Source organism: Mercenaria mercenaria, chromosome 14, assembly GCF_021730395.1.
Source record: "Mercenaria mercenaria strain notata chromosome 14, MADL_Memer_1, whole genome shotgun sequence".
Taxonomy (NCBI): domain Eukaryota; kingdom Metazoa; phylum Mollusca; class Bivalvia; order Venerida; family Veneridae; genus Mercenaria; species Mercenaria mercenaria.
Window position 1 is genome coordinate 17,115,124 of NC_069374.1, and position 53,014 is coordinate 17,168,137.

Sequence of the window (53,014 nt, forward strand, 5' to 3'; positions counted from 1 at the left end):
CTTTGTCCTGTTATTATGTATTTCCAGTACTTACTGTTGACTTGCTTTTAAATATTAACAGAACACCCACACATTTTACATAAAAATAATTTCTCCCAAAAATCAATAAGAAGTGGGTACTCTGAAAGTGACTAGTGGTGCAAACTTATTGACATAAGTTTTTGAAAGATATTCTTATAAATAACCAAAAGCATTATGCAGAAGGTAGTTAACCATTTAACCAAACACTTTTGACATAATGCAGAAAATTTACATTTTTGTCGCATTTGTACCTATGTCTAACTTTCATTTTCGCCTACTTTTTTCATTTTTCAGTGTCATATATACATTATATGCCAATCTTGGCGCAAATAAACTTGTTGAAAAAAATTCACCCAAACAGTGAGCAACTTGTTTCAAATATTCCATGTTTGTTTAGTAAAATTTTATTGCAGACTCGTTCAGTTATTTTAGATTTGCTTCTGTTGTTATTGATCAGGAACAAATGATGAAGCTTACGATTCTGAGGGTAGTTCCTGTTTTGTAGTTATACACTTTTGAGGGGTACCATATAATCACCTAAGCCAGTCAACATTCTATTCTTTCCTGACTATGTAATCTGTTCCTAACAAAAATCAAATACAAATTAATACTGGGACCATCTCACATCTGCCTTCAATTCAGCCATTTCCTTAAGTTATGAAAATAGTATGTAAAACATAAAAAGTACTTATATGACACAAATATAAGTTGAATGGCAAGCAGCAAATAAGGTACAAGGCAGTAATACATGTACAATGTAAATAAAAATCCATATTTAAGTAAGTGAAAATATACAAAATAGTGACCTGACAGCGACAGTCAAAAGTTACCACGCTGTCCCGAAACGTCCTATTTATTTGGACAAAATTACCTAAATCTTATGAAAGGAAATAACAAAATCTTCAACTTCGATGAAAACATACATCCCTATTGTTTTGTACGTAGTCCTGCTACTAGTCCGGTGCAAACCATATAAATATTACAATAAACGTTTTCAACATAGGAAGCACAGGCTCACTGATTAGTGGAAAAGTTAACTGTGCACTTTGTGATATTTATCTTGGAAATATGTGTCACCATTACATCTCTTTTTGAACATTGATTGATCCAAGATACAGCTTAATACTCCCCACTTGGATCAGGTACGTGAATCTGCTTGCATTGTCTGTTACTAGTGCCCATTTTCTGCAAGGGAAGCACTCTATACTACACTATATTAAGGATATCATACAACAATGGTAATGCTATGATCGTTTGCATTACAGAAACATAAAAAAGAGATGATTCAGTGTCATACATCACTGGATATTTACAAAAGAAAAATGATAAGCCGTTTAGGTAAGATGATAGTAAAGAATTGAGTCCCTCAAACGGAATATGTATATGTGTGTACTACTGTTACATATTTTACTTGACTTACCATATCTGAGTACGCGTATTCAATTTTTTATTAAAGAGAACGTAAAAAATGAAACAATTCAGTCAATATAAAGAAATAAACACTGTAGTACTGTATCTATAACGTACGTCTAGGAAGTGTCATATTATAGCCTTCACATCAGCAAAAGGCACTAACTTACTTATGATAAGATGGATAGAATTAATTATACTAAAAACGGACTTACAAAATGTGACGTGTTCGTACTTTACCTGACACTTAACAAATTTCAAAAATAAGTCTGGTTCAATATAGAAAACAAAGTTATCAAGATTTTATCCGAAGTAAAACTACATGGACTTTTTCAAAATTGAATTGCATCAAACTCACGAGGCGCTTTCACATACATTTAGAAATTATAAAAGACTAAAACATACAGTACGCACGGATCTTGTAATCATTGATGACATTTATAGTCTCTTTTAACTAGGTTCACATGTAGCTTGGGGTTTAGCGTCGTATTTCTACAGTATTCTAGTTATATAATGATGGAGTCAATGTCTAGATAGATTTCTTGGTGATAGCAGTATTGGTAAAGAAATTTTGTCTGTGTAGACAAATGTTGCAAACGTTTGTCAAACTGAGCTCAGATGGCTTATATTTCTGCGAAAAAACGGAACGAACAGTTGGTTGTGAAACATATATGATGATTTTAATATTGTTCTGTAATCAATGCTTAATTTTGTTCTTGCTGTAAATCAGTTAGTGCCCAGTATAGACACAACCTCGACTCCTAGCGTCACATAAAGTACAATTCCTGGGGTTCTCTCTTTTCTGTTTTCCTCTACGATCTCTTCTAGACCTAAATGAACAAATACAAACAAATGAAAATGTATTAACATCTAAATTGTACCCGGTCATCGAGATCAGAAATTAATAGATTCAAATCTGTATAACTTACACAAACATTAACACAATTTTCAAATAAATGTCAATTCAAACTTTTTTCTTTGAACCTAACATTCTAATAGAAGTGATTATAGACAAAACATTCCAAACTTAGACAATGTACTGGTATAGGAGGGACCGGTGTAGATGTGACTTCTGTATGCACCAGGTCTAAATGTAACTAGAATATATAGGTGAATATCTTTATTATAAAGAAAAGTGGTGTTGCAAGAAATCATCTGATTTTAAGAGAAACGTGATATAATACTTACTACTTGTTTTCTAAAATAGGAAAGTATACAAAATAGTAAATTCTTTCTTTCGATGTTTTTATATTTACTGCACAATACACATAAACTGTTAAAAGTAGCATGTTAGATATCTGTATGCTTTTTATGCATAACAACATGGAATGAATTGTAAGAAATTGCCGTACAAATAATTAATTTCATAGATACGGATAGTAATTCATTCATATGTCATACAATGGGAAGTATTTATTTGCGGATCTACAACAGTTTTGTCCGTAAGCATTTACAGGGCACTAGTGAATTTCGTAATTTTATGTTCGGTGGCGATATAGCTATTGAATAACAAACCCAATATATACATAACTAAATGACATCTTGTCACATTCACATACAGCTGTTCCACTTCCCCGAACCCCTTCCTCTGCCCAATACCATTTTATGCATCTTGCATATAATTCAAATGTACGTGTATTTTTGAAGGAACCCGTCTGCTTTATCTTTCCATTACAGTTTCTATTTGTTACAGGCCTACTTTGCGATGCATGACTCTGGCTTTGTTTGTTATGATCGGTGCTTCCTGGAAATCTGCCCTAACTTTAAAGACATTGTTTCTGTTAACCACTTAAGAGTTATAAAATGTGAGCTAAGAATTGTACACGATTCAATGAAACAAGAGGCATTTTGTCCCTTACGAAATACATCATTCACAATGATTTTTCTTTTGATATTAGAGGCTTAACTCACATTTCCACATTTCAGATAATATAGATGTATCTTGTTACTTCATTTTATTTTTTAACACTTTTTGTTACATTTCTATGGATGAAGTTATTTATTAACAAAAAAGAGTCTTTACTTACGACAAAAAACTCTGTAATCCACTTATTAGTTGAAACACAGTTGCAATCTAGTCCGTGCGATATCGCAAGCACCAAGAAATTTATTCAAATATTATTTTGATAAATGTCTTTGTGTTTGTGTTTGTGATATCGTACGGACTAGATTATTGCATAAAATCATACTATGTACCTCTTCGTATCGCTGTTCATCACAAATCTCTAACATCTACTCTGCGACCATTTTTCACATTTAACGTTTAATGTGTCTAAACACATTTGATACAAAATTTAGCTTGGCAGAAGGTTCCTTCAGGTGCGATATTCTGTCTTTTAAGAAAATCTGTTTAGCATCATGTTATGCATCCTTACTATAAACCGCAGAATTAAAATATTTCAATCTGAATTCTGCGGCGGCCTTCCTCCACGACACCAGATATCACAAAGTTTTGTCTATGAATTTGTGTGAGCTCATCAGTCCAGTATGATTTTAAGAAATGATAGAAGCGTCTACGCGATAGGGTTTGCCTTGCATAATTAATCCCCCGCCATAAGTGGTGGGGGTTATAGGAATAGTCTCCGTCCGTCCTTCCGTCTGTCCGTAACACTTTCGTGTCCGCTCCATATTTCCTAAACCCCTTGAAGGATTTTCATGAATTTTCGGTCAAATGATCACCTCATCAAGGCGATGTGCAGAACCCATGAATCAGCCTTGTCGGCTCAAGGTCAAGATCACAACTCAAGGTCAAAGGTTTGAGCCTTCCATTTTGTGTCCGCTCTATATCTCCTAAACCCCTTGAAGGAATTTTATAAAACTTGGGTCAAATAATCACCTTATCAAGACGATGTGCAGAATCCATGAGTCAGTCATGCCGGCTCAAGGTCAAGGTCACAACTTAGGGTGAAAGGTTTGAGCCTTAGATTTTGTGTCCGCTCTATATCTCCTAAACCCCTTGAAGGATTTTCATCAAACTTGGGTCAAATGATCAACTCATCAAGGCAATGTGCAGAACTTATGAGTCAGCCATGCCGGCTCAAGGTCAAGGTCACAACTGAAGGTCAAAGTTTTGAGCCATCCATTTTGTGTCTGCTCTGTACCCCCTAATTCCCTTGAAGGATTCATACAAAACTTGGGTCAAATATTGACCTCATCAAGGCAATGTGCAGAACTCATGAGTCAGCCATGACGGCTCAAGGTCAAGGTCACAACTCAAGGTCAAAGGTTTGAGCCTTCCATTTCGTGTCCGCTCTCTATCTCCTAAACCCCTTGAAGGAATTTTATAAAACTTGGGTCTTACCACCTCATCAAAACTATGTGCAGAACTTATGAGTCAGCCATGCTGGCTCAGGGTTAAGGTCCCAACTTAGAGTCAAAGGTTTTAGCCTTCCATTTTGTGTCCACTCTGTATCTCCTAAACCCCTTGAAGGATTTTCATCAAACTTGGATCAAATGATCACCTCATCAAGAACTCATGAGTCAGCCATGTTAACTCAATGTCAAGGTCACAACTCAAGGTCAAAGGTTTGAGCTCTGTATCTGCTAAACCCCTTGAAGGATTTTCATTAAACTTGGGTCAAATGATCACCTCATCAAGACGTTGTGCAGAATTCATGAGTCAGCCATGTCAGTTTAAGGTCAAGGTCACGGGTTTACCCTTTCACTATCCATAGCAGTGGCGGGGGATTTAGCTTTCAGACTGCCTTCTTTAGTATTCTTTCTGTGAAATATGCTGTGTCAATATCACACTTTTCCGGATTTTACGCTTCCAGATTCATTAACTAGCCATCAGATAGCATTCATGAGTGGAAAATATTGATGGTCATAAAGTCTTTAATAACTTTTTGGTATGGTTTTGGTAAGCTGAATGTAAAGAGCATGTCATTCGCTTTCACTCAGAATTTTTTTCATGAGTTTTAGACTCTTGGCTAGTCTTGGATTTTGAATTTACTAAAAGACAAAAGAAAGTTCAGTATAGGCTCTTTAAAAGTGCTGAATGTAGACTAAACTTTCATATAGACTATAATTGGGGAAATCCCAAAATCAATGAAAAATTGTCAGTACAAGAGTTAGATATTTTAGAAGGTCATTAATAATAATCAAATATTTCTATTATTACACGAATATGAGAAACAGCATAAATATACAGTGTAACTTCCAAAAACCGAACGACCTCCGGACCAGCCTAAAAGTTCGGTTTTTGGAAGTTTCCGGAATTCAGAAGTTTGAAAGTTTGTAGGCAAAGTGGACGTGGTGCACAAGAGTTATGTTTTCTTACACGTAGGATGAAGGAGATTTTTATCCTTTTTAATTTTACAATTTCATATTAATTACTTAGTTAATTAATTAATTAGATAATTAATTAATTATTTACAAACATTTAGCCTAAGGATAATAAATACATAAATAACAAATATAGAAAGAAACAACAGAACTTTAATAATAGCATTTACGCAAACATTTTCCACTTACATTTTACCATCTTTGGAGTCCCGAGTTTGTCAACATTAAATTTTAATTAATGTTGATAATGCATAGTTTAATCTTTAACTGATCATTATAAACATCTGTCTTTCTTTCGTTCAAACATTAAGAAAGTTTTTAACACATAAGGTATTTAGTAAATTGGTGCACTTAGCTATCACTTCACACTGAAAATAACCTATAAAGACGAATTTGATTTATTTAGGTACCACGCATCTCTATAATATTGTCCATGCATATAGTATAAAAACGGCACTCGAAAAACTCTTCTAAAATTTTACACATTTCCCCTGGTGAGCCTCTAATGTCAGTTCAATAATATGATCTATTATTATCTATTATACGCTAACGCTGTCTGTGAAAAGAAAATATTCTTTGTAACCTACACACATGCCCTTTTTAAGTGGCAAATAACACCATGAATCCAGACTCACGCTGGATAAGTCAATATATGGTAAATCTCCATGGTCAAGATTATATTATGTTATACTGGATATAGGCACAGTCCATAAAATAAACAAACGTGTTTGTAAACATGGGCGGATCCAAACGGAAGGGGAAGAAGCATTTTATAGAAATATTCCGATGGCAAAATACAATACATATCCGTAGCCCTGACCAACCTATAAACCGGGCAAGTCTATTTTATAAGTACATCAACACGGCTGACCCATTTAAACGAGAGATGTACAGACTAGTAACTGCATTTGAAATAATAGAAATATACAATAAATGATTGTCTATGAGCTTGTAGAGTCGATAAAGTCCTTGAGATGGAAGTGGCATTTTTATTGAACTTGGTTTACTAGATCCGTTAAAGTACTTAATAATGTTTAGGTATTATTGCTTTTTATAATCATTTCGACAGAAATGTATAATGTATATCAAGACTAGTAAAAAAAGGTCCCTTATCAAACTTTGAAAACATCAGATAAACCTTATTCTTTTAACAATAAGTTATCTAAATGAAGCATGATGACACTGTAGTATACCTCGAACTGTACCCCATAAACCTAGTCAATGAAATATTTTACAAATCATAACAACTTGTTTACTACGATTAGGCTACCAACGGGAAACATTACTATCAAAATCGTACAATTATCTAACAATGAAAAGAGGTGTTTATTATCTTTTTGAAGATAACTTTAAAACGCTGAACTGTTAATCGTGTATGAGATTTAATGACTGTGTTATTTTTTGTCTGTCACTTTGATAGTTTTACTGAAAGTAGAACTTAAGTGCGGTTGAGGGGGCATGCACAATCACCCTGTTGTGGCCTGCATGCAAACATGTATAAATCCCGCACGATAACTCAAACGATAACATGTTTGGTAGTTATGATTTTTCTTCATTAAAACGTTTCAATACAGAAAATATTTTTGTATAACATTCCAGTATGCACTTAACTTCTATCATTGACAACCTTTTTGAGTTGAATGAGAACCATAGCAATCAAACGATAATATAAACATGCTGTCGCGGGAGTAGTAGATGTCCAACTTAACAAAACGGGTTTACAATGCAGGTGGGTGAGTAAATAACACGCAAGCATATACTTAACAAATAATCAAGGCCTTCGAGTTGTTTATCGTCTAATTTACCACGGTTCAGAGTTCAGATGCGTAGGAAATGAACCACGAGGGCGTTAGCCCGAGTGGTTAAATACTGAAGCATCTGAACGATGAACCCTGGTAAATTAGACGATAAATAACAAGAAGGCCTTGATTGTTTTCATTCTGACATGCTCATTGATATGTCTTAATAAATATTGTACTGGACTTCGTTTACGTGAGGAGTAATGTATCGGCCGTCATGCGGCAATATGACGTCATAATTGACGTCATAATCCTCCCTTACCGGTCCGCGCGTCAACCGTTGTTTATCGCAGAATATACAGAGCTTGATTTTCTTCTTTGTTTAACTGGAAATCAAATCGAGCCATGTTAGAATGTACAGTCATTCAGTCACATCCTGTAACTTGCATAAGCTTGTCTCAGCGCGCCGTGTTATGTACTGTAGTTGTATGTAATGCAACGATGTTAGAATATGTAAACTACTCGCAAACTACTGCAACATCTAAGTTGAGCTACCACTTGGTACTTCACTTGTCTAGGCAAATAATATGACTATCTTTGTCATGTTATTATGTATTTCTAGTACTTATTGTTGATTTACTTTTAAATGTTAAGGGAACATTTCAATATTCAAAGGTCCAAGGTTCTATACTTTCCAAGTAAAATATATTTGTTTAGTGAATTTTTATAGCAGATTTGTTTTGTTACTTTACAGTTGTTTAAGTTGTTACTGATGAGGATGAAGATTCTTGGAGCAGTTTCTTCTCTGCATTTACTAGCAGTATACAGTTCTGAGGGGTACGATGTAATCACCTTAGCCAATCAAAAATCTACATGACTATGTAATCAAATGAAACTATAAAAATAACTTTCCTATACCTGGCTCTAATCTGGTCATTTCTTATTTTCACATTAAATACACTAAAAGTTTCAAATAAAACTATCAAGTTTCAACTTTAAAACTGTCAAAAACTCGTAACAGTCAGCAGCGTCAAAACAAAATAGTTTGGCAATCTGAATGACCTAAATCTGATGGTGTTTTTCTTTTTTTTTTTTTTTTTTTTTTTTTTTTTTTTTTTTTTTTTTTTTTTTTTCGTTGTTGTTTTTTTTTTGTTGTTGTTGTTGTTGTTTTTCGGACACGGTATACCAACACATACAATCTTAACCTACGTATGAATTAATACAAACCACGCAATAACAGTTACGTGTCTAGTTAAAAGAGACTATAACAAAAGTGTTTTGGAAAAAGATACGTTATCAAAACATGTTGAAAAAGGAAAGCGAGTCAATATGTACATTTGTTTTTGGTTTTAGACCGTATTTCCACAGTATTGCAGTTATATAATGGTGGAGTCAATGTCTAAATAGACTTCTTGGTGATAGCAGTCTTGGTAAAGAAATTTTGTCTCTGTAGATAAATGCTGAAAACTTCTGTCAAAATGAGCTCAGATGGCTTATATATTTGTGCGTAAAAACGGAATAAAACAGTTGATTGTGATAGAGATATGATTACTTTAATGCTGTTTTGCAATTATTCTTGCTGTGAATCAGTTAGTGCCCAGTATACACAGAACCTTGAATTCTAGCGTCACATAAAGAACAATTCCTGGGATATCTCAGATTGTCGCAGACATAGCAATATAAGAGATGCCCGCATGGAATATAGACAACTTCTCTCGGCCTAACTTTACAGTAAATGCATGAAGTCAGTTCTCTCATTTGTCTTTTTTCCTCGACGATCTCTTCTAGAACTACATGAAAAAGTATAAAAAAAAAAGAAAATGCATTAACGTCTAAAGTGTACCTGGTCATTGGGATCAGATCTCTGTGTGAGGAAATTAATACTCAAATCTGCATGCCTTATACAAACATTAACACAACTTTCAAATAAATGTCAATTCAAACTGTTTTTCTTTCTTTTAACCTAATATTCTAATAAAGACGAATATAGACAAAACATTCCAAACTTATAATAATGTTGTAATATGTAAATAATAAATTAAAATATACATTGTAGTTATGATCTTCAAATATGGCAGGCAGAAATGACGATGTCTTCAATGGCTTACCTGGTTCGATGTTTGCAAGACAAGGTACTGGAATAGGAGGGACCATCACCGGTATAGCTGTGACAACAACTTCTGTATGCACAAGGTTTAGATGTAACTAGAATATATAAGTGAATATATATAAAGAAAAGTGGTGTTGCAAGAAATCATCTTATTTTAAGATAAACGCGATATAATACCTACTATTTTTCTAAAATAGGAAAGTATACGGAATAGTAAATTCTTTCTTTCGATGTTTTTTATATTTGCTGCACAATACATATATTATGTTAAAAGTATTATTTTAGATATCTGTGTGCTTTTTGATGCATAACGTCAGAGATAAGAATAGTATAGTATTTCACAATGGGAAGTATATCTCCTTTGTTATAGTTTATTGCGGATCTCTAACAGAATTGTCCGTAAGTATTTACCGGGCACTCGTGAGTTTCGTAATGGTGGTATAGCTATTGAATAATAAACTTAATATATACCTTCTAAATAGATACTTTTATTTCCTCCATAATATGAAGAGCAGAAAATACATTACGTATTATACACAGACAAACAAATGCATTAAACAATGAATTCACAATACATGTATACTAAATTACTACCTACAAAGAATCTACATCGGCAGTGAAAATAACTGTTTTTGCATGGATAAGGGTTCGTGACATCTAACCACTTCACCACCATGATATCGGTTTATTTTTGTTGATATAAATATTTTCAGAATACAATTATCGCGTACAATAACGAAAACGCGCCCTCACATGTTGGCGAAGTTTAATGAGTGCCAGTAGAAACTTTACGGACAAAAAAATGTTATCAGTCTACATATAGAAGCTGCTTAATTAGGACAACATTGGAACTTCGGTGGCTAAGTCGAACAAAAATATGATAATCATGTCAAAACACTGAATCAAGACACATTTTATGGTCAAAATAAACAGTGTGTGCTCAAAAGAGAACTTAACATGGTATGCATTGGAGAGAGGCTTGGTACACTTAAATGGCAGAATCAGAGTTACATTTGCTTTACAGGCATTCGACCAAATTTAGCTAAAATTGCGACGTTTTCCACAGACGCTTAGTTTTTGACCACCATGTCATTTTTCAGCCAAGAGGGTTTTGACTAAGGTGAAAATGTCAAGAAACTAGAAGTAGGAACCATTATTTCCTTCTGGGTGAGAGGACAGCAAAGACTGATGAACAGACATACATATGTATGAATAGCACAGAAACGCCGGCGCCAGTGGTGGGGTGGGGGGTCGCAATAGCTCTGGTGACTTTGTCACGGGGAAAGTAAACTGAAAACTTAATACACCATTAACGTTTGTGTTAGAAAAATATCATATAATCTAAATAGCAACATCCTGACCACTAAGGGACCCCACGGTGAATATTATATTTATTACCCACCCATAAATTGAACATTAGCTTGGTTAAATTTATCAATCAATAAAAGTTCATCTGAACAATTATGAGGTCAGCTAAGGATAGTAAGGACACAACCTGTAATTACAGTTCCCAAAGAGTGTGTATTCGCTGCCAATATTCTATTATGATATGATTATATTGCAGCAGAGTATATGTTTAATGAAATTAGATATAAGATTTGAAACTAAGTGTTATGGTTGACTGTTGATAATTCAATTACAGAAAATAACAGGGTTGCTATCATTCATTTACACCATTTTCTTCCGTGGAAATCAGAATTTCAAATCAGATGAATGATGATTAATTTATAATTCTCCCAGAACTGGTATCTTATTTTCTTCGATCTGCATCAAATACAGGTTTATAATGTCTAGAACTGTAATTGTATATTAAGATTTTACGCCATTCATTTCTGTATGGACAATAAAATCCGGCCGGTCGAAAATTTGGCTCATCGGGTCAGGCCAGGCCAGGCCAGAGATTAGAATATGCCTGTTGTGAGTAGCCGAGAGTTATCAGCTTTCTAAGTGCTTAGGTTGAATATTTAACCATTTTTTGTATTATCTTTTACGATTGTTTGACTGTATATATCATATCAACTCAAACAGTTAATGCAGTAAAGAAATTGCTTTTACTTTACATGGATCTCTCGAAATAACACATCAAGTAAAAAATACTTAAAGTTTAAGTAATCTGTATTGGCGATGAACATTCATTTGTTTATGCCAAATAAAATATTGAATTGAATTGAATATCTGTAGGATATATGAAAAGGAAACGAGTATTATTTATTTGTCTTTCACGTCACCTTGTTTTCACCCCTTTTATGAATGGTTCGTTGGTTCAATATTTTCCGACGATGGTTGATACTTGAAGAGTAAAGCTTAGTGATGGGCAAATCGGTTAGATTTGCCAGTCGATTAATCGGCATAATCGGACAAGCCAACCGATTCGATTAATCGGATATAATCGGATAATCGGTTACTCTAGTTGCATATCTATAAGGTCATCTCACAGTGATGTTTTTGTCATTACTTAAGAAATGAACCATACAGCCGTCAAATATCCTATTTCTATTACATCCCTTCATAAACACGAGTAAGTTAACAGCATAAAAGTAAATTATTTGTGAAGATAGTATATTACTTCAAATCAGGTACTCGTCTTAATTTCACAAGGGACTTATCCAGTGATATTGTGTTATCAAATTAAAATTATTAGGAGCAAAAATCGTATTAACGATTTATTAATTCTTAGTTTACGACTGGAATGACTTCAATCCCACAAAATCAAAAAATTAAATTCCTTTGCTAATATGCTTGCGTAAGTCTTATGGCATGCTATGCATACTGCCATACTAATGTCAAGAGTTTAGGTTGATGGTTTTCCCGGCTTAATGTTGTAAAAGCCATATATCTTCCAAAATCTGGGTGATCACAGATGGCCTCAATTTCTTTCGAGACTTTGGAGGAAGCCATTTTAGGTAGAGTAGTTTCCCTTGGCGTAATTGCCCCAAAGAACCGTAAATACCAGAAAGAAACAACTAAATTATCCGTTTAGGGTGCCAAGTAATTAATCGGTCTTGGAAAAGTGAAATCGGCGATCGCGCTCATAGATGCAACGCCGACGATTATTCGATTGTCGCCGATTGTCGGTCCATCACTAGTAAAGCTCATTAAAATATGTAATAATTTAAGCTTCCAACACATTGATACAGTGGCTCCGTTTTATAAATGATAGGAATGTCTACAGTTTGCAAGACTATGAAACGTTTTGAAATTTCAGTGACTTTCAGAATTATTTCAAGCAATGCTAAAATAGAGCTACTTGGTAAAATCGGCACAAACAACGTCTTGATATATTGGTTATAAGGTATCTAAATGCAAGGGAATCGTGTCATTTATGGTGCAATTTGCAAAAAAATATCCCACAACCTGGGATGGGAGTCATGTGACACATCTCCTATACCCACTCCGTCTCACGCCGCCCAAATTCCAGATGCCTCGCGACGCGCCTGGTTTAATTGAGATAAGATAAGATATTTAACAAATAATAAAGGCCTTCGAGTCGTTCAAAGTCCTTGATTGTTTGTGAATTATCATATCTTATCTTAAGATAAATTTTGCATATTCAGATAAATTTCTTGATGTTTGCGATATCCCTTTGACTAGATTGCAACTGTGTTTCAGCTAACAAGTGGATTACAGATTTTTTTTGTCGTAAGTAAAAATATTTTTTTTTTTTTTTTTTTTTTTTTTTTTTGTTAATAAATGACTTCATCCGTAGATATGTAACAAAAAGAATAAAAAATAAAATGATTATGTAACAAGATACATCTTTCTTTTTTCCGATAGAAGATCTACAAGAAATGTGAAAAATCATTGTGAATGATTTATTTCGTAACCGGGACTATATGCCTATCGTTTACAGTTCTTTGCTTACCCTTTTTTACTCTCAAATGATTAATAGAAACAATGTCTTGGTTACGGCAGATTTCCCGGAAGCACCGAGTATAGCAAACACAGCCATAGTCATGATTCGCGAAATAGGCCCATAACAAATAGAAACTGTAATGGAAAGATAAACTACGGGTTCCTTCAAAAATTCAACAACAATTACATTTAAATTATATGCAAGATGCATAGGCCTAAATTGGTATAGGATAGAGAAGATGTGGAATGTTCGGGGAAGTGGAGGTATGTTTATTTTAAGATGTAGATAATTATCGTTGAAAACTGGACACATGTATATGAATACATGATGTCAATTCCAATATTTTCAGGTGGATTTGCTTCTCGAACAGCATTTGCAAATCAGGAACATAATATAAAACAACATAATACATCTGTGCAACCTTTTGGTTAGTACTATGGTCGTGATTGGCGTATCTATAGTCACTGTGGCTTTTCAGCACAAATTTATAAAAAGAACGTTGGTATGTTGATTGAGATTGTTATTTCATATTTTAACGAATACGCATATGTTTAAAATGTCAATTACATATTTCGTTAAGCGTCTGTGGGAAACGTCGCAAATTTAGCCGAATTTGGTCGAATGTCTACAAAGCAAATTTAACTCTGATTCTGCCATTTAAGTGTACCAAGCCTCTCTCCATTGCATACCATGTCAAGTTCTCTTTTGAGCGCGCACTATTTATTTTGACAAAAAAATGTGTCTTGATTCAGTGTTTTTGTTCGACTTGGCCACCGAAGTTCCAATGTTGTCCTTATTAAGCAGCTTCTATATATAGACTGATAACATTTCTTTGTCCGTAAAGTTTCTACCTGGCACTCATTAAACCTCACCAACATGTGCGAGCGTTTTAGTTATTGAACGCGATAATTGTATTCTGAAAATAGATTTTCTATTTATATTATAACAACAAAAATGAACCGATATGGTGGTGAAGTGACCCTTATTCAAAAGATTGGTAGCTTTGTCCAAACAGCTATCTGCGAATGTGACAAGATGTCAATTAGTTATGTATATATAATGGGTTGGTTGTCACGAGTGCCCGGTAAATACCTACGGACAATACTGTTGGAGATCCGCAAATAAACTATAAAGGAGATGCGATATTTGTACGACAATTTCTTACAAATCATTCCATATCGTTATGCATCAAAAAGCATACAGATATCTAAAATAATACTTTTAACAGTATATGTGTATTGTGCAGCAAATATAAAGATATCGAAAGAAAGAATTTACTATTCCGAATAATTTCCTGTTTTAGAAAACAAGTAGGTATTAAATCGCGTTTCTCTAAAAATCAGATGATTTCAACACCACTTTTTATTTATAATTAATATAATGCACTTATATGTTCTAGTTGCATCTAGACCTTGTGCATACAGTAGTCGTTGTCACATCTACACCGGTGATGGTCCCTCCTATTCCAGTACCTTTTCTTGCAAACATCGAACCAGGTAATCCAATGTCTGCCATATTTGAAGTTTATAACTATATTTCAATCTATTCACAGTATATTTGGTAATAAGTCTGGAATGTTTTGTCTATGTTTGCTTTTATTAGAATGTTAGGTTTAAAAAAAAGTTTGAATTGAAATTTACTTGAAAGTTGTGTTAATGTTTCTGTAAGTTATGGAGATTTGAATCTAAATGTATTGATTTTCTTACACAGAGGTCTGATCTCAATGACCGGGAACAACTTAGATGTTAATACATTTTCTTTGGTTTGTACCTTTTTATGTAGGTCTAGAAGAGATCGTAGAGGAAAACAGAAAAATGAGAGAACTGACTTCATGCATTTACTGTAAAGTTAGACCGAGAGAAGTTGTCTACATTCCATGCGGGCATCTCTTATATTGCTATGTCTGCGACAATCTGAGATATCCCAGGAATTGTCCTTTATGTGACGCTAGGATTCGAGGCTGCGTCTATACTGGGCACTAACTGATTCACAGCAATAACAAAACTAAGCATTGGTTGCAAAAAAGACATTAAAATCGTCATATCTCTATCACAATCAGCTGTTAATTCCGTTATTTACGTACAAATATAAGCGATCTGAGCTCAATTTGACAAAAGTTTGCAACATTTATCTACAGAGACAAATTTCTTTACCAAGACTGCTATCACCAAGAAGTCTATTTATTTAGACATTGACGACTCCACCATTATATAACTGCATTTATTGTGTAAATACGGCGCTAAACCCAAAACAAATGTACAAATTGACTCGCCCTACTTTTATCAACATGTTTTAATAATGTATCTTTTTTCCAAAACACTTTTGTTATAGTTTCTTCTAAACTTATATGATGTCTGGAATATCTAAACTTATTCCTCAGTTTATTAACTGCAGTTCCCGAAATCAGATTTTAAAGATGCTATATAAATCGCTATCACATTTTACAAAATTGAAATCCACAGCCTGGCCTAGCTGTGGAGTGGACCCATCGGGCCAGGCCAGGCCAGATTTTAGAACATGCCTTCATAAGTTCATAACAAATAGCCACATAAGCTTATTTTAGTCCGAATTTGGTTTGATTTTATGAATTCGTTTCTATTTTGTCTAAGTCCACATTGTCTGTGTGTTCTCTGTGTACACTGAGAACCATCAGGTGATTGAGACGCTCCTGGGACATGTTAGCTCTCATGTATTATTTTTTTGTAGCTCAGCTACTACAAATTGATAGAAGAATGTGTCACACAGATTGTGCTTCATAGATCTGGAACAAAACTGGATTTTAGGCTGACAAAGGATTTTGATACAAATGTAGAATCATTGCTTAATAGTTTAAGTGAAAAATCAAAGTTTGAAGATAACATGGTATCAGTGGTAGATATAAATTCCCAACTAGAGGGAGCGCTAACAGTACAAAAATAAATTCAGGGATATATTTGTTGCGTTTTCATATCTCGTCAGTGTAGTGATTAAAATAAATTATGTTATCAGAAAAATTTTGATGTTCTTATTTTTAGATTCCATATCTTACTTTGTTTCAGTTTTAGGTACGGCCGAGTAACGTCGTTGAAAAAGGCCAATCAAACATGTGTATGTGTTGCTTATGATTTATAGACAATTCGCTGTACGTTTTGTTTTCAGCAACACTTCTACCGCGCAAACAGAAGACAATACAAGAGTTGTCCGTAAGACAGCGCGCTCGGCTTTTCTCATTGCTTGACTCTGAATTAGAGCTTTGCCAGTAAAAAAATCCAAGTTAAAAAGTGATACACATGTATAACTCTGTCAAAGTTCAAATCACAGCTATGAGAATTGTGTCTCCTGGAGTAGACTTTGATGGTAAATAAGTATTACAAGTTTCAAGTCAAAAGCTTTGATAGTAACAGAGATATTTGACTTTATCAAAAACTTTAACCAAAAATTCTAAGTTAAAAAGGGGCATAATTCTGTCAAAATTCAAATCAGTGTTATGGGGATTGTTTCTCCTGGTGTAGACTTTAAAAGTAAATAATAATTTAAATTTCAAGTCAATAGCTTTGATAGTAACAGAGATATTTGACTTTATCAAAAACTTTTACCAACGGCGACGCCGACACCGGGGCGAGTGCAATAGCTGTACTTTTTCTTCGGAAAGTCGAGCTAAAAAATTGGGAAAACGTAATTTTATTGATCCTCAGGTCCAATGTCGCACATCCTACCAAATGGGATAATATTCTTGAGAATATATGACAGAACATCGGCTGCAAGTTATATCGTAACGGCACGCTAAAACAGCTTCAAGACAGAATGTCGGGAAATTTGGGAAACTTGGAAGGATGAATTTACCTAGTCCTTGTTCCCTATACCGGTACATGTATATAAAATGTACAACTACAGTGATGTCACATAAAGCAAGTCCTGATAATTCTTGTACATGCATCACTTATACAAAAACCATCCACAAACCAGAGGAATGGTTCATAAAGCTCCATTATAGAATCAGACTACATTTATGTGGCCGTCACAGTTGTATTGTTCTCGATACAAGACTGAGGTTAGGACCTTAAAGTGGTTAGACATGTGTATTTGACCTCATCACGGTATTGTTGCTTCCTTTTTGAAGTCAATCAATCAGGAATAATGCGACCAGTTTTCTTGTGTTATATTTGTGATATTCACATCTATATTTTTACATGTACATTTTGTATATTTTCTAGACTTTTGGGTGGTCTCAAACTTCAAAGATTTAAGGAATGTCAAAGTGATTGGTATTTGTCATTAGAACCTTGTTACCAAATCTCTCCATTCAATTTTATAATTAGTTCTTCAAAGTCTCTTATTTTCAACGTTGACTGACATGTATCATTAACACCTTACTGTAATATCTTTTAATTCAATATGTTTGTTTCTTTGATATGTCATTGAATGCTGCCTTTGAAATTGCTGAAACAATTTTATTTCTGTACCTCTGTATTTCAGTATCAGTTTGTTAGAATCATTAGACCTGACAACATTTTGAAGTTTACTCTGGATGTATTATATTAATAAACATCAAAAACCTTAAACTGACTTTTCGCTATTCCCCAACAACAAAACAACGTATCTATTACACTTGCAATAATAACATGTAGGTTGTGCAAAACCGGATACTGGTTTCTGGGTTGGTTTGAGTGTTTCGGACAGACACGACGTGCAATATGAATGAAGTAAAATTCAATATGGAGTCTAAATGTGAGGACGTGGATTTTGATTTATTAACAAGAGCTCCGCTTAAATGGACATAATACGCCCGTTCGCTAGCAGACTGGGAAATGGTAGCAAAAATACATTTACAGGGGTGAGGAGGGTTGAAGGAGGGGTATGTGTGCAAGTTTGTATCACATCAAAGCAGAAATGAAACCTCTATATGGCTAAAGGGCCAAAATAGAACATGTTGCCCCTCTCAGGGGCAGTAACTCTAGAACCCATGATGAAATCTAGCCGGTTTTCGAAAGGAACCAAGGTCTTAATGTGACTGAAGTTGTGTGTAAGTGTGGTTAAGATCAAATGTAAAACTTCTATCGTGTTCACAAGGTAAGAATTAACAAATTTTGGCTCTTTCAGGGGTCAATTAGTGTCCGTAAACACAGAAATTACGATTGGATCTGACGGATTTATCAAGGAATCCAAGATCTATTGTTGTTAAAAATATCTGACAAGTTTGTATCAAATCAAACCATAAATGAAGTCTCGATCTATATGGCTGCGAGAGACAAAATAGCAAAGTTTGGCCCTTTAAGGGGCCATAACTCTGGAACCCATGATGGGATCATCGGAACCGAGATATTATGCCAATATAAGTTGTGTGAAAGTTTGATTAAAATAGATTGCAAAATGTGGTCTCTATCGTGTTCACAAGAAATTGTGGACGGACGACGGACACCGACGGCGGAAGAGCAATCAAAAAAGCTCACCCTGTCAGTACGTGACAGGTGAGCTAAAAATACTAAATATTAAGTCAGGCCCCTCTGAACTTGACCTTTGAGCCACTGACCCAAAAATCGATAGAGATCTTCCTTTAGTGGTAGTTAGTTCCGCAATATTTGAAAGCTGTATAACTTAGTCAGGAAATCATTTTCAGTCTCCTAGTACTATAACCTCGACCTTTGACCCAAAAAAGAAGCGGGATCCTACTCAAGCAGTGCTTTGTAATCCCATAAAGTTTGACCCATGTATCTATTTGACTTTGTTAGTTAAACTCGGAATTGAAATCTGTTGATGACAAGGAGTTCGGAAATGATTTTAAGCCGCTAGGTCACTGTGACCTACTGAAGCCAAAATCAATAGGGAGGTTCTTCAAGTCGTGCTTGGGGCCTCCGAGGCCGAGTGGTTAAGGTTGCTGACTTCAAATCACTTGCCTCTCACCGATGTGGGCTCGGGCCTCACTCGGGGCGTTGAATTCTTCATGTGCTGGCTTACGGAAGGTCGAAGACTCTACCAAAGTGTCCATCCGTGATAAAATAATGCACAGAGCGGCAACCCTGAGGTCTTCCTCCACCATCAAAGCTGGAAAGTCGCCATATGACTTGTAATTGTGTCAATGCGACGTTAAACCAAACACATACAAAAACAAAATCAAGTGATACTCAGTCACCCATCAAAGTTTGAACGCTGTTTTGAATTATAGCCCAAAAAGTACCAGAAATTAAGTCAGGTCCCTGGGATCTTGACCTTTGAGCAACTGACCCATATATAATTAGGGATCTTCCTTTAGTGGTGCTGAATCAATATGTGAAGTCTGAAAGCCATAGCCGTTATATTTCATGTTTTACACGTTAAGAAACCATTTTCTGTTTCCACGTCAGTGTGACCTTGACTTTTGACCCCAAAATCAATAGGGATACTCCTCATGTGGTGCTAAGTCATCCTGTAAAGTTTGAAAACTATACCTTTAATACTTTGTGATGAATGGAAAATGTTGACTGAAGGACGTACGTACGGAGATCGCCATTCCATAATGTTCCGATTTTTTCAAAACGGGCGTATAATATCTGAGACCATATGGATTAAAGATTAGCTACGGGACAGACGAGCAGCTTCTTTTGTAGTTCTTACTTGCTCTTTGTCTGAAAAAGATCTGACATCACAGTGAACACAACGTTGAACTCTAGCACTAAGTCTTAAATTTCTCATGTTTTTTTTTATTAATTTTGCCGATTAGACAAGCACTACCTATCAATCAACTGTTCCATTGTCCTAGTCACGAGGCCCAGATGTGTTTAAGTCGCGCATCTGAAGAGGGTCGTCATAACCTGACCTTGTTTCTGACCAAGTTAAGAAGTTCAATTTAAAGGTTTTTCTACAGTTATATTCTTAGCTCTATCGGTCCCTGAAAGGGACCACGTTCCCCCATTTGAAAAAGACTAGGACAGAAACTTTGAATGACACTTCAGACCAAATTTGATGAAAAACCATCAAGCGCTTCATAACAAGGTGTTTGAATAGTTAACTCTAGTGGCCCCTAAAAGGGCCGAACACCCCCACATGAACAAATTGGGAGAGGACCTTACAGTGATGCTAGAAACCAAGTTCGATGAAAATCCATAAGCCGTCCATGAGAAGAATTCATTTAAAGGCACTTCTATTTAAGTCTGGCCCCTGTATGGGACCAAGTATCTGCATTTGAACAAAACTGACACGATACCTTATGATGATGCCACACACCAAGTTTGATGAAGATCCATTCAGTAGCTTATGAGAACAAGTCATTTAAATTTATAGCTATTTTCAGCTTTAGCTGCCCCTTTTTGAAACGATTTGGTGAAGGACCTTCTAATGATGCTCCATGCCAAGTTTGATGCATATTGATAAAGCAGTTCATGAGAATAAGTCATTTAAATGTATTCATGCGTTTAGCTCTAGCAGCCCCTAAGAGGGGCCAAGTGTTCCAAATTGAACAAAGTTGGTTAAGGACATTATAATGATTCTACAAATCAACCCGTCCCTAGATTTGCCACCTAATGCCACTCTTTGCCACTTATTTCCATGAAAAAAGGGTGGCAGTTGGTGTAAATATGTGGCATTAGTTGGCGTTTGGTGTAATTCAGCTCTTTTTTCCACCTAAGTGGTAAATTTGCCACCAAAAGCCACTTTATTTTGGTGGCATTAGGTGTAATTTGTACATAGTTTTTCTTTATGGTGGCAGAAAGGTGTAAATTGGTGGAAAGTAGAACATAGCTTTTTTTTATGGTGGAAATTGAGTGGAGTTTAGTGGAAAATAGGGACTTAGCAAATTTTCTTGGTGGCGAATAGGTGGAAAAAAAACTTAGAAATTTTTGTGATGTTTGATTTAAAAGATAACTGTAAGACATTGGATTACCCTGTACAAAAATCTTCACATGGACTCAGGTTGGAATCAAGGTATAATGCTAAACTTCAAACTTCAGGCCTAATTGACACGGAACCTGACTTTGCTAAAACTCTTCATTGACAACAGCTCGTAGAACACAAAATGCTCCCTGCCCCCTTGATGCATTCAGTAACTGTATAAGAAACACAAATCACTTGGTCACTGTGCACTGGATATTTGATGTACTACCTTTAAACCAATAATTATGGGTCATTTACCAGTCATAAGTGACTTCTGTATCAAATGTGATCTTAGACAAAAGCATTCTCTAGTTATTGGGCAAAAAAAGTTCTAGTGTTCTGGGTCAATGTAACCTAGACCTTTGACCATCGACTGACCTCAAAATCAGTAGGGGTCGTCTGCCGTTCATGATCAACCTCCCTATTTAGTTTCATGATCCTAGGTCAAAGAGTTCTCAAATTAACATCTGGAAACAGCTTAACTGTTCCAGCTCACTGTGACCTTGACCTTTGACCTACTGAACTAAAAATCTTTAGGAGTTATCTGCTAGCTATGTTCAACCTTCCCATTTACTTTCATGATCCTAGGCTCAAGAGTACTAGAGTTATCATCTGGAAACTGTTTAACTGTTCCAGGTCACTGTGATTTTGACCTTTGACCTATTGGCCTCCAAGTCAATATGGTCACTGCTGGTCAGAACCAACCTACATATAAAGTTTCATGATCTTAGGCACAAGCGTTCTTGAGTCATCATCTGGAAACCGATTGGTCTACATACCAAATGACCAACAGACTGACCAACATCTGCAAAACAGTATACCCAGACTCCTTCTTCAAAGGGTTTCATTAAAATGAGAATAAGTCTATGCTGACTCTAGCTGGACAAAAATAATATTCAGAGTGGTATACAGAAAATTTGAATTTTTGTTATTTTGTGAGACAGAATATTTATTACTTATTATATCTTTGCATTATATTCAATGAAAGACAGAAAAAGGTGGAAAATAGGTGGCAACTAGTGGAAATTGGCTGTACTAGCTGAACCTGAAAAGATCATTTTTAAATGTGTCTGCAGTGTATTATTTCTGCATGAGTGAAAGTTGGTTAAAGATAAGATTAATGATAGATCAAGTTACAAGCTCCCACACAAGTGTATAGAAACAATCCCAGGTGGAATTTGGGTCAGTTAAGATTTATATATGCAGGCAAACATCAGGTCAGGTGCAAAGAAATAGTTCTTGCCTTTTCTCTTCATTAATTGAAAAAAAAAGTGTTTATAAAAAGGATGTTTTTACAATAGCTTTTCAACTTAAGGACTTGACACCTTCTTTAGCTGACCAAGAAAGTGTATGTGTGGAATCAATTTATCTGTGTAGTAATACCAAATTTTGAAATCTGGCATTTGATGAGTCAGCCAGGGAGAAAATGGAAACACATTGTGAGAGGTAACAATATTATATTGTTTATTTTTTTTTAATTATTACTGTCTTTAACATTGTCTTAATTACTTACTCTTAACAAATACTTGAACTTGAAACAACATTTACCAAACTGCTTTAAATTAAAATCAACAAATCTCCTTTTATGTCTTAGGAAGTTTGGCAGATGGATAAATCCCAGATATATTTTCTGGAATATAGCTCAATAATGTTTATAACACTGCTTGTAAAATTGTATCATTTTGTAATTACATTTGTATTTACATTATTGATTAGCACTTAGGATACAATATGTACTTTAAACTGTTCATACCAGGTTCCTTCTGTGAAAAAAGTGCAACTTTGTGACATGATATGCCTTCCTGACTGTATATACCTGAGCAGCATACAGCTTATTACTGCATAAAAGAAACATATCAAGATAATTTTGAATCAGGTAAATATTATATGTTTTTATAAAAGCTAATGTTTAAATAACCCTTAATTTTTAAAGAAATACACTAATTAATAGAATTTCCTGACATATATATGATAAATATTAATTATAAATGTGATGAAAAACCCAAGTGCTACTATTACCTTTTGCCAATGTGGAGGGATATTATTTTTGGCGTTGTCCTTTCTTTTTTATCTGTCCGTCAGATTAACTGAAAATGCTTGTAATTGGAAAAATATTTTTATAGCTTTGTCTACAGAATCACTAAACCTCATGTAATTATTATAAGCTCATTAACACTGCTTAACACTGCTCAATTATTTACCTAGTAAAAGAAGTATTTCCCCTTGATTTGGTAAAAAATGGGGATTTTTCCTGTATCTATTGATGGAACTTCATGAAACTTTACAAAAATGTAGATCACTACAGGACAGCATTGTATGTGCAATTTCCATCAGGATCACTTCAGTAACTAGAGTTATTGCCCTTTAATTGTTTTTAAATCCATAAATTCTTACATAACAAGTAATCCATTCATAAATATTCATGAAATTTGACACAAGGCGTAAATCACCTTTGAGCAATGGTGCTTCCACATCTTTCATCAATTCTCAAGTTCTTGTTATTGATTCAAGATGCATATATTTCCACAAAACAATGTAACTGTTTGAGTGAATAGAATTTGTTCTACAATGTAGGTTTTGATGAAACTTCTCACAGTTATAATAAAGATGTTGCATATTACTGTGAAATCGTTTTTATTCGTGTAGGACGAATTTTCGCGTATTTCGCGCTAGAACGGATGCGTGAATTTAAGACTGCGCTGTTATTATTTTTCAATTTATTTTTTCATTTATAAATTGAAAATGTGCGAATTAAAGCCCGCACGAAAGTCCTTTTTATGTTTGCGTGAAATTTCATGCCAGCGAATTTAAATGATTTCACAGTATTTTACATAGATTAAGTTTGACAATGTAGAGTTTTTTGTTATGTCAGTGAGTTAGTTTAGTCTTTCGATTTCATATACTTCCTAGAGGAAATTTACAAATTTTCTGCGAAATTATTCAGAATGTTAGAAAAATATATCTATTAATTGATGCATGGTTTGCTGTTACAGATTGTGTGCTGGAAAAATGGCCTTACATCCAAAGGAGTGAAATTTGGAGAGTCATTTGCCATCTACTTAAGCCATCCTGGAATATGAAGAAATAAGACTGCATTGACAACATCCTGATCCTCGTGTTCAGATCTTTTGTGATTTCTTGTGAAGGGTCTTTGATTTTTCATAAAAATAAAAAATATATTAATATAATATGATTTTTGCTTATTACTGAGTTTTTTTCCGTTTCAGCAGGTGCAGCCGATTTCCACTAGTTGCCACGTATTTTCCTACTATTGCCAGCTATTTGGTGGCATTTAGTGGAAAATAGGACTGCCACCACAGTGGCGTTTTAGTGAAATTTTGTCCGCTTACTGCCACTGTTAGGTGGCGATTGGTGGAAGTAAGTGGCGTTTAGTGGAAAATAGATTTTACACCATAATGGTGGCATTTTAGTGGTAATTTGTCTAAATACTCCACTTACTGCCACCATGAAGGTGGCTATTGGTGTAATTAAATGGCAAACAAATTTTCCACCATAATGGTGGCATAATGGTGTAAAACTGTCTAAATACTCCACTTATTGCCACCTAAAGGTGTACACAAGTGGAAAGAGGTGGAATTTAGTGGAAAATGGGTTTACCACTGCCCTGTTCATTTTTTCACCATTTTGGTGGCATTTTAGGTGGCATTTTGGTGGAAAATTGTCTAAATACTCCACCATTGAAAAGGGTGGCATTATAGTGGCAATTCTAGGGACGGGAAGTTTGATAAAGATTAAAGAAGTCATTCAAAGGCATTTCTATTTTCAGCTTTAGTGGCCCCTAAAAAGGGCCCAGCCCCAATTTAGGAGAGGACCTTATAACACTGCATACAAAGTAGCAAACTAATTCATTTCTTAATGTCTTCCATACCTATGGAAGATATTTATTCCAGACAAAGTGTAATGCTTTGCAAGTTCAAGCAAATATGTTTTTCTTGACAAATTTAACTCCTCCTGGTACGATTCAGCTACAAACTTATCCAAAACTTGCTCGACTATTGGACATTTTCTAAGCTGAACAAGAGCCATAACTTGTCAAGACTTATGTAACTGAATTATTTTATTACAATATATTAGATATTGAAATTTTATTATGGCTATGACAATAGCAATGCAAAGCTTCAACCAAATTTTCCAAATCAAATAAGGGTCAAAAAGGACCATAACCTGTATAACAAGAGCTGTTGGATGACAGCGCGCTCGACTATTCGAAGAATTGATTGAAGAATGGGGTCAAAATATTTCTACAGATATTCAAACAAAAGAAAAAAACACATTAGACAAACAATGTTCCCGTATTTGTGGATTTCGATAAGTCTTGCACTAAATGGCAATGTGTGAACCAATTTCAAAGTCAAAAAAGAGCCATGTTTCAGCCAAAATAGTTGTCAGAGTTCTGTACTCTTGCCTACAGATGGAAATCATGATGATAAACAAGTGTTCAGAGTTTAAAAGCCATATGTAAAATAGTTTTGACAAAACATGGACTTGTATGAAATCAGAACCAATTTCCAAGTCCAACAAGAGCTGTCGGATGACAGCGCGCTCGACTATTCAAAGAACTGATTGAAGAATGGGGTCAAAATATTTCTACAGATATTCAAACAAAAGAAAAAAATACATTAGGCAAACAATGTTCCTGTATTTGTGGATTTCGATAAGTCTTGCACTAAATGGCAATGTGTGAACCAATTTAAAAGTCCAAAAAGGGCAATTATTCAGCCAAAATAGTTGTCAGAGTTCTGTACTCTTGCCTACAGATGGAAATCATGATGATAAACAAGTGTTCAGAGATTAAAAGCCATATGTTAAATAGTTTTGACAAAACATGGACTTGTATGAAATCAGAACCAATTTCCAAGTCCAAAAAGGGCAATAATTCAGCCAAAATATATGACAGAGTTATGTACTCTTTCCTACAGATAGAGACTATTATACTGAACAAGTGATAAAAGTTTCAAAGCCATATGTCAAACACTTTACACAAAATATAAACTGGTACGAAAAACTTAACCAAGATTTCTAAGTCAAAAGGGGCCATAATTCAGCCAAAATCCTTGATGAAGTTATGTACTCTTGCCTATAACTGGACATGGTGAAGGTAAACAGGTGTTGAAAGTTTCAAAGCTTTATCTTCAAAGACTTTGTCAAAATATGAACTGGTACGAAAAACTTAAACCAGATTTCTATGTCAAAAAGGGCCGTAATTCAGCCAAAATCCTTGATGGAGTTATGTGCTCTTGCCTATAACTGGACATGGTGATGGTAAACAAGTGCTGAAAGTTTCAAAGCTTTATCTAAAAAGACTTTGTCAAAATATGAACTGGTACGAAAAACTTAACCAAGATTTCTAAGTCGAAAGGGGCCATAATTCAGCCAAAATCCTTGACGGAGTTATGTACTCTTGCCTATAACTGCACATGGTGATGGTAAACAAGTGTTGAAAGTTTCAAAGCTTGATCTCAAAAGACTTTGTCAATATATGAACTGATACGAAAAACTTAACCATGATTTCTAAGTCAAAAGGGGCCATAATTCAGCCAAAATCCCAGATGGAGTTATGTGCTCTTGCCTATAACTGGCCATGGTGATGGTAAACAAGTGTTGAAAGTTTCAAAGCTTTATCTCAAAAGACTTTGTCAAAATGTGGACTGGTACGAAAAACTTAACCAAGGTGTGACGCCTACGCCGACACCGACGCCGACGCCGTGGTGAGTAGGATAGCTCTACTTATTATTCGAATAGTCGAGCTAAAAAGGGCAATCATTCAGCCAAAATATATGACAGAGTTATGTACTCTTTCCTACAGATAGAGACTATGATACTGAACAAGTGATAAAGTTTCAAAGCCATATGTCAAACACTTTACACAAAATATAAACTGGTACGAAAAACTTAACCAAGATTTCTAAGTCAAAAGGGGCCATAATTCAGCCAAAATCCTTGATGAAGTTATGTACTCTTGCCTATAACTGGACATGGTGAAGGTAAACAGGTGTTGAAAGTTTCAAAGCTTTATCTTCAAAGACTTTGTCAAAATATGAACTGGTACGAAAAACTTAACCCAGATTTCTATATCAAAAAGGGCCATAATTCAGCCAAAATCCTTGACAGAGTTATGTACTCTTGCCTATAACTGGACATGATGATGGTAAACAAGTGTTGAAAGTTTCAAAGCTTGATCTCAAAAGACTTTGTCAAAATATGAACTGATACGAAAAACTTAACCATGATTTCTAAGTCAAAAGGGGCCATAATTCAGCCAAAATCCCTGATGGAGTTATGTGCTCTTGCCTATAACTGGCCATGGTGATGGTAAACAAGTGTTGAAAGTTTCAAAGCTTTATCTCAAAAGACTTAGTCAAAATGTGGACTGGTACAAAAACTTAACCAAGGTGTGACGCCGACGCCGACGCCGTGGTGAGTAAGATAGCTCGAATAGTAGAGCTAAAAATACAACCAAAAGTTATCTAACTTTATTATTTCAGTCAGTTTGATGACTAGAAAGTACTGTGTAAATTGTCACATTGTCAACAAGCATTCGGTTGAAGGACAAAAGTAATGAGCTTTATTTAGTTTTAAATTTCAACAGTAATTTAATGTAGACAAAGTGGTACATCTTTTAAATCACCGGATGTAATTTATTCAAACATGAGGTAAGGGTTCAAGATAACTTAGTGGTTAAAGTCAATTGGGGTAAGAATAAATTAGGGTGTTAAGGATTTTATTCTTGGATTTTATTAATCGAGTTGTTTTCGTGCAACAGAAATATGTTGGGTACAACATACCATATTCACAAAAAGTGATTTCGATTTTATTATAACTTAACTGTATGGAATATACATGTAGTGTTAATTCAGTATTTAGTACATGTAACTGATTGAGGTACAGTGCTCTACGATATTTGCCTTGACACATTCTGATAAATCTTAAAGTTTATAAAAATCATCAATGGCATTACAAACAGTTTGATTGATTTTATGCAGATCTATCACAATAGTACATATAACTGAGCCATGCAATGAGAAAACCAACATAGTGGGTTTGCGACCAGCATGGATCCAGACCAGCCTGCACATATGCGCAGTCTGGTCAGGATCCATGCTGTTCGCTAACAGTTTCTGTAATTCTAAAAGGCTTTGAAAGCGAACAGCATGGATCCTGACCAGACTGCGCGGATGGCTTATATCGAAAAACAAGAGGGCCATGATGGCCCTATATCACTCACCTGTTATCATTGCACTTGAGGACACGAAGGTCCTCAGAAAAAATATCTAAGTCCAAAGGACAGGAACAACAAAGGGAAGAAATTTAACCAAAAAGAAAAAAGTGATTCTTACAAGGTACAAATTATTGTAAGTGAACAAAAGAAGGATCTGCCAAATAAATCTGTTGACATAAATGAAATTTCAGATCAGTATCTTCATTAGTTATGGAGATATACCCATTTTAATTTGAAATAAAGGGAGGTAATTTGACATAAAATCAGTCCATAGTTATCTACCCTGATTGGCTCAGTCCAACTAATGACAATAATGAAATTTCAAAATAGCTAATTTTGGCCCTTTCAGGGACCATAACTCTGGAACCCATAATGGAATCTGGCCAGTTCAAGAAAGGAACCAAGATCTTATGGTGATATAAGTTGTGAGCCAGTTTGGTAAAAATCAAATCATAAATAAAGCTGCTATTGTGCAGACAAGGTCAAAATAGCTAATTTTGGCCCTTTCAGGGGCCATTACTCTGGAACCCATAATGGGATCTGGCCAGTTCAAGAAAGGATCCGAGACCTTATGGTGATACAAGTTGTGTGCAAGTTTGGTTAAAATAAAATCATATATGAAACCACTATCATGCAGACAAGAAATTGTTGACGCACGGACGACGGATGAAGGGTGATCACAAAAGCTCACCTTGTCACTATGTGATAGGTGAGCTAAAAATAGATAGATCTAGAATCTACACAAATTTTCACTGACCTCTACACCCTTCTATTATGATGTCAAATAGTTTTCTTTATGTCCGTTACCGTAGAAAAAGTAGCTGATCAAAATTGCATTTTATCTGATACAGAATCATTTATCATACATATAAGGCGGAGTTTAAAACAAGAGATCACAGAATGATCTTGGTGCCCACCATTGAGCCATTTTTGAATGTTCCAAATTTCAAGACTAATATTAGAGATACTACACTAAAAATTAATACAAAACAAGTGTCTTACCAAAACATGTTACCGCAGAAAATGTATTTACTTTTTACATAGGACTTATAATAAAAAAGTTAGAAAAATACCTAAAATATTGAAAATCTAAAAATAGAATTCCTAAAAATAGGCTAATTATTGGAATTTAAAGGGAAGTAACTTAGTACAAAAGTTAACAATAATGAGTCATATGCATTTTTTTTTCTTATTACGGAAACAGAGAATGCACATATAATTATTTATTTTATAACTAATAATTAAACCCATACCCTAAACAAGAGAGATGACATCATTAATGCGTTATATGCAGTTATTATTCTTTTCTTATTATGGAAACAAAGAATGCACACATAATTACTTATCATAACTAATAACCAAACCCAGAAATTTCAGTACTAAACAAATTAATCATCAATCTACTAGGGTAGTCCATTCACTGCTGAGTTGTAATAGGAAAATAATGGACAACTTGAATCATTATCTCATTAGTGTCTGCAGATTTTAAAACCCTTCAACAGGTAAGGCCATAAAAAACCAATTAACTACTTGGGAGGGCCACTGGATATAAAATTATATTAGAAATCGAAATAAACAAAGGGCCATAACTCATTAAAAAAATGTTGAACCCAGTCTGATTTTCAGGGGGACACAACTAGAATACCAATACATCATTCTGACAAAGTTTGGTCAAAATCCGCTCAGTAGTTTCTGAGGAGATGCGATAACGAGAAATTGCTAACGGATGGAAGGACAGACTGAAGGCCGATGGACCACAGATGCAGAGTGCAGATGGTGGGCTAAAAATCGTATCTAGGTTTGTTATCATTAGTCATTGTTGTTTACCTGTTCAGATCAATATTGATCACATGTACACTGATACAGGATGTAAAATTTCAGGCAAATACTTTTAATGTTGCATGTTTACAACAATTTTATCTTAGTTCAACATCTCTTGACTGATACTTAGTGTGACATAAATGTTGAACAAAGTGCACACTCGAACCTGGCCAAAAACAGTCGTTTTTTATTTACACAGGTGAGGTATCATTTTGACACACACAGTTAAGGAAGTTAATGGCAAATTCGTCACTAATTTTGATAATGATCATGGTGAACTTTTGAGCATTTCTGACAGATAAACATTTTATCTATCCTCAGCAAAAATAAGCAAACTAAGGCCATCATTTTGAGATTTTAACGTGAAGTTTATTTACAACTCTGGCAACAATCAATTTTAATTAAATAGATTCTACTACAAAAATTGTTCGCTATACTTGTCAACTGTAAAAATCAATGTTTGACATTTAGCGTCAAATCAACAAGGTGTTACAAGGCTGCAGAGCCAAATTCCATGATATCGTATTAAATTAACAAATCATTATCTCCGACACTCACAAGATAACTGATACGGTCTGATGCACGCACCCCATCAATACCGAAAGTAGGCTGTTGAGCTGAAAAGTAACCCCCTAATTAGGTTTTGAATGTTTAGCAAAAAACTCATTTCTTTCGAAAATACTTTTAAAATATACATTTATAGTTGACAATTAGGTTCTATTGTAATTTAGTAATATTTACATAAATTATGTGAATATTGACCATGTGTAAATGAATGCTACACACAAGTGCTACTGAACAGCCATACTGTATACTGAGAGGGTTTGTGAGAGAAACAATTCCAGAGTATTATTTTTATTTTCTTGTAAATACATGGTAATATTTAACTTCATGCAAGCGGATGGTAAGATTATTAATTGATATATTTACGCAGGAGTACTAAATGAACTGTCTGCATGTTGTTTATGTATTTTAGGGAGTTATATTTGATTCCACATGGGTATCGCAGTTCGATAATGGTTCAATCCAATAAAATACCATTTAATTTTTGATAGCAAAGCTTGAACTAAGTCAAAAAGTGAATACAACCTAGATTTATCCAGCCTGATTATTTCAGTAAGCTTGATGACTGGAAAGCATTGTATGAAATTTCAAAGCATCACATGTAGTTGTTCCTCAGAGACACTTGAGAGTTGCATGGATATCTTTAATGGAATTTTCCAAGTAGAAGGCCATTATTTGTTTTAAATTCATTGAAGAGTTATCTTACTTGATTACATGTATCTTAGTAAGCTTGACGACTGGGAATCAATACAATACATGTTGTTGTTACTGAAATACAGCTTGATAGTTAACTGCACACAAAACTTTAATCAATTTTCTTAGTTGAAAAATGGCCATGATTTGTATTGAATTCGACCAAGAGTTATCTAATACATGTAGTTGTTACTGATCTACAGCTTGTTAGTTGCATGCTAAACCTTTAACCAAATGGTCTAAGTAAAAAAAAGGCCATAATTTGTATTCAATTCAACCAGGAATTATCTAACTTGATTGTTTCAGTAGCTTTGATGCCTAAGTTTCAAACCAATATGTGCAATGGTTACTGAGATATGACTTTAACCAAGGTGTAATGCAGACAATGACAGGTGAGTAGAAAAGCTCTCACTATTCAATGAATAGCCAAGCTAACAGGTTAAGCGTGTTACTAGTATGTTAAAAGTAACACCAAAGATCCAAAAGTGCACTTCAATGGACAAGTACTGTAACTGCTATGCACATTACGTATATATAATTTAAATTTCATACACCAAAAAATATATTCAGATTCCAGATAAGCCCACAATTTCTGTTACAAGCCAAGTGTAAATAGAAAGAAAATCTGGCATGAAAATAATTTATTCAAAGAAATTAACAGAATGCAATATTCAGGCAGAATGAGTAACTGAAACAAAGTCCTAATATATATCATACCCAATCACTGAGTTAAATCTTCACTGATCTTGGTTTTGTATACATAATCCATTTGATTTATTTACATGTTAACAAAAACATACATGTAGATCCTCCCTTATTTCTGGAAATCGGGTTGAAATTCAGTTTCATTACAATATTTTACAATAAACAAAGAAATAAATTGTTTTACACGTCTAATTCAAATCAAACTTGAGAAAACTAGATATGTGACCAAATATGTGCCCCTACTTCCTATCACTGAATGGTTATATGTAACCTGCATGCACTATTAGTAAACTTTCATACTACCTCTTGTTGGTGTTGCAAGTCATTCAGGGAGTGTAGTATGGATAACCATGAACGCAAGATGAAAGAAACTGGGAGTAAAACAAGAGCTGTCACTATTGGTGACAAATGCCCCCGAAGTGTGCCCAAGAATGCTACAGTTGTATGTGCAAAAAAATCACACATCATTTCATGACCTTGACCTTGACCTAAGAGGCCTGGGTCATAAGCATGACACACATTCTCAATATGGTTAACATTTGTGTCAAATTATTTTCAAATCCGTTGATAAATGGCAGAGTTATGGACCAGACAAGAAACACCTTTGACTTCTAAGTGTGACCTTGACCTTGGAGCTAGGGGTCTGGGTCTTGTGCATGACATCTCATCTCATTATAGGGAACATTAATGCCAAGTAATTTCAAAATCCCTTGATCAATGGCAGAGTTATGGACTGGACAAGAAACAGATCATGTTAACCAATAACCTCTAAGTGTGACCTTGACCTTAGAGCTAGGGGTCTGGATCTTGCACATGGCACGTCGTCTCATTATGAGGAACATTAAATTTTATGCCAAGTAATTTCAAAATACCATGCTGAATGGCAGAGGTATGGACCAGACACGAAACATACCCTGTTAACCTTTGACTTTTAAGTTTGACCTTGACCTTGGAGCTAGGGGTCTGGGTCTTGCACATGACATGTTGTCTCATTATGGTAAACATTTATGCCAAGTTATTTCAAAACCGCTTCATGGATGGCAGAGTTATGGACTGGACATAAAACAGACCATGTTAACCTTTGACCTCTAAGTGTGACCTTGACTTTGGAGCTAGGGGTCTCGGTCTTGCCCACCTTTGGAGGCATAATAAAAAAACTTAAACTTTATTTCTTCTTTGTTTGGAATAGGGGTGGGAGGGTAGGATGGGGAAAGGGGGACAAATCCCAAACAAAAGCACCGCCCATTGGTGCCATAGCTCCTCAAAAAGTGCTGGACAATATGTAAGAAAAGAGTTTTAGTTCAGATTTTCTAATTACAAAAAGGGCCATATTTCTGACAAAATGGAAATCAAAATTATGGTTCACAACCTACATACTCATCTAATGATGATAAACAAGTGTGCAAAGTGTCAAAGCTGTTTTTGAGAGAAGGTGGACCTAAACAAAAATTTTAACCAAGAAACTCAAATTTTTTAAGTACAAAAAGAGCCATAATTCTGACAATATGCATATCAGAGTTATGCTTCTTTGTTTCTTTGTCTACATAGTCCCTATTGATAACAAACAAGACTTAGTGTGCAAAGTTTTAATGCTGTAGCTCTTACAGTTTTTGAGAAAAGGTGGACCTTAAAACAAAAAATTTAACCAATGTCACGACAATATATCATAGATTCTTTTAAAAAATCAGACAAGTTAATAAAACCCCAGGTGCACAACTTTATATGCTGAACACAATTTCTATCAAGTTTTTTTTAGATACATGCGTCATAACCTTTTAGGCCTTTAAAGGGAATTCCTATACATGTAGTTTTTTATGCGCATCTTTCTGTGCAGCCAACATTATCTATGGAAAATTGAAGTGAAGTCAACATTTGTTGAAACATGTGACAGACAGTCTTAAATATAAGGAATCTTGTAAAAATAACTTTTTTTATAAGTTTTATCAGTAATCCAATATTTATACTGGTTTATGTTGTATTGACATGAATCATGTCTGACATGTATCTTGCCATTTTGTGGCTGTGTTTTGACAGCGCATTTTAGCACAAAGACAGTGTTGTTCATATAATGTTAGACAATCAACTTTGTATTGCTAAGACAATATCTCTTTTCAGCTTATTTATTATTCAATTATAGAAAGAATTAAGTATATTTTAAACTTTTTTAAACTTCTAGCAGATATACATGTAATCAATTTGGTCAGGTTTGCACCATTTTTCGTTCGAACAGGTGTTGTATTCAAGCGGTCTTTACATAAAATTTAGCCTGGTGACCAATACATTTTTAGCCCTTTTTATGTTCACAATACAATTATTTATACACAAGAAAAACAAGAAACAAATCTATGAAACAGTTTTTTCAAAATTTAAAAAAATATTCTTCACTATGGGTACTTTGTGAATTTGAAACAAGAGGGCCATGAAGGTCCTGTATCGCTCACCTGACCTATTGACCTAAAGATCACAAAGATTAACATTCTGACCAAGTTTCATCAAGATAATGATCATAAATGTGGCCTCTAAAGTGTTAACTAGCTTTTCCTTTGATTTGACTCTGTGACCTAGTTTCTGACCCCACATGACCCAGATTCAAACTTGACCTAAAGATCATCAAGATTAACAATCTAACTAAGTATCATGAAGGTAAGTCATAAATGTGGCCTCTAGAGTGTTAACAAGCTTTTCCTTTGATTTGACCTAGTGACCTAGTTTTTCACCCCATTAAAATTTGACCTAAAGATCATCAAGTTTAACATTCTGACCAAGTTTCATTACGATATGGTCATAAATGTGGCCTCTGGAGTGTTAACTAGCTTTGCCTTTGATTTGACCTGGTGACCTTGTCTTTGACCCCACATGACCCAGACTTGAACCTGACCTAAAGATCATCAAGATTAACATTCTGACTAAGTTTCATAAAGATACAGTCATAAATGTGGCCTCTAGAGTGTTAACAAGCTTTTCCTTTGATTTCACCTAGTGACCTAGTTTTTCACCCCACCTGACCCAGATTTAAGTCTGATCTTTAGATCATCAAGATTAACATTCTGATGAAGTTTCATGAAGATATAGTCATAAATGTGACCTCTACAGTGTTAACTAGCTTTTCCTTTGATTTAACCTGGTGACCTAGTTTTTGACCCTACATGACCCAATATAGATCTTGTCCAAGATTTTATTAAGGGTAACATTCTGACCAAGTTTCATTAAGATTGGGCCAAAATTGTGACCTCTAGAGTGTTAACAAGCTTTTCCTTTGATTTGTCCTGGTGACCTAGTTTTTGACCCCAGATGACCCAATATCGTACTTGTCTAAGATTTTATTGCGGGTATCATTCTTACCAAGTTTCATTAAGATTGGGCCAAAATTTTCACCTCTAGAGTGTTAACTTTTCCTCTGATTTGACCTGGTGACCTAAATTGTGACCCCAGATGACCCAATATCGAACTAGTCAAACATAACATTCTGACCAAGTTTCATTAAGATTGGGCCAAAACTGTGACCTCTAGAGTGTTAACAGTGAAATTGTTGAAGACGACGCCGCCGCAGCTGACACCGACGGCGACTGACACAGAGCGATCACAAAAAAAATCTATGAAAGGAATATGCCAGTAGATGCTGGGGGCATAAAAACTATAGGAATTCTCTTTAAGGCATCTTTTTGACTAAGTCAAGGGCCATACCTCTGGTCTTTTGGAGTGAAATACCAAACAAAACCCCAGGTGCACAACTTCAAACAATCCTCTAATGTTTCATGACTCGAGGTCAAATACTTTTTGAGTAGGGCGGGGACGATTTCAAAATTTTGAAACCGGTTAATCATTTGTTTGAAATCGAACCGAACCGGTTAATCAGCCGCCGTATTGAAAATGCTGTTTTCTTTCCTGACGACTGTAGGTACGTCCAGCAGCTGATTACATTAGGAACTTATGGACTTTATCGTTTGCAAGCAGTGTGATAATAAATAATTCATATTTTGGTGTATTTTGTTTTACGGTAAACATATCACGACAGGCAAATTACTGTCTATTGACTATGTTAAATGTGTTTTAGCGGAAATATACTGTGGGTCTATGTGCTAGTCAAAAAAATGTATATTAATAAGGCCTAACATGCTAAAATAAATTAGGGTAGGTAGGTTGGAATTTTTTTTTTTTTTTTTTATTTTTTTTTTTTATTAAGGGAGACTATTCAGAAAATATTTTTGTGTCAAAAAATGAATACAAACAAAAGGGTTATGCCTTTAGAGCATCAGTAAGTTGATTTTTAACATCACTGAGCATGTTTAAAGCATAAAAAGTGCAGTTTTGCAATTTTTTCGTTAAAAAGTTAAAAAGAATATTCTCCAAGGCCATAAAAACATTTAGGGTCGGGCCAAAAATTTAGGGTAGGTCGGGATACCGGAAACAATTTTTTTACTCCTAAGATAAATTATGATTCGTGGTGTTTATTGTTCAAGAGCAATTAGCGGTTTTGCAAAATTGAAACCGGTTACACCTAGTAATCGAATCAGATCCGAGTAATCGTCCCAGCCCTATTTTTGTGATTCATGCAACCTTAACTTTTTTAGTCTTTATGCATATTTTTTTCTAAGTCAAGGGTCACAACTTTGGTCTGACAGAGTGATATCCAAGAAAGTACCCAGGTGACTCCAGATCAAATACTTTCAGAAATATATGCGAGACAAACATTTATGCCTTTACATACTTTTTTACTGTCAGGAGCCATAACACTAGTTTTACTGAGTGAAATCTCAAACAAACCCCAGGTGCACAACTTCACATACTGAATAACAATCCTATGATATTTGATACCTTTAGGTCAAATACTTCTTGCGGTATTCATGACAAAAAATCGGACAGAGTGACAGTTACACATACAGACAAGGCAAAATATAAATGCCTCCCCCACCCCTCAAAAGAAAATAAGGAGCTGCGTTTAATAAACGTTTGATGCCCCCAGTGGCATCCTTGTCGATAAATTTTGCACCTTATGGTTCAGGTAACTCTAAGGCTAAAATGAGGTCAAGGTCAAACTGAGGTCAGGTCAGGTGATGTTTGAAGATGAGGAATGGTCACAGGTTACATCTGCATTAGTATCAATTCATTCTAGTAAGGGGTACTGATTCTAGACTAAATGGTTCTATTTGGTTAACCAAGAGGTGGCCGATACAAAGCAACCATAGTCCAAAACGAGGTAAAGGTCAAAGTCAAACTGAGGTCAGGTGATGTTTGAAGATGAGGAATGGTCACAGGTTACATCTGTATTAGTATCAATTCATTCTTGTACGCATTCTTGATGCTAGACGAAACGGTCCCATTTGGTTAACCTCGAACCGATAGACGAACGAATGAACGAACAAACGAATGGACGGACAGGACAATCACTATATGCCTCCCGCATCAGTAGATGCCGGGGGCATAAAAATATTTTTTGGGGGGAGGGGGGTGTGGCACAAAAATTATACGTTATACATAAGATACTGATTCAAATACCCTACTTCATCACAGTCCATCTAGTTGTTGCCCTTACTGTTTTGTTTTTTTCTGTGATATCAGAATGTTTACGCAAAAAGCCATTATTTCGAACACATACTCTTTGCCTGTTTTTCTTCAATATCTTTTCAGCAATACCTTTACTTTCTGTACTTAAATATGACGAATCCTTTTCACCTTTACTCATTTTTTCTTTCCTTTTATTAAAATGTTCAGGTACATCATTTACTAAAAGTTCATTACTTCTCTTTATAAAACTTGCAACAAAAAACCCGTTAGTTTGGCAATCTTCGTAAGACATTCGTAAACACTGACTTCCATGTTTATATATCTTCTTTCCTCTATATTTCCATGCTGGCATTACACTTTCTATCTCAAATTTATCACAAAACTGTGAATACACTTCCTCAACAACCATTTCATTTTCTTCATCATGAATGGAGCATGTTGAATAAACGACCTTTTTAACACGTGGAAAATTAAGTGCATGTTTTAGAATGGATATCTGAAACTTGGACAGTTGTTGCAACCTCTCAGAGGTACATGATTCCTTTTCATCTGTAAACTGTTGCTGCCTGTTAACCATTCCTGTTGAAATAAAGGAAATCATTGTAATACAAAATGCTATAGATATTTTTGTCTTTTCTACAATTTCAGACAGTTCTTGTTGTAAAGTTGTCATAATGATCCAAGGTGATGCTACAGGAATAATTTCAGGCATGAGTTGATCCATGCATAGGGTCACTGACTTGCATACCTAGATAATCAAAATTAATACAAACATATACTATTATCAGTTTGCAAGTAACCAGATTTAAAACAAGAGCTGTATGTAAGACAGCACGCTCGACTTTTCTCAGTGCTTGACTCTGAATTAGAGCTTTGCCAGAAAAAACTTTATAAAACTTTAACAAATTAACAAAAAAATTCTAAATCAAAAAGGGGCATAACTCTATTGAATTTCAAATCAGTCATGGGGATTGTTTTTCCTGGTGTAGACTTTGATAGTTAATAACTATTTTAAGTTTCAAGTCAATAGCTTAGATAGTAACAGAGATATTTGACTTTATCAAAAGCTTTTACCAACGGAGACACCGACTCCGATGCTGGGGAGGGTGCAATAGCTCTACTTTTTCTTAGAAAAACTGTGCTAATAGAGATTGTATGGGAACTGACATTTAAGTTTAATAGCATTCTTAATGACATCAAGGCTAGTAATTCCTAAAGTTTTATAAAATTTGTATTTTAACCATCATCCTGTCCCAACTACAGAAATTTGTTAAATACAATCAATTCAAGTTTCATAACAAAGAGCTCCAATCTGAAGGATGATTGTTTGAATTGGGGGTGAGTTGGATTTTACGGCTATGGTGTTGTTTTCTAAATAGTTTTAGAGCAAAGGATAATTTCTGTTTTCTATATTATATCAAATAATATTACGTACAACAACAATTTTTAGTTTTTCTTGCCGTTTTGGATGTCTGTCTCATGGAATGAGAATAAAGAATTAAGAAAGGGGAGAGGAGGCAACAGAGCACGGGTATAAAGTCTTGTTCCTGATTCAGAGGCCGTAGGCGCAAACCTCGGTGGAAGCAGAATTTGACTGTGGTCTCTACATTCCCTTATCAAGGCAAAGAGTGCTGGTCGGTGTTCCAGGAAGCAGTTATCAAGCTTGGCATTTAATACTTCTATAGACTGCAATGTTAATAGGCACTTTCTCCTTAGAAAATGTCTTTAAAAGTGTACAAGGTTTTTTTTTCATTAAGATGGATATAACATTAGGGCTTTTATTCCCCTTCGCCCACAAAAAAAACTTTTTCCCAAAATAACAGGTGTATGCCACTTCTCTTTATGAAAATAAAACCCTATCAGCCTTGTTCATAAAAGCTGTATTAACTTTATATCCGATTATTCTCACATAAAGTAGGTATGTGTATGTATAATTGTGAATATTTGTTCTTTGTTAGTGTGTGAGCCACAGGCTTGAATCATCATAATTAAGTTTAGACTAACAAAGAATGGTAAAGTACTGCATTGTTTGTCATTATTGAAGGAAAGAGCAACCTGATCCGCTACATGAAGGATCCACCAATATATACTCCACATTTTCATACATCTTGTCTAGCGGACTAACAGACAAGAAGTCTCTACATCCAGCTTGTACACAAGTAGCCCCAGCCTTTGCTACAAGCGTCTTCAGCGTTGACAACCTCTTTGGATCCTTGTCAAAGGCATATATTGTTCTGTGGATTAAACATACTGAATAAATTAGTCCTGGAGGTTATCACAGACACCATAGAAATGTCACATATTCTCAATTACTAGTCTGACTAAAATGTACGTTTCACATTGGGAAATAACAATAAAAGTGAAAATATGTATTAAATACAATAGAGCCACTCTCGAAAGCATCTGTTTTATTTCATTTCTTCTAACATTTGAATAAATTTTATGTTAGAAAAGAATTTATCACTGGTTGTTGTGTGGATGGAAATATGCAATGCTTGGGTAACAGTTTTCACAGTAACTCCGCAGAGCCTCGTTACCACCTCAACAGTAACCTTTGAGTCTGCACCTTCAACAAGCGAAAGATTCCTACATTCTCTGCATAAACAACTATGAATCATTTAGAAAAGTTGCTGTCTGTGCATTTCAAAACACAGAGTGTCCATACATGGATACTGTGCTAAAACTGGATATTGTTGCAAACATAGATATCATGCCATACATGGATATAGTGCAATATATGGATATGGTGCCATATGTGGATGTCATGCCACACATGGATATACATGTAGTGCAATATATGGATATGGTGCCATATGTGGATATAATGCCATACATGGATATAGTGCAATGTATGGATATGGTGCCATATGTGGATATCATGCCATACATGGATATACATGTAGTGCAATATATGGATATGGTGCCATATATGGATATCATGCCATACATGGATACAGTGCAATGTATGGATATGGTGTCATATATTGATGTCATGACATACATGGATATAGTGCAATATATGGATATCAGGGCACTAGAAAACTTTTGGGGACAGGTACCCATACCCTCAGGAAGGGGAAGTTTTCGACATTTTAGGATGAAATGGGGAAGTTTTAGCCATGTATATATAACTACTTTTCACACTTATTAATACTGTTTTCAATCATTTCTAACTGATGTGACTATATTGCAACAGTAAATATTCCTTAGAGGTACTAATACTAGTACTATATAATATTAAAAGAAAGAGTTAATATCTATTTGTGTCAAACAACCTATCATCAGGGGAATTTTCTTCTGAGAAAGGGGGAAAAAAACATATTATTTTAGGAGGGGAATGGTACCCATATTCAGCCCCAAAAATGGCCAAACGAGTGCCCTGGATATGGTGCCATATGTGGATATCATGCCATACATGGATAAGTGCAATATATGGATATGGTGCCATATGTGGATAAGTGCAATATATGGATATGGTGCCATATGTGGATATCGTGCCATACATGGATAAGTGCAATATATGGATATGGTGCCATATGTGGATATCATGTCATATATGGATATGGTGCCATATGTGGATATCATGCCATACATGGATATAGTGCAATATATGGATATGGTGCCATATGTGGATATCATGTCATATATGGATATGGTGCCATATGTGGATATCATGCCATACATGGATATAGTGCAATATATGGATATGGTGCCATATGTGGATATCATGTCATATATGGATATGGTGCCATATATGGATATCATGCCATACATGGATATAGTGCCATACATGGATATTGTGCAATTTATGGATATCATGCCATACATGGATATGGTGCCATACATGGATATCATGTCATACATGAATATGGTGCCATATATGGATATCAGGCCATATATGGATATTGTGCCATGCACAGATTTAAGTGCAATACATGGATATTGTGCCATACATGAATTAGTGTTACACATGGATATTAATCAATTTGTTTGTACCCATTATTCCCCATAATAGCTGCCAGATGTGTTGTTTTGTTTCCCGGCGCAGCACAACAATCTATCACTGTGGAACCACTTGGAGGATTTAGTATATATGCTGGGAAACAGCTAGCCTGTAAAAATATTTGAAATCATCATAAGGATTACACAAAATAGTAGATCGCTGTCTCTAAAATAATCATTTTCCCAAGAACAGATTTTGAAATCTAAGTTTGAGCCACATTCTGGATAAAAAGTGTCGAGAACAAGACATGATTTTCCAAAACCAAAAAGATAAGACTTTTATCTGATAATATATCAACCAACAATACAAGAGCTGTCCAATAACAGCTCGCTCAGCTATTTGAATCCCTTCCACCTAGTAAAAGCTTGCATACAAAAGCCTTAGCAAAATTTTGAAAGCTGAAAAAGGGACATAACTTTACTAAAATGAAAGCCAGAGTTATGAAACTTGCCATGTGATGTAAGCCTGTGATATCAATTTTGAAACTCTGCCTGGTTATGTGAGTGCCGAAGAAAGGGTGATTACCAAAAGTCTACTATTAAAAAAAATTCAAATAATAGAGCTAAAAATGCAGAGCTAAAAATGCAAGTGTTTTCATTATCATTTCAAAATATTTTCATATCTTGAACTTTACATCCAATAAACAACTTGTACACCATATAGTAAATACCACACAGGCATTGTTGGTAAGGTGCCAGCCACAAAAGTTGCAGATCATGGTTTCAAAATACATTTGGTTCACAATCCATGCTTCTCATAATTTTATGACATTAGAGCTGGTTCTTGAGATACAACACTGAGACCTGAGACCAGTCTAACTATGCTGTTTTACCATTGGTCAAGTTCAAAATGTGCAATCAGATGCTTGAGTTTATAGACTGGTCTCCAAACAATAACCTGGGACCCCGGTTTTTCCCAGACTCAGAATTCAAATATCCTCTAAGCTTTTTTACAATAAAACTAATAAAGAAATGTATAATATAAGCAGAAAACAACACTGACCTTGTCCTGGATAATAACTTTACCAGACAAGTACAATGGATGATTATGAAGCTGTGTAGAGGAGGGAAGCATCAACAAGTTGGGTATATGTTCATCCTCTATAAACCAGTCTCCGCTGTCACATTCTGTCATGCTGACCGACCTGAACAAAAAACACAATGACCGTTACCATGGTAATATGTAAACAATATAGTAGTAATGTTGCAACTGGAACATCAGTGCTTGGAGGAACTGAATCAAAACATTTTTCTAATGAACTGTTGTCTAATATCCTTTTGCAAATGAAAACATTGTGCAAACAAGGAGCTGCGTTCAATAAACGCTTGATGCCCCCCGTGGCATCCTTGTCGGTACAAAGCAACCTAAGTCCAAAACGAGGTCAAGGTCAAGGTCAAACTGAGGTCAGGTGATGTCTGAAGATGAGGAATGGTCACAGGTGACATCTGCATTAGTATCAAGTCATTCTAGTAAGGGGTATTGATGCTAGACAAAACGTTCCCATTTGGTTAACCTCATGTGGACGAACAGACAGGACAATCACTATGTGCCTCCCGCATCAGTAGATGCCGGGGGGCATAAAAATATGCAAATTCAAGACAATTCATTATCAACAGGATCCATGTTGGATTAAAAGAACAAAGGGCAATAATTATGTGGAGACAGACAAAACAGTTATGGTTCTTGCATAATGTATTTCCTCTCAATGTCCTCTAAATTCCATCCTTTGAATAGTTTTTCAGTGATATTCCAGGCATTGTCTGGAGCATAACTAAATACAAGTAAAATAAAGGTCATAACTCTAAGTGGGGCAAGGTAGAGTTACACCTCCGCACTTTAAAAACGCACCACTCAGAAAATGGGTCATAAAATTTAATTTTATATGACAATTCCATTATTTTTATGTGATTACATAAATTCATTATCTGGTACACAAACAAGGAAAATTTAACAAAAATCGGTTAACAAAAACTGTTCATTTCGTCCTATTAAACAACACCACCCTCCAAGTCAAAATTCACAGACGACCAGTCTTGTAATGGTTGTATGATGACAATGTAAAAGAATAGTAATCCTTCGCGCACTCATACCAGCCTGCATCATTCCAATGGCGCGTTCCTGAATATTATCCGGAAGTCGGGGCATATTGTGAACTTGTTATTTATACAAAATAAAACAATTGTTGATCTTATAGTTACGTTTTTATTAGAGATCACGAATTTATAAATTTTATATTATTTGACAACTCACATGTACAGTGCACATGCAAAACGTGCTAAACGTCTTACCTGTGCATAATAAGTCACGGATGAGTGGTTTTGAATAAATATAATTTTAATTAAGCGACAAGTGACTAGTGTATTGGAAAAAGACATTTGTTATCATTTAAATTAATATTGGAAGACTTTATGTGTGAAATAAGTAATAAAAAATCTCAAAATTCTATTTTGTGAATTTTGAAACTGAGGTGTACCAGATATAAACATCTTAAATAAGTAGTTTTTATTTATAGATCTTTTTCATTTTTGCACATCTTATGGAAGAGATATTGAGATTACTATATAATACAAGAATGAATAAATTGGTCCACTCAGAAAGTGTAATTTGTGTATTTATTAAGTGGTGCGTTTTTAAAGTGCGGAGGTGTATGTTTTTTGAACAATGCACTTCTTCTAATGTCCTTTACATTTATGAGAAATATGAACCAAATCCCTTGTCTAATTCTTGAGAAATCTTTATGATAACAAGAGTACTGCCCAAAGCAATTGCTGCAATGTGTATATCAAGTTTTATGATATGCAATGCCTATGTTTTAAAAAAAAAATTTTTGGTTAGATATTTAATTCGAATGTAGACAGTCCTAATCAAATGTATTAAATTTTACTTAAGTATATAAATTGATTGTTTATATAGAACTACATTCATAATTAAATGCCATATTGGAGGGTAGTACACATTTATACTTTGTTTAGCTGTACATGGGTTAAGTGTGTGCTATTTTAAACCGAATGCAAAGTACTGTTGATACACATAACCATTTTATCTTATGTTTACGTGAACTATATGTAGCAATATTGTTTATATTTTCAAATATGGATTTTCGGACTAGTATACCTTTAACCCTTATCCTGCTAAATTTCTATAATGAATTTGTCCAAATTTCAATCTGGACAGTAACATTAACTGTTATAAAGGGTGCTTACCGAAAAGATACTGACTGAATAGCGAACAGTGCAGATCTTTATCAGACTGCATAGATGTGCAGGTTGATCATGATCTACACTGGTCGCCAAGGCAGAATCAATCGTATCCAGCATGATAAGGGTTATTTATTTATTTATTTATTTGGGTTTTATGGCGCACCAACATAGTATAGGTTATATGGCACCAAACAGGACTACAAATTTTGGTTCGACATCTCATTTACATCGAAATATAAACATGAGGTATGGAATCAAACTTTGAATACCTGCTGGAATCACAGAGTTACTGCAAAACCAAGTGTTAAGACCCTATTAGTCGCCTCTTACGATCATGCAAGGGTAAGGCAGTGGTTCCAATTCTTTTCATACACAGATCATCCCAAAACCACATGGGGCAATAAGGGTTAAGAATCATCAGTCAAAGCTTGATGTAAGTCAAAGGGTTCTAAAGATACCAAACATTTTTGTACAAACTGTCAGTCTCACATTGACCCACTGACCTCAAAATCAATAGGGGTTATCCAGAGCCCATCAGCAATGTGTGTGATAAGTCTCACAATCATAGATCCAAGCATTCTTATCATACTGAGCAGAAATAAAACTCAGCAGCTAACAGATGGACAGACGGATGACCAGTCCCATCAACTAATACCTCTCTTCAGGCATATACAAAAGGGAGATAATTCCAAACGTATACAAGGTAGAGTAAAGGTTCTTATACATTGCACTTCCTCCTAATGTCCTCTGTCAATGTGTGAAAGTTCAACAAAATTCCTAAAAAGGTTTAAAGATATGGCCTGGAAAAAGACTGACACAGTGATTTATACAACTGAGCTTCCACCAAGAAGGCGGGTCCCTAAAAAGTATAGATACATGCTGTAGGTACTGCATAATGTTTTTGTTAGGTCAATGTCTTAAAACTATACAAAGTAAGTAGCTCACTAAACTTATTTCATACTGGAGGCAAGGTAAGCTAGTTAAATGAAGTCAATGAATTTTGTCTCTATTTGCAAGAAATTACAAATTCCAAAAAATGAACAAGAATTCTTTAAAGAGCCAGGACAAGTAGAAATTTGTGACAACTCACCTTAAATGTTCTCTCAACTCGAACTGTTTTTGTAGTTCTCCCATCACATATTCTTTTCTGCCCAGTATTGTGTTGATCCTTACATATTTTGGTAGTGGTTTATCTATAACAACATGGAAGAAGAAATGTGTGTAAACTATATGTATTTAAGGTAGCTGACCCAGAAAACAATCAGCTATTTGCACTCCACCTAGTAGTTTCTAGTAATCTGGACTTGACCTAGTATTCTCTGGCAATTTACACCTGACTTTGTATTCTCTGGCAGTTTGCACTAAACTAAGTACATGTATTCTCTAGCTATCTGCATGTGACTTTGTATCCTCGTGCAATTTGCACTTTACATAGTATTCTCTAGCTATTTGCATGTGACTTTGTATTCTCTCGCAATTTGCACTTTACATAGTATTCTCTGGCAATTTGCACTTATAGAGGATATTACATGAGTGTCTTTTCATATTGAATTTATTAAACGAGTTGAATAAAATAATAAAATGCGAGGCTCTGCTGAGCATTTTATCAATTTTATTCAACGAGTTTAATAAATTCAATGTGGAAAGTCACAAATGTAATATTCTTTTTATCACATGTTAGCCTTTCTTGTCGAAACATCAAAAAATCGACTTTCTTTTACCATATAAACAAGACAATTTGACCGACGTCGCCTAAACTATAAATGACGTCGACGTCAAAGCTTTATTACACTAGTGTATTATCGTTTTTATTTAATGGCTTTATTCCACTCCCGCGACGTCAAAAATGTGATAAAACTAATTATTCTCTGTATGAGATTCTGGTATTTTCAAAGAGGAATGGAGAGCCATGTATTTGTGTATAAGCTATGTAAGCAGACTGTGTTAGCCATCAGAGAAACTTACCATAGCTTGTAAAGAAAGGTTTGTTTGTTTTTTGGTTTAACACCATTTTTTTAAACAGTATTTCAGTTAAGTTAAATCTTTTATAAAACTGTCATAGAGAACATATGCCCCATCCAGGGAACAAACTCACAACCCCCGCAATACATAGATCTGCACTCCTCCTATTGAGCTAAGCCAGCAGGTAGGACACTGCAGATTGTCATTATAGGTCCATTACCTTAAACTGTGTGTGTTTTTTTTTAATTATAACCAGAAGGTCGAATGAGAGACTGTCAGCAGCCTGGTACTTTCCTTTTAAATATGCAGTACAAACTCAGGTAACGACAATACCTTCATACAACAGACATCTCTTCACAAAATTTGATATTTTCTTCTCCTATCAGACAAAAATCTTATAAATTTAACTTTTCCAAAGCAAAACCTTTTGTACAACATATGTACAACAAACATATTCGAGTTTTCCAAGCAATGTTTACCCTACAATGGTTGCACTGTAGTTCAAAATATACAACATTTTCATCATACAAAATTACATTTTGTATATACAAAAAAAAATCAATTTAAAACAATGAACTAAACATGAATTGCTTTGGAGATATAACTGCATTAGTTTTTTGTGTTTTTGTTTAATAGGTTTAAAGTCACACAGGCACAATTAAGGTCATATGGCAACATTTCCAAATTTTGGTAGTAGATGAAGACATCAGGTGCCCCTCCATGCACTGTTTCAGTCAGGCATAAGTGGGAACATCAGAAGAACAACCAACCTTCTAAAAAGCAGCTGGATGGCTCCCTCATATAAAGAATTTGACATACCAAGTGAGATTTCTAACCCATATCGGTAAGGAACAAGTGATTCAAAGTTAATGACCTTTACCATTCGACCACAGAGGCCTACTATTAGTTTCTTTTTCTGTTAGTTTCACTTTCTTCAAACATACCTGCTACATGAGATGGCAGCAGTTTCTGAAGTGCTTGCTTCAGATCTGTCACTCCTTGTTCTATTTTTATCCTCTCACACCTGCTGTGTATGGCATTTTTATACTTATGAAGCATGACCTGTTGTGAAAACAAACAATTTACTAATTAATACACGCAAAATTCAAAAATAATTGTGAAGATCTCAATTTTTAAAGGTAAATTACATTCATAATGCAGCTTAACTTTGGTAACAGACACTGCTCAGTATCCAGTTTAAATCAAGCTGGTTCATGTAAATGTATACCAGATCCCAAACAGGGACAGTCAATGGTATCCGTTTTAAACAAAAAGGCAATGACAGCCCTTTGGAGTATCCTTCCTCAAACATATATCTGCCAGTTTTCATCCATTTCAGGTCTAAAATTTAGAATCCTTTCAAATTCTAGATTAAATGCCAGACCTCAGCTGATATTTTCAGCTTAAAAACACAAGCAGGTGAAAATGCTCAGTGCTAACATTGCCATCTTGCCTTGGGAAGGTTATCATTCAATATGGTCTGTAACTTCTGTTCTTTTAATATCAGTTTAACTACAAAATCATACATCTGGACAACAATATAAATGGCTCAGCCAAGAAAATAAAATGGTTATTTCAACGTAAATGGCAAGTACTCCAAAAGACACGAAGAAATTGCACCAATCATAAAGACCCCAAAGATGTCAAAACATGAAAGTGAACAACAAAATAATAAAAAAAATTCCAACCTTGTATTTTCCAGAAACACCCTTTCCCAGTAAATGCTCATACATGAGAACTGCTGCAAGGTTATCATCATTTCTCAGTCTCTTATCCTTTAACACACCACATTCTGCCGCTATTTCTAAAAGAGGTTTCCTGTACCTTAATGTCTCACAGGTCAGAGCATACAAAGCTTTCTTATTCTGAAATGACACATATTTAAATATAATACAAAATATCTCAACTCATGAAGTGTAGTAATTTCCCAGTGAGTATTCAGGGGTTGCAAAATAAATTTTCCAGCTTGCCCAGCCTGTCCTGAGCCCAAACAGACAAATAGAATTTTACCATATTTTCCTATATAACTGTTATAAGGTCAATAAAGAAAATACTTTTTGGCAAAAATGAACAAGTAATTCAAAATCAGGTCTTGCAGCCCCTTAGTATATAATCTTTAGAACTTAAAAACACATAAAATTGGAAAAGATTAAAGAATAACAGTAAACTTTTGAACAAAAAACATCGGTAAAACCAATGGATGCTGAATCCGAAATCTGCACTTATTCCAATGGATAATGAAGAAAATATGTGCACCTCTTGAGAGTGAAGTGTCGTATGAATTTTTGCTAAATTCCAGGCAGTGGTTGCTGAGAAATACTCCCGGCTATGATGGCGCTATAGTTTACTAATGTTAAATAATCAAAAGGCAATAAATCAGTGAAAAATCACCCAACTGAAACAAAAAGATAATATATGCATATGTCCTCTTGATAGTAAAGCTTCCTAATGAAGTACATTGTATAGCTAAATTCCAACCACTGGTTGCTGAGCAATACTCCGTACAAGAATTGTACTACAATATACATGTACTGCTGTTGAATAATCAAAGGGCAATAACTTGGTATAAAATAGAACAACCACCTGGGTTCTGCCTATTTAGAAAGAGTGAATCCAGTCAAGAGGGCAGCCTCTGATACCATACTCATGAAGTTTGTAAAGCAGTTTATAGTTCATCTATTTTATCCAATGACAAGCCTAGGATTTTCAAAAAAGTAACCAACTTATTTTCATATTATTTCATAACTGAAAAAATTGGTCCACTTAATCATGAAGTAGTACAAAATTAATGAGTATTCATTGTTCTGCCTTCTATGGATTTCCCACATTCAGGGAGGCGGAGCAACTACCAAAACAGGGGCTGCATACAAGAAATAATGTGTCTATGTAAAGAACGGGCCAAGTATATAAATATCAAATTGTGTTTTGTTTTCTTCTTTTTAATGCAAGCTGTACTTTCATAGTTTAAGTTTAACCTTTCTGCACCTTTCACTCTTTGTATTATCTCCACGATCAATTACCTCTACTAGTCTAAAAATAAACCAGAGTGCACTTACTTTGTCTTGTTTTATTTTTAAGTTATACAGTCATGTAGTTGCTTAAATAGTACTGTTAGATTATTATGAGTTAAACCTGCATATTGTTTTTTCATTGAATAAGAATGTAATATTGCGTTCTAGAAACAACTCGATAAGTGAGTCGTCTACTATGTATTTATAATTACATCCGCATGGTTTTGTGTACAGACAATGTTGGCCACACCTCCCAGAGAAATTCAAATTCAAATCTAAAACTCTATTCTCAGTCACCTTTGCAAAATAAAACAGAACCAGATTTTTTAATCAGATATTGTAAAAAGTCACTATGTACAAATGTGCAAATTAAAAAAAAATATGTTTCTACTAATTAACAGTAATTTCAAAGAAGGGTTACCTGTGTGGCTTAGTTTACTTGAGATGGAGATGTCGCTGATTGATGAAAAAGGGACGTTTTAACTTTATGTCTGTTGTAGATACACTTATTGATATTCTAATGCATTAAGTATTGCCTTCACTATGCTACACTCTGTTTCGGCAAACTTGATTGCATTAGAAAGTCATAAAATGACCTATAACCTATACTTAGTGTGACTAACTTTTTCAAAAGCCTTGCTAAAATCAGAGAAAATAAGGTCTAACTGCTGACTAGATCATCAACCAATTTGAGGTGTTGCGTTTCACACGAGCGATGCTCTCTGAATCTGTATTGCAGTTCATACAGAATGTTGTACCTCTGTATTGCAGTTCATACAGAATGTTGTACCTCTGTATTGCAGTTCATACAGAACACTGTATCTCTGTATATTGCAGTTCATACAGAACGTTGTACCTCTGTATTGCAGTTCATACAGAACGTTGTACCTCTGTATTGCAGTTCATACAGAATGTTGTACCTCTGTACTGCAGTTCATACAGAATGTTGTACCTCTGTATTGCAGTTCATACAGAATGTTGTACCTAGTAAGGCCAAAATTAAAAATATGTTTGTTTGCTGTCTCCCTACCTACCCGCTGAAAATGCTGCGCCCCAAAAGTTTTTATTGGATAATGCTGGTCAAATTCTTTTATAAGTTGCGATATGACAAGTGCCGCATATATTTCAAGAAAGCAAAATAATATTTATAAGTAAAAACGTTTAAATTGTATTATTTAATTTTATTCTTTTGTACAACATAATATAGTTTGTCTTTTTTTTTACAGAAGAAATATTCTGTAAGAAACGATCATATATCTAATGGTAAAAGTAAAATCTCCCCACCAAAAAAAAAAAAAAAAGAATTGCCTACCTACCTACCCAACTTTAAAAAGTATAGGGTCGGGAGACAGCAAACAAAGGCTTTTTTAAATATGGCCTAAAAAAGGAGGATATATCTGGTGCAATAGATGTTGACAGTTTACAAAGAATACACTGTCAGGTTAAAGTGACAGGATGATAGCTGAATGGATCACTCTGAGGTCCTTTCTTGCATACAGGGACAACATTTCCTTTTGACCAATCTGATGGCAAAGTATACGTACCAAACTCAATGCTATTTAAGCCCTGTGCATTAACCCCCACCCCACTCACCCCCAGATAAACCTGCCTATTACCCACAGGTACTCTGTGGCTGGACATATTGCCGCCATGTTGACTACGAGCTGTGATTTGACAAAAACACCTGCGCATGCCGGGAAACTCGCTCTTTCTACCTGTCTGCAGATTCTGCTGTTTTCATTGCAAAGCTGGATTCAATCCACTTCTATTTGTTGAAAAAAATGGTAAGAGAACTGCTCTGACATTTTTTATTATCATAGGCGAATACAGAGTATTTAAAAAAAAAAGCATCAAAATCGAAAGTTGATGTGGGTTATTTGGCGACTATAGATTTAAAGAATATGAAATAGCAGAAATTGATCTGGGGGAGACATATTGTTTATGCCCTGTCCGTCCATCACACTTCATTTCCGATCAATAACTGGAGAACCATTTGACCTAGAACCTACACAGAGCCGCAGCTAGAGTATCTGCGGAAGAACCTAGAAAAGGGAAAAAAATTTACCTGAACAAGGTGTGTTTATATTGCCAGAAGCCACACTTTAACTGTATATTAACTTCTAAATAATACCAACCAACTCAATAATCTCATTTTTACTTATCTAACCTAAACCCAAAATCCGCACGCCTATGGTCGCGAAAACCCATTACTTTAACATTTAACAGGTCGCACGTCAATAAAAAAAGAATTCTGAGCAATGCAACACATTCACCTTAAACTTTGATGAGAACACCAAATTCTTTAACGATCCTTTTTTCTTTACAGCGTCGGCTACGACTGCTGTCGCAACGGGAATCATATTTTTCTATAGACGCTTGATTTTGTCAAAGTAAGCTTCAAAGAGAGGAACATGTGTATTCCCCGGAAACCCAGAATTATACGGCTAATTCTCAGAAATCTCGGATGTGGTCATACATTTCTTATACAATGGTTTTACGTAGATATCTTAATATCATTTCATTTCTAAGCATCTAATCTTGGGATTGGAGGGAAAAAGTATAAAAATTAGGAAGTGGCTAGGGGTCTGGTAACCACAGGTGGAAGTAACGTAAAGGTCTGGGATACAGTAATTATACACTTAAAAATTTATTACAATGATAATGTTTTCTAAGAAAAAAAAGCCATTTTGATTTTATTTTGCCCCTGTGACAATGAGCCATTAGCGAGGTGAAAATGAGCATTTTGACATGTGCATCGTGATGTTTGGAAACCCTGGATATCGCATAAAAGGCCATCAGTTTAAATTCTTATTTATTGTTTAATTAAGTCTAAATATTTTAATATTATATCAGTTTTGAAGCAGGAGAAAATCTTCAGTCATTTTACCAGGTAAATCAGGGGTTGTGAGTTCGATTCCCCTCTTCTCCAAAATAAAAATTAATAACATTTGGATAAAAGTGGTGCTTCATAGGTTAGAGACCACCAATTCTTTTCCCATAGACTTCCATTATAACACGTCAACATTAAATCGCCCCTATTGGATGTACGCACGTATTGAGTGTACTATA

The 53,014-nt window shown here is 35.0% G+C and overlaps 2 protein-coding genes and 1 long non-coding RNA gene across 3 annotated transcripts; 2 read left to right on the top strand and 1 right to left on the bottom strand.

The window, feature by feature from the left end:
• Positions 1 to 13,186: 13,186 nt before the first annotated feature.
• LOC123528180 (baculoviral IAP repeat-containing protein 7-like) lies at positions 13,187 to 16,534 on the top strand. The gene is made up of 3 exons (XM_045307916.2): positions 13,187 to 13,919; positions 14,817 to 14,913; positions 15,200 to 16,534. Exons 1-3 carry the CDS (start codon positions 13,854 to 13,856, stop codon positions 15,397 to 15,399), a joined length of 363 nt encoding a protein of 120 aa, XP_045163851.2. The 5' UTR covers positions 13,187 to 13,853; the 3' UTR covers positions 15,400 to 16,534.
• A 6,010-nt stretch (positions 16,535 to 22,544) lies between these two features.
• Positions 22,545 to 24,549, top strand: LOC128548260 (uncharacterized). Its single transcript, XR_008366905.1, has 3 exons — positions 22,545 to 22,687; positions 22,998 to 23,117; positions 24,235 to 24,549. It is a non-coding gene; the product is annotated as an uncharacterized LOC128548260 (long non-coding RNA).
• Positions 24,550 to 28,057: 3,508 nt separating this feature from the next.
• LOC123526455 (28S rRNA (cytosine-C(5))-methyltransferase-like) lies at positions 28,058 to 52,360 on the bottom strand. The gene is made up of 8 exons (XM_045305609.2): positions 52,219 to 52,360; positions 48,623 to 48,799; positions 47,879 to 47,996; positions 46,063 to 46,165; positions 42,775 to 42,916; positions 41,766 to 41,881; positions 39,825 to 40,003; positions 28,058 to 38,348 (listed from the first exon to the last, which is right to left on the bottom strand). The coding sequence occupies exons 1-8, from the start codon at positions 52,303 to 52,305 to the stop codon at positions 37,762 to 37,764; spliced, it is 1,509 nt and encodes a 502-aa protein (XP_045161544.2). The 5' UTR covers positions 52,306 to 52,360; the 3' UTR covers positions 28,058 to 37,761.
• Positions 52,361 to 53,014: the final 654 nt, after the last annotated feature.

Coding starts and splice junctions, on each gene's coding strand:
- LOC123528180 (XM_045307916.2), top strand. CDS start 13,854: ATGGTCGTGATTGGCGTATCTATAGTCACTGTGGCTTTTCAGCACAAA. Junction 13,920..14,816: donor AATTTATAAAAAGAACGTTG/GTATGTTGATTG, acceptor TATATGTTCTAG/TTGCATCTAGACCTTGTGCA. Junction 14,914..15,199: donor TCTTGCAAACATCGAACCAG/GTAATCCAATGT, acceptor CTTTTTATGTAG/GTCTAGAAGAGATCGTAGAG.
- LOC123526455 (XM_045305609.2), bottom strand. CDS start 52,305: ATGATTCCCGTTGCGACAGCAGTCGTAGCCGACGCTGTAAAGAAAAAA. Junction 47,997..48,622: donor GTGTTTCTGGAAAATACAAG/GTTGGAATTTTT, acceptor TTTTCACAACAG/GTCATGCTTCATAAGTATAA. Junction 42,917..46,062: donor GAGTTGAGAGAACATTTAAG/GTGAGTTGTCAC, acceptor TTTTTTGTTCAG/GTCGGTCAGCATGACAGAAT.